The following is a 72089-nucleotide window of genomic DNA, read 5'->3' as shown; positions in this document are numbered from 1 at the left end:
ACCAGGTCAGAGACCTATAATAAGGAACCCCGCACCCATGAGTATTTGTATTTTCAAATTACTCAAATACTTTGAATTATATATTAAGTAAATTGTTCTCATTTTTTTCAATATAAATATATATTTCAAATTATTTTTGTATACTATACATCTAGGCTATAAGTTTCTTTTAGTATGAACATATATTCAAAAAATACTTATTTTTAGTTTTTTATTTGAAATTTTATATTTTTAAATTAAAATTTAAATTCAATCAACACATGTCGTACACGACATAAATACTCATAAGGATGATAGTAGGTATTCTGATACCCACGCTTTAATTAATTTGAAAATTGTTAAATAAATAATATTGAATAAAAATTCTTTATTAATTAAATTTAAATCTATTCAAAGATCTTTTATAAAACATAATTATAGTCATAAATCATCAGAAAAATTAAAAATATATTCAAAAAAGTAAATTATTCATATAATAGTATTATCAAAATTTAATGATATTTACCATAATTAAATTTTGTGACATAATTAACTTCTTATTTGAAAATATATATGATTCTAATATTATGATATTTACCATTAGCACATCAACATTTTAAGAAAGTGATATTATATATATAATCTAATTATTTATTATTATACCATTATAATAACCTTTAAATTCTATTTATATGATAAAATAAAAAAGAATTTAATATTTTAATATATTTATCCTCTCACTTTTTTTCTTTCAAATCAAAAGGATGAATTTTTGTTACAAATATTTTAAGAAATTATAAAATATACTAAAATTTATTATATCATCCAACTAAAATATACACCAGATAGAATTGATATAAAAAATTAAAATAGAAATTAAATTCATATAAAAGTATATATAGATAAATATGATTGTTTAATGAAGACGGGAGGTACTTAGTGTTTTTTTTTTTTTTTTTATCGCTATTACAAATATAAATAAAATATTAGATACATCATGAATTGGTTAATGAAAATGTAGTTTTTCTTATAACAATCATATATACCTTCTCAAGTCTTGGCTTTAAAGAAGAGCACAATAATTACAATATTGTTGACTTGCCACCTGCAAATAATGAGTTTAACTCATCCACTAAAGCTCCAAATAGAGTGGCCTTGAAACGACAGTTGTGGGGGTAAAGAAAATACAACCAATTAGATTAATTTTGTCTTTTGCGTATAAACAATTGATAATAATTGATTTATGTATATTTTAATAGGAATCAAAGAGAAGACCCGCATAATTACAATTTTGATCTTATCAATTCTTTAACCAATAAAAAAAATCTCTATCCAACTACATAAATATTGTCTTTTAAAATACCAATAAAAAGACATCACGAAGATTTATAGATTACTTCAATTGATTTTCGTAAATCAATTAATAAAAATAGAATTATAAAATAACTTTATAACAATTAATAAAAAGTAGCTTTATAAAAAATTTGGTACAAAAATACAACAAATTATTTATAATTAATTTACTTATAATTGGGTAAATTTATTATAATAATGATTAATTTTCTTAGTTTGAAAATTTAAAATCATTGGCAAACTAAGCATTAATCAATTCGTTTACTGAAGATAATTATAAATGACTTAATTTTAATTTCAAAATTAATTTTTAAAAAAATGGATGCATATTTGTTTCAAATATATTATTTAATGGACAAATTAATTGAAATTTATTAATTTGGTAACGAAAATATACCAATTGATCTATAATTGAATTATATTTACAATTTGGTAAATCTATTATATTAAGGATTCAGTTTTTTAGTTCAAAATTATACAACAAATTGCAAACTAAGCATTAAAAAATGGTTTACCGAAGATAATTAAGCATGAATCGACTTCGGATTTATATTTGTTGCAAATATATTTGTTAATGGGACATAGATGTATTTTTTAAAATTTAAATTTTGTTTGTAATTGAGCAAATTTATTACAAATTATCAAATGTTCACACATTCAATCATTGAGAAACTACTTATCTCTTTACCCGCCAATTTTGAATTCTTAAATTTATTATTATAGATAAATAGATTTGATTAAATAATTTGAAAGTTAGTTTTATGAAATCTTTTAGGAATATTATTCCTAGTAATATTATTCTAGGAATACATGGGAATAACATTCACGCAGAATCGTGTTGTTCCTAAAAAACACCAATGTTGTTTGGCACGAAACAACAATGTTGTTTCTAAAAACGATTGATTTATGCACCATAATATCGGTTTCAAAAAAATTGATGTCTTTTGTAAATTTTTAAATATTTTGTTTGTTTTTTTTTAATATTATCCAAAATTGAAAATTAAAAAAAAAAACAAACCAATTATAAGAATAATTAACTTTTTATATTATTAATGAATAATTACTATCAATTATAAGAAATAGTTAAAGAAAATAATAATGTCAATACATAAATAATGTGAAACCCTCTAACCCAACATACATATTTATACAATATCATGCATGAAAATGCGGAATTAATTAAAATTATTTTATTCAATAAATATAAAGGAGCTTACGTGGGTAAAGGATCGCATTCGCTTCACTATTACCAAATAAAACTTATTAAAAACATATCCGGCTCAGAACAAGGCGGTCAAAGTTTACAAAAGAAATCTTGTTAAACAATTAAATAAAATAAATTAAAATAACATCATGCAATTGAAATAAAAACGGTACCAATGTCACATCCTATTAGAGCATTGTGTTCCAGCGTCCTCTAGCATGCGGTTTTTTAAAGTCATCTGTTCCCACGAACACAAGGTTCGAGATCATCACAGGATAATAAAATACAGATAAACAAGACATAATTAATATAAATTATAGAAGTATTATAACATAACTCAACTTAATAAAATCCACATTACTTCACCACTTTATCATTTAAAATTCATTTTTCAATCACCAATCACGTTACACATGAATCACACACTCGAGTCAAGACGTAACAACACTCATCAATTTCATAATAAACAATTTACAGACGTTATGCAACAATTGTACTAAGACTTAAGTCTATATGCAATGTGATATCATGTCAGTGAAAAACAACACCAGGACACTTAGGAGTATGCAACTAGACATGCCACACAATGGGTATGCCAAGTTACTCTCACTAATTAAAATCATAAGGTGACCAGTTAGGATCACCCTGTTTTGCGAGAATGCTTCAACCATATGAGATCAACATAGGCTTAAAGGAGCACTCAAACTAAGTGTATTTACCCCAAGGCCTAGACTCCGAAGAATCTATTAGGGCCTCACCTTCGTGATTCATATCCAACCCCTAAAATAACTTTTGCACCCAAACACTACTCATGAATTATACAATATTCACGACTTCACACTTATTTTCAAACACATTTAACATAATGCGCTACAATTTAACACCCCAGGTTCCTAACTTAGAACCCTACATTTTCCTTTTAACATCTTGTGTATTGTGCTACAATTTAACACCTCAAGTTCCTAATTTGGAATCATACACTTTCCTTTTAACACCTCATGCATAAACATTTTTTCTCAAGGTAAACACCAGTCAAATTATTGTATAATTCACAACTCACAACACAAGTAATATTACCTCAAGTATTAACCACACACTTATTCACAACACATTTTTAACAAATCCAAATGGTGGGGATGTGCAAAAATGTGTTCTTAACCCGATGTTCAAGTTTGACGATGATCCAATGGTTAACAAGTCTAGGATCGTAGTTTTACAGGAATAAGTTTGGGTGTATGTGGGAAAAACAAAGAGCTACGTGTGAGGGACATTCCACTCACCACAAACATTATTTTCAAAATCCCAACGGTGAGTATGTGTGAAAATAAGTTTTGAGCCTAGTGTTCCAATTTCACAATGATCTAACGGTTAACAAGTTGGGGTTGTAGTTTTACTCAGACAAGTTTGGGTGTATGCGGTAAAAAGAGAGAGTTTTGGGAGAGGAAGAAGGGAAAGCAAGATTGAGAAGAGAAAGCATAAAGATGTATCGTCAATATGAAAACTGACCTAATATGTCTCTATTTATAACTAGGATACTCAGGGCCTATTATTTACTCTATTTTTTTATTTTATCATTTTATAAAAAGAAACTCTATTTTACTCCATATAAAATGAATAAATAAAACATTTTTTCTAAGGACATATATGTATTTTATTTACCTTAAAACTATTATTTTAATTCATAAAATTATTTCTCCTTAGTTATTTAATTATAAAAACCTCATTATTTTTCTAAAACTCTATTTATTTTTAAATAAAATCCTTTTTAATTTATTTTACGAAAAATGGGGTGTTACAAATAATAACAAGTATAACAAATTAAATTAGTTTTGATATAAACAATTACCATTTTCTAATTATCCATGAAACCTCCTAGGTCTGTTGAACTCTATTCATGGAATCGTCAATCACATAGAGACAAACAATACTTTTGTAAGTAGCGGATCCACAATATCTTATCAAATTTTCTACATACTGAGCCACTCACAATGAACTAGCCTCAGTGTAATAGAAACCATCAATGTGATTTTCTCGTTCAATAGATATGATAATACTGGGAACCTCCTTTGAACCAAATAGAGTTTCTAACCAATAATATAGAAATCTCAATATGATGACATATTTTATCATACTTCAACCCTATGAAGCCATTAATCCAAACATTCATTAATATATAGGCAATAATTTAAAGAACTTTGTGCATACATGCATAGCACAACCTTGTGCCTGTGCCATTGAGAATATTATAACTACCATGATACATTGATATGTATAACATGAGTTTCTTATTTAGCAATTCCAATAGGTTGCATATGAATAATTCAATATGCACATTGCAACATAAAACAACCATGCTATTAACATGGATAAATAATTTAAAGAAAGCATAGCTAGGAGCACAAGCTTATACTCATTGAGAAGTACATAAGAACTATAATAATATGTCGAAGAGCATAATAAAATTTATACATCAATAAAGTCATCACCTTCAATTCTATACTCAGTCTAACTTTATGAACATAATATAATTTATGAATTGGTGAACACATCAAATTGTAAGTTCACATGATTGAAATATTATAATTCAAGTTTAAGAAATAAAGAGTATCATTTAACATATTATTAAATTAAAAAAGGCAAATCGGTTGAAAAACATAAAAAATTAAATGTTATTCATGTCACCAAGTTTAACAATAAGAAGTGTCCTGATCAAACCAAACGAGAAGCCCTCATTTCACAACCTTGATATCATGCATTAAACTAAAGGCCAATCAATGAACGATCCTTGTCTCCATTTCCTGATCATTAATCAGTCAAAAAAACAGTCAAATATTTTAAGATATTCAAATACACTTCAATTCATGAACACAAAGACTAAGATGAATTCATCTTTCCCAAACTGTAAATTCAAACATAGTAAGACGGATATATATTGAATTTAGTTCATCATATATAATAATTGCATAACATAACATGAGAATAATTAAAAGCATTGAAAAAGTAGCATCGATCATAGGATATAACCAAAATTATCTATAAGAAGTAGAGGCAGTCAACATATCACATGCATAATCATGCTTAAAATATTTTTGCTTTAATATTTTAATCAAGAGCAATTAAAAGAAATTCATGAAACACTGAAACACCATATTAATAATAGAAACATAGTGAAAAAAAAAACTTTGCTACTACAAGAATACTAGTAGTGATAGACTACCAATGTAACATCACATTAGTAGAACATTAATCCATATCAATATCAATTATAATTCATGTATGTAGACACAAATAGAGGAGTCATAAGTTTCAAGTAAACTCCCAATGCATTTATATTTCCAATTGCAAATTCTTTGCCAATCCTAATTAATAAACAATAATTGTACATCATAGAGGAACTTATATATATATATATATATATATATATATATATATATATATATATATATATCACAATAATATAGAATCCATGTGGCTTAGTAACACATTAAAAAGATTTAATTTTTCCACTTTTAAATAAACTAATATCACAACTATTTATTTACAAAAAAAAAAAAAAAAACTCAAGAGACTCTAATGATGTCATTGTGTACAAGTAAACAATTTTACTATATATAACTCATGCTCAATAAACATCAATGTTCAAATATAACTTGACATATATAGATATTCAAAATATCCTCCTATATTTAAATAAATATAGCATGTGAATTATATATATATTATTTTTAAAGAAAATGTTTTACTCACAAGTATATCCATGGTAGACGTATTATTGGTAGAAAGGAATAAGACAAAATTTTCTCTTTAAGATTGTTAGAAAAAAAATAATTTGGAAACCAAAACAAAAAACATAATAGTGGAATTATTTCATATATAATCAATACACATAATTTTTATAACAATACTTAATACAAAAAATAAATATAATAACAAAGGAGAGTTTAGAAAAAGCCTAGGTTGTAGTGTGCTATGTGTTGAGGAGAAAACGTTCCAATGCATTGGTAGTAAATTATAATGCACTCCTCTCCCAAGATACATATTAGACCGATCGTGTGTAGCGAAGGATTCCGAAACCAAAGAACACCATTACTCCAAAATATATTTTAAATAATAATAGAATTTTGTAGAGAAGAGATAAGCAAAATATCTACTGTTTGAGCCATGTACATTTTATTGCTTGATGTGTTGTATTTTCCCATGTTTATTTTTTGAGCAAAGAACTACATATATAGAGACAACCAGGTAGTAACATATAGCAACAAAATAATTGTAGTAATAACGTTAAAAAACATAAAATAAAAACCGAACAACAAACTCTCTACATTAAAAACTTGTAAAGTTCATAAAGAAAATTGATCGAGTAAAAGATAATTTTCTAAAATATAAGAATAAAAAAATAAAAGTAATGGAATTTTTAGTTTTTCATGAAAACTTATTCTTATCTTTAAAAAACATAATTAATAAAGAATACACATTTTAACTTTGAATTAGAAGAAAATATTTTCCACCACGTGATACCTATCGCACTAATTTCTTCGATGGTAGGGTCCTCGTAAACAATTCAACTACAGTTGATTTCTTGGCATCATTATAAATAAGAGAATCTTTGGGAACTCATGCCACACCCAAATCCTTCTTCACCTTCACAATTAGAAAAAAAAAAAAACAAAAAATGGGCGTTTCTCGTTCTCAAAAGCCTCATGTTGTTTGTGTGCCATTCCCAGCACAAGGCCACGTGAACCCTTTTATGCAACTAAGCAAACTCCTTCTTTGCACCGGTTTCCACATAACCTTTGTGAACACCGAGTTCAACCACAAGCGTTTGGTGAAGTCTCTTGGACAAGAATTTGTCAAGGGACAACCTCATTTTCGATTTGAGACCATACCAGATGGGTTGCCTCCATCTGACAAAGATGCAACACAAAGCATTGCAGCATTGTGTGATGCAACTAGAAAACATTGTTATGAGCCACTCAAAGAGCTTGTGAAGAAGCTCAATGCTTCACATGAAGTGCCTTTGGTTACCTCTATCATCTATGATGGGCTAATGGGCTTTGCAGGGAAAGTGGCAAGGGATTTGGACATTTCTGAACAACAATTTTGGACAGCCTCAGCTTGTGGTTTAATGGGATACTTGCAATTTGATGAGCTTGTCGAAAGAGGCATTATTCCCTTCCAAGGTGATTATTGTTTAATTATTAATTTTCTCTCACTTTTTTTTTAATACTGACCTAATTAATACTCATCAAATCAAATCTTTCCATTAACATTTTACACAGGGAGACTCAAAATTTGCACACTAGATGTAACAGTATATCTCTTACTACATACAACACAATAATAACAATAATAATAAAACTAACATGAATGGACAAAGTAAAAACAATCAAAGGATTAATCCACTGGTATAAAGCTCTTTTGCATTTATATGAGGGGAATAATCTATTTAATATGAGTATTCGTGTTTGATTCTCATCATATGTGTATAATCTTCTTGAGTCAACAACAACCATACTCTGTGAAAGAAATTAGTCTCAAGATTTGACTAGGATACAGAGTGACACATCATTCTTACTGCATCAAATCTAGTAGGTCCTTTAAAGATATCCTTTAAAGGTATACATGTTATTATATTATACTTTAAAAAAAAATTAATCATGAAGTCAGTTTATTAAAGATCTTTGGGGGGGGGGGGGGGGAGGGGGGTGTTGTCATATTAGTTCCTTAGATATTTTCTTACAAATTAAAATTATCACTTTTGGATTTAATTGTAAAAGAATGTTGTCATATTATTTTCTTAGATTTTTGTCTCTATTTTTTTTGGTGAATCCAAGACGTATGTTTCTCAATCCACCTGATCAAAGACTAATATCACTTATGGTATCTGACTATCACTAGCCCAAGAGAATTATGTGTATAGAGAGAAACAATTCTCTGGCTAAATAGATGGTTTCCCCACATATAAATACAATGATTAATCTTGAAGTGATTTTTTTATCTGTAGGAATCAAAGTCTAACATAAAATGAATATGATAACATTTTAAAATTTTTAGGGAATAATTTAGTGACAAGTTTTTTAGATGAATAATATGATAAATTTTAAATCTTTGAAAGACTAATAATTAAAAAAAATGTAAATTATAAAAATATGCTAGTTAAGATGACATTACAATTTTACAGAATTAAATGTTATTTCGTTTATTTGAGTGAGAATAAAAATTTAAAGTCTCAAAATCTTTGTTTTTGCTGGAATTTGTATTTCATATTAATCACGTGGTTTGTATCTAGTATGTATTGTCCTATGGGAGATATTATGAAAATATTTTGTTGTTTTGATCATAAATTAAATAGCTTACAACTTGAATAAATATTTTTATGATCTCTTCCATTACTTACAGAAACAAATTATACTTAAATACTTATATACTTATTTGATAAGTATATTAAATAAATACTTAATTAATTAAGAAATTTATCCAAAAACACTCTAAACTAAATTGATTAGAGGATGTTTAATTAATTGTACCTAAGTCATGTAATTTTGATGTTAGGTTCAAAAACTAAATTTAATTATTTTTACCTGGATTTTATATATATATATATATATATATATATATATATAATTTATATTTAGGTTCAAAATAACATCTCATAAAATTGGTAGCATAATAATACGTCACACTCTTTCAACGGGACCACAAAGAGAGTGATTTCAACTCAACGTATCAGGGTTATCAGACTTGGACAAGTGATTGATTCGGTCAGGATGTTGAATCATTAGATCAGGGATCAATCTAGTGAGTCATTAATTAACCTATATAAGCTAGTCTATATTATAAAAATATAAATAATTTAATAACATGTAAACTTATACACTTGAGATTTAAAATTTAATAAAATTCAACATATTTAAAAACATAATTATGAACTTGTTTAAAATTTTGAACATGCAACATATTTTTTTGAATTTAGTATATATAAAAAAATTTAAGTTAGAATTTAAAATATGTATTATTATTGTATAATGACAAACATAATCTAATACATGCAAATTAGTCAAGGAAAAAATGAAGAGGATAACAGCTTTATCATCTTACATTTCAAGATATGGTTATACTTGGTAAAAAATATAAGTAAATTTATAAACAATAAAAGTGTAAGGTATAAATTTATTTTTCTAATATAAATGATGTTAAAATTGTAAAAAAGAAAATGCATGATAAAAAAAATGCTACACTGAATTGTACCAGGTCATTTGGAGAACACATCCAATAAGTGGTTCAGACTCATTGAGAGTCCAATTATTCTCGGGTCATCTAGTCGACCAGTCAGTTCGAATCGAATTTAATAACTACACAACTTACACGATAAAATATAATTATAAAAGATAGCACAAAAAGCTCTTGATATTTATATACATGTATTGAAGTAAAAAAAATGAATGTAGGTATATATTTATTAATCTCAATGTAATAAAAATGATATTTTATACATAGTTTACACCAAATTAGTCAATTAATGAATACATTTTTATTTTTAAATTTGCATCATAATCTAATAAAAGATTTCATTTTTATATCTCTGATATTATATATAAGAAACGTAAGATAAATTATCAAAATCATAAATTTAAATTTTATTCTAAAAATACCTTTAAATTTTATTCTTATAAATGAAAGTCACATTTAATATTAGTATTCATAATACAATAAGTGAATGTTAGTAAATAGAGTTAAAAATAAATTAAAGATATAAAAAGAAATTTAATATGGATAAGCTTGAAAATTGGTGATTATTTCTTAATTAGAATGAACGAAAAACATTTTATTTCTCACCTCATTCAGCACCAAAAATGATAATATGGCATTCGTATCAAAGTAAAAGAAATCCAAAAAATAATTTTTGAAAAATGACTAAAATATTCAACTCGTTTAATGTAATAATATTTTTGTTCAAAATTTCAGATGAAAGTTTCACTACTGATGGGTCATTGGATACAAATCTAGACTGGATATCTGGAATGAAAAATATGCGAATCAGAGATTGTCCAAGTTTCGTGAGAACTACCACTCTAGATGAAACCAGTTTTATTTGCTTTGGTATAGAAGCAAAAACCTGCATGAAATCATCTTCAATCATAATTAACACCATCCAAGAATTGGAAAGTGAAGTTCTCAATGCCCTTATGGCTCAGAACCCAAATATATATAACATTGGTCCACTTCAATTGTTAGGAAGGCATTTTCCTGATAAAGACAAGGGCTTCAAGGTGAGTGGGTCAAATCTTTGGAAAAATGACTCAAAATGTATCCAATGGCTAGACCAATGGGAACCTTCCTCAGTCATATATGTGAATTATGGAAGTATTACTGTGATGTCCGAGGATCATTTGAAAGAATTTGCTTGGGGACTAGCAAATAGCAATTTACCATTTTTGTGGATAAAAAGGCCAGATTTGGTAATGGGTGAGTCCACACAATTGCCACAAGACTTCTTAGATGAGGTTAAAGATAGAGGATACATAACAAGTTGGTGCCCCCAAGAGCAAGTGCTGTCTCATCCATCAGTTGGGGTTTTCCTAACTCATTGTGGCTGGAATTCTACACTAGAAGGTATAAGTGGGGGTGTCCCTATGATAGGTTGGCCTTTCTTTGCTGAACAACAAACAAATTGCAGGTACATATGCACAACTTGGGGGATAGGAATGGATATTAAAGATGATGTAAAAAGGGAGGAGGTGACAACACTTGTGAAAGAAATGATAACCGGAGAAAGGGGGAAGGAAATGAGACAAAAGTGTCTGGAGTGGAAAAAGAAAGCAATAGAAGCCACTGATATGGGAGGATCATCATATAATGATTTCCATCGATTAGTGAAGGAGGTTCTTCACAATGATGTTGTTTGAGTCTTTCAATATATTGGGGGTCCGAAGGTAGGGTATTAGGTGTTTCAATATTGGAGATCCTAGTGTTGGGCTGGGCTATCAAACAAAATATTATGAAGAAACTAGCATGACTTGATGGCTGAAAATCAAGTCTATTAAATAAAGATTTGTGTGGATGTAATTCATCATATATTGTATTGATTTGAAGTGTATGTCGGTTTACAATATACATGTAAACTTTCAATTCGATGTAATTGAGGTTAAATTATAATTTTGATCCTCTAATTTAAAAAATTCATGAACATCATTCCTCTAATTTTTAATTGTAAAATTTGGTCTCTTAATATCTTAAATGGATGATTTTAATTTTTTCATCAATTGACTTTAGTTGACCATTAAACTCTCAACATTGACCAAATGATTTTTGATGTGACACACTTATCTTTATTCAATGTTAAACTTTCAATGACATCTTTTGGTCACCTTCACTCTCCCCTCAATGTCGCCATTTCATAAAACCCATCTTCATCATTTTCAAGAAGCCCTAGCCCCCACTGCAACAACAAGTCTACCAGCCACTAATATATGATGCATTCTATGTGCAGGATGATGATGTTGCTTGGTGGTTTGTGATGCAATCCTACCCCGCAAAGGCATTGGATAGAAAAACTCCAAGTAGATTGGGCCAGAGATGCAAGAGAAGGCCCTAGGGTTCTTATGAGCCTTAGGGTAGATTTCGGGCCCATGGGCTAAGTACGAGCCCGCTTATCTTTGTAAATATTAGATTAAGGTTTCATTATTTTTGGGCCTTGTATTTAGGGCTCCATAATGTAGGTAGGGTACCCTAGAAATATAGGATTTTTCAGCCCTTGTATTTTAGGGCACCTAGACTAGTTTTTGTATTAGGGGTAGTTTTGTAATTTCACATGCACTAAGTGGATATTTGATGTGTGTGGTTGGAAATAAATTTAATTGAATTGGTAGAAGCCCAATCCAATTAAATTTTAGAGGGGGAGGTGAGCATTTGCTTACTACACCCCATTGCCACATCATATAGTCACACTTTGTGCATGTCCTTCATGCTTTTCATGCCTTATGACACCTAAGCACACTTAGTGGAGAATCTTGGAATTGATCTTGGATTAGTGGGCTGAACCATAACTAAAATTCACTAATCATAATTAGTGAAATTTTGGCTCCAAAGTTTGGCTCCACAAATTCAATTTCAAATTCAAGTGAAATTTGAATTTCCCTCCAATTTTGTGTGACACTTAGGCTATAAATAGAGGTCATGTGTGTGCATTTTTTTCAACTTTGATGATTTGAATATTAAACTTCAGATTTCAAAGCTCATTTAGAGCACAAAATTTCGTGCTCTTCTCTCCCTCTCCCTTCATTCATCTCCTTCTTCCTCCAAGCTCTTATCCATGGCCTCCTATGGTGGGGAGCTTCTTCTAGACTCATCTTCTCCTTGAAGTGGCGTCTCCTCTCTCTTTCCCTTTCTCCATTCCGCTGCCATTCATCTTCCAAGAAGCAAAGGAATCCATTGATGAAGAAGATCCTAGGCTTACAAGCTCTAATGGAGCTGCATCATGTGGTATCAGAGCATCTTCATCTAGGTGATGTTCTTTTGCTTCCTCTATCTTTTTGTTCGGTGAATTCTCTTTAATTCCTTGTTCTTCATCTTATTCTCCATGTATATCCTCCATTGTCTTGTGGTTTGGTGCTGTTTAGAGTAGATTAAAAAAAAAAATAAACCGATTAAATCTTAGATCTACACTTGTTCTTGCATTTCTATGGTTCAAATTTTGTAGATCTACTCTTGAATCTTGTTTTTGTGTTGATTTTAGGTTCTATCAATTTTCATTCATAATATTCTTGTTCTGAACCTTTAGATCTAAATTTTGTTCCAAAATATTGATTAGAAAAAAAAACACAAAAATCTAAGTGTAAATCACTTAATCCATGTTGTCTTAGAGTCATGTTTAGTCATAGTAATTGTCACATTATGTTCTAAGTTTGTGTTGAATTTTATTTTGTTGATTGAATTCTAGATACATTTGTTCATGTATTCTTGTCATTCTTAGCCTATCTTTTGAATTTTGAGTCTAATTCATGCATGTTATTTAGTTCATAACATGTTCTAAATCAATTCCTAGAAGTAGTCTTGTTCTTGAACTTTTTTTTTTTTTTGCTTTCTAAGTTTCCTACATGATGCCTATGATGAAGTTGAGTTGTGGTGCTGAGTTGTGGCTGGATTTGTGAATCAAAATAAGTCTTAAGCTCTCTTTAATTGTGTTATTCAAGATAATTGAGCATAAGCAAACACAAATTGTAACTATCCAAGCCTTAAGCAACATAAACACTACTCTTGATTTCTAGGCTGAAATCGCTGGTGCTGGCAGCTTGAACATACGAACTTGTATAAATTACTGGGAATTGGTAACTACGTTTTTTGAGCTGAAACTTTTACTGAATTTTCTAGACATCTGGACCAAAATTATAAAAAAAGAATCAAGCGATTTGGATTAAAGAAAAAAATAATAAAAATCTCACAAGTTGGCAGAAAAATCAGTGTCCAGGAAAAAAAAAGAAAAGTGAAAGGAAAGTGTGCTTGTTGTTTTGGCTCAAAATTTGTTCTATAATTGGTGCATATTTTATACCAATCCTAGTTCTGAAATTTCAATTGAACATTATTGTGAAAACAAGTGCCAAAACTAGAGGTTTCTTGAGTCTTTTTTTTTTTTTAGAGTTTTTCTACTCAACTCTAGAGCCATTCTAGGTTTCTCTTTGAGTCCTAGCTTGCTTTTTGTGCTTTTCATTGCTTTAATTGTTGAATAATCCTTGGAAATTTGTCTTGTTAAAACTCTATTGGTTTAGCTTTCATTTCATTTTTTTTTGTCTTTGGTTATTGCTTGTCTCTTTGTTTCCTTGCTTGTGAGTTGCCATATAGGGAATTGGAAAGGAGGATTGGTGCCATATCTTGAAGAATTTGAGTCAAGAAGCAAGGGGCCAACCACCTTAAGAGCTATTGGACTAAGAAGCACTCCAAATTGAGTGAAACACTAAAGAGAGAATAGCCACCACAATTGAGGACTTTTTTCTTTGTAATTTTGTAATTGGCAATTTGCTTTGCTTTCAAATTTTGTAACAAAAAGACCTTTCATTGGAAGTAAGTTGGGAGCCTCCGCTAGGTCACCCTACTTCCATTTGTGTGTAATAATTTTAGGCAATTTCCCCTTAGGATAGTGAGTGTTTTGTTGGGAACCTTAAATGAGGTCATCCAAACACTCTTAGGATCCGCCTAGTTTGCATTTCTTGCACTTTAATTTCTTGCTTATTTTCATAGCTTATTTCCTTTACCCTCCATTGTCAAACTGCCTAGATAGCTTGCCTTTTACTAATTAGTTTTTACCTTATCTTTCACACCTCTTTTAGTGTTTATTTTGGCTAGTTTCAACCATAGTTTATTTTACCTTTTGTTTTCAAACCCCCAACAAGAAAGAACCATAACTTAGGAACCAACATGAGTCTTCATTCTTCATCTAGTGTTAATGGTGAGGGTTCTACTCCTAAGGACCCCTTGTATAAGATATTAGATGAGTTGAGATCCCTTAAGTTGTGGAAAGAAAAACAAGAGAGAAAAGAAAAAGGTAAAAAAAGAGTGGAAGAAATAAGTCAAGATGAAAGAAAGAAAATAAGAGAGGAAGAAAGAAGAAAAATAATGAAAGAAATGAAAAGAGAAAAACATGTCTCCTATAGTAGTCATAACTCTTGCAAGAGCCTAAGTGAAGAACTTCGTGACTATTATGAAGGAAGGCATAGGTCACATCTTAGACCTCACTCCCATAGGAGAGAAAATGAAAGAAAGCCTCAAGAGGTTAACATTAAACTCCCATACTTCCATGGGAAGGACAATGTAGAGGCCAATTTAGATTGGGAAATAAGGGTAGAGCAACAACTTAAAAGGAAGTCTACTTCAAAATCTTATGGCTCTCACTCTTATCCAAAGAAAGACCAAGGTCAAGGAATCTTAGGGGTGAGACCTTCTAAGCCCAAAGATGATAAGGGGAAGACAATAGAAAAGCAACCCCTTAAGGCTAGTATGCAAGAGAAGACTAGCTCCATGAAGTGCTTTAAATGTCTTGGAAGAGGACACATTACTTCTCAATGCCCCACCAAGAAAACCATGATTATGAGGGGCCAAGACATTTATAGTAGCCAAGATGAGGCTACTACTTCACCTTCCTCTAGTAAAAGTGAAGAAGCAAAAGGGGAAGAATCTAGTGAAGAGATCTACCCCCAAGAAGAAGGACAACCTTTAATGGTTAAGGAGGAGTATAAGGAGGTAAGTGTCTCCTCCAAGAGGTTAGCTAAGAAGGAAAGACATTTTGAAATAAAGACAAATATTAAAGAAATTTCCCTTCTTAGACAACCTCCACATTTTCTCCTTTGTAAAAAGACACTTGTTAGCATTGCCACATCTCTTAGGCTTGAGTTTATTCCTCAAGTAAAGGAGTTGTTGGATGAGGGTTTGGTTCGCAAGAGATTAAATCCTTGTGCTTTGTTGGTGCCCAAAATAGGTATTATTAGGCACCAAATCCCTAAAATAGGTGGTGTGATGAATGCTTTGGGTGGTGCAACACTCTTTTGTAAAATTACGCATGATGCAGCTCCATTAGAGCTTGTAAGCCTAGGATCTTCTTCATCAATGGATTCCTTTGCTTCTTGGAAGATGAATGGCCGCGGAAGGGAGAAAGGAAGAGAGAGAGGAGACGCCACTTCAAGGAGAAGATGAGTCTAGAAGAAGCTCACCACCATAGGAGGCCATGGATAAGAGCTTGGAGGAAGAAGGAGATGAATGAAGGGAGAGGGAGAGAAGAGCACGAAATTTTGTGCTCTAAATGAGCTTTGAAATCTGAAGTTTAATATTCAAATCATCAAAGTTGAAAAAAATGCACACACATGACCTCTATTTATAGCCTAAGTGTCACACAAAATTGGAGGGAAATTCAAATTTCACTTGAATTTGAAATTGAATTTGTGGGCCAAACTTTGGAGCCAAAATTTCACTAATTATGATTAGTGAATTTTAGTTATGGTTCAGCCCACTAATCCAAGATCAATTCCAAGATTCTCCACTAAGTGTGCTTAGGTGTCATGAGGCATGAAAAGCATGAAGGACATGCACAAAGTGTGACTATATGATGTGGCAATGGGGTGTAGTAAGCAAATGCTCACCTCCCCCTCTAAAATTTAATTGGATTGGGCTTCTACCAATTCAATTAAATTTATTTCCAACCACACACATCAAATATCCACTTAGTGCATGTGAAATTACAAAACTACCCCTAATACAAAAACTAGTCTAGGTGCCCTAAAATACAAGGGCTGAAAAATCCTATATTTCTAGGGTACCCTACCTACATTATGGAGCCCTAAATACAAGGCCCAAAAATAATGAAACCTTAATCTAATATTTACAAAGATAAGCGGGCTCGTACTTAGCCCATGGGCCCGAAATCTACCCTAAGGCTCATAAGAACCCTAGGGCCTTCTCTTGCATCTCTGGCCCAATCTACTTGGAGTTTTTCTATCCAATGCCCTTGCGGAGTAGGATTGCATCAGTTAGCCTCATCGAGCATTCTTTTAAGATGGATTAATTACAAAATCAACAACAATAATTAATGTTATAACTCTTTTATAAGGTGACCACATATTTCTAGTATGTGTTGAATAGAGAAAAATAAAAGATATAGGTGTAAAGATTATATTGATAACATAATTGAGAATGAAAAACATAAATTTTTGTAGCTTCTCATGCCTCCAAAATGATAAGTAATACTTTCTCATACACATAGACTAGATAAAGAAAGAATGAAGAGGAATCACTTGCTACAAGAGTAAGTCTTTGGAGTTACTCCTAATTTTTAGTGTTTTTCTGCTAAGATCAAACTATGAAGAATAAGATGTGCATCTTATGCCATGTGACTTCTCTTTCTCACTATCACAATCATCATTGTTGTTGACACCATTATCATTGTTGTTATCACTATCATCATTGTCGTCACCATCACTATCATAGCCATCACTATTATACCTTTATCTCTAACACTACCATTGCCATCGTCGTCACAACAACTATTGCCTTTGCCTCCACCGTTGTCATCACCACCACAATTGTCATCGGTATCATTGATGGTAATGACAGTAATAGTGATGCAATGACAACAATGGTGGTAGTAGTGGTGACAACATTTGTAGAGGCAACAACAACGATAGTAGTGGTGGTCGTGGTAACAATGAGTAGTGTAGGAAAGAAAAATCACATGACACAAGATGCATATGCAAATCCCTCATATCATATGTCTGTGTGTGAGAGAGAGAGAGAGAGAGAGCAAATGATATGCATTGGTAGTGTAAAGGATTTTTACACAGTAATCTAATCATAAATTATCATGTCTAATTAATATGTTAATTGGTTAACTTTTACAAAAGTCATTTATAATTTTGATTGACTAATACCGTAAAACTTATTAGACACACACACACACACACATAAACACAAAACATTCAACACATATATACACGTATAGAGAGAGAGAGAGAGAAGAGGAGAGATCGACTTACTCTAAGAGTAATTCATTCCCACAATTAATTTTCTTGAAATCTAAGGATTGTAATGAATAACTAATCTTATCCATTAGATTTCAAGAAAATAAATAGTGAGAATGAGGAGTAATTCTAGAAGAGTTATTTTTAGAGTAAGTTGATCCCCCATCATATATATAATATAAAGTAAGATATAATCAATTTAAATCTCTAATTAATTTCTATTAAAATTATCATTTTTAGAGTTATAAAAAGTTTGCAACTCAAAAATATAATTTCTTCCAAATTAAAATATTTTATTATTTTTCTAATAATTATGCTTCATACTTCATTGTGAATAAATTTCATTTCTTTAAGTTTGTATCACTAAAAACTTTAAAAGTTAGTTTTGTAATTTAATCTCCTAAAATTCTAAAGAGTAAAGAAAAACATTCTCAAAATATAAAATGAAAAATACAATTTCGGACGTTACACTGTATATGTCTAGACTTTCCTCAAAAAAAGAAAGAAAAAAACAAAATAATTGTATGTGTCTAGGAGCATGCAGAATTATATATGATTATGAATGGTCCAGTAGAATGCATATATATGGGCTCTAATATGATGAACTCTCCAATGAGGAATTACTTGCACATGCAGTTGTTTGGCAATTGAATTTCACTCCTCCCTTACTACATTTTGCACCTCCCATTTTTTTAAAACCCCAACCTACCTTTTCTATCTTCTTCCTCTGTTTCCCTTCTTCGTCTTCTTTAGCCTACAGCCGACACAAGTCTAGACCCTTCCCTTTCTCGTTCTTCTCACAACCATCGAAGGTCCAAAGCAAGTCCAAATCGATGTTGCAGAAATCCTTCTCTTTCTCTAACTCTCTACTCTGTAGCTACATTTTATTGCATTTTTATATGAGTTCGAGACCTGTTTCCAGAATAGACGTTCTGTAAGAGTATAAATACTCTTACCGAATCACCCTTTTAGAAGGAAACGTCTTATGGAATACCTTTTTTGTAACAAAAAATAGTGCTTTCTAGAACACCATTCTAAAAGATACAACATGTACTTCTGGAAAGACTATTTCGGATTTCAAATATTGCTTCTGGAATGGTCATTCCATAAGCCAAAATAGAGCTTTTGAAACCTCCTTTTCAAATGATACAAAATACACTTCTGGAAAGGCTACTCTGGATTGTAGTTGTTGCTTCTAGAAACCTCCTTTCTAGAATATACAAAATACACTTTCAAAATGGCTTTTCCGTAAGCAAAAAATGCTTTTGGAATGACTTTTCTATAAGCATTATATAATTCTCACGAAAGGCATTTTGGAATGACTTCTAGAATATACAAAGCACCTTTTGCTTACGGAAGGCCATTCTAGAAGCTCAACAATAGTTTTCGTTGCACTTTAGAACTCCACTGTCGACAAGAAGGTGCATTCTTGCTTCCTCTTCATAATTCTTATTCCATTAATATTTTTGCAAAAAATGCTTTTGGAATGACTTCTAGAATATACAAAAGCACTTTTTGCTTACGGAAGGCCATTCTAGAAGCTCAACAATAGTTTTCGTTGCACTTCAGAACTCCACTATCGACAAGAAGGTACATTCTTGCTTCCTCTTCATAATTCTTATTCCATTCTCTTCATATTTTTTCCTCTGTTTTCATTGTATTAGGATTCGATCACAAGTTCTCTTTTTTGGATATACTATTGTTCTTCATCAATAGGATAGAAATAGGGATTTGGATTTGTATATTTCTATCTCAAACATGGCATTAGTTAGTTGTGGAAGGAGGAGCCGTTGCAACACGGAGGGGAGTCGTTGGGGGAGGAGGTGCCTTTGAAGGAGGGGTGCTGTCAAGGAAGGGATTTCGTTGCGAGGGTGTGTCGTCAAGGGAGATGTTGTCGCGAGGGGTGTTAGGGTTGAGAGAAAGGAGAAGGGAGATGCTGCAGTTGAGAAATGGTTGGTGAAAATTTAATTAATGGTATTATTGTATTTTTCTTGAATAATGAGAAGTGTAGGATTCAAATCCCGTGATGTTTTGATGGTGATGATCCATTTCAAGAAGATATATAGAGTTGTTGATGGAATATTTGATACAGAGAGAACATACCATTTTAATAAGTATTATTTGAAAGTTACACTTTAACAATTTGTTTTGCAAATTAATCGCACGTAACTTCACTACTTTTTCCTATATATATATATATATATAACATCATTTTCTTTCTTGGTCTCAAATATAAATTTTTTAATTAATTTTACTTTATTTAATATAACTATGTCTAAAATACCCTTCATTTAATTAAGGTTTTAGTTCCAATGACTTCTTTTTATTCTTGGAATCAAGTTCCAATGAAGGGTAAGTTAGGGGAAAACCTAGTTTTTCATTGCGATTGATGCAATTAAATTTAATTAACTAACTTTCTTAATTAGTGCACTACAAGAATACAACTGATTTGCATAAGCTTTTCTGTGTGGGCAAAAAGCCAACGCAAATAGCTAAAACAAGCAAAAAGACTTTTCAAAGCTTAATGATGAAGGTGAAAGCTAAAGAAGGTTTAGCTAAATCAAAGCTTGATCCAAGATTTGTCTTGATCATATCTACAATTTCAAGATTATTTTAGCAAGCTTCAAGACATTATTTTGGAGAAAAATTAGTCTAACTGAATACTCAAGATTCGTAAGTGGACTGAAGTTTATTTGGGTGGATTACTTAGCTTTTGGTTGAATACTTAATCAATCCTATTTTTCCATTTTCCATGTAATTTTCGTGCTTATTTTTTGGAATAAGTTCTTATGTCTTTTTCATATTTTCTAGGTCATATTTTAGTGTTTGTAGACTTCCTTCCTAAGCCATTATGATGACTAGTGGAACCTAACGAGCCATTGTGATTGTTAGTGAGAAGTAAATGTTAGTGGGCCATGAATGTTTAGTGGGATTGTTAGTGGAAATTTACTTCTTTTGTTTTAAGGGCGGCTTAGCATAGCCTATAAATAGGAACCTCTTGTAATTCCAAGATAAAACTTGCAAATCAATCAAATTGACTATTTATCTATTGTGAGAGCTTTCTTCTTGTTCTTGGGTTAAGAAGTGTTGGGAAGATTCCAGAAAATTCTATTCAAATAGAGAAGTTTAAATGATAGAAGGAGAAGAGAGAGATTGCACAAAATTGTTAAGTTTATTGTGAATAACAAAATTTACACTGAAGGGGTTCAAAGCACACTCTTGGCTCTTTGAACCCAGAATACAAAGCTCCTTATATAGGAGACAACAACTAACTATCTAACCAAACACGGTTACAATGAAAAAAGAGAAAATAGTTATAATTATAACACAACTTATGCTAATGAACCACCAGACTGGACGCTCCCTTCTACATGACTGGATGCTCCACTAAACCAAAGAAGATTAGACGACAAATATAGAAGACAAGAGTGTTGGGTTAGATGACTAGTGTTGTTCTCCACCTTATTTATATCATCCATCGTCCAACAATCTCCACCTTGCTTTGATAACATTTATGAATTACAAGTTACACAACGCTTTAGTCCATAAGAAGACCTCTTCAATCTATAAAAAAAAATTTCCTTTCCTTCCACCTCAAAACCTTTAGGTTGTTGCATGTTGGATTTCCCCTGCAATTACTTTTTGGTCCACTTTTTCTTTATACAAATATGTTCAAGGAAAATCCAGTTTGCTGGAAAGCACAATGGATCGTCAAGTATTTAAAAATTAAAACGGATGAATCCGATTATCGAACTCAGGGAACTAGTCTTAGACAGGGTTAAATTCAGAAATAAGACATTGTTGAAAGAAACATTGATAATTGATGATTTAGAACATAATTAAACTAAGTCTAGGCTAAAAACAATAAAATGCAAGTAAGTAAGGTTGACAACAGTAGGTAAAAGTGTTGGGTCTTTCTAACAAACCAGCTGATGTATATAAAGATGTTTCTCTAGTCAATCATGCTTTTGTGTTCTATGCTATATCCTAAATTACTAAACCTCGATCCCTAGTTAGACTGAATTAATCCAAGCTTCGTCCTCAGATCCCTCTTGTTGGACTAGGCTTAATTTAGACAGCCCTCCTAGGTTTAGACTAACTTAAACTAAGCTTCATCCTCAGATCCCTCTTGTTGGACTAGACTTAGCATAAATAGCTTACGAAAGTTTAGACTAATTTAGCCTAAGCTTTGTCCTCAGATCCCTCTTGTTGGACTAGACTTAGACCAAACAACATTATTGTAACAACACATTTAAAACCAAAACTTAATCCACAGATCCCTCTTGTAAGACTAAGTTTCAATTATGCTTCATTCAAGTTCTAAGGAAACAATACATTTCCCAATGCTAAAATCACCTAACCAGACACACAAATGGTTGATCAAACCAAGAGCATACGAAATTTAAGCACTAAAAGAAGCATTGAACACAAGAAACACAATCAATTAGATATTAAAATAATTACATCAGTTTTTCTTTAGAAATCCCCAACAAGGGTGTTTAGCAAGCCATTACAGAAAACCCCCTAATAATAATGAGACTACAAAACCTAGGTATCTTTGCAAAAGCTGCCCTCTTGCTGCCTCCAAAGCTTTTTTCCCTAAATAGGCACTGTGGTGTGCTCTGGAATTCTGTGCCAATCTTCTGTGTAAAATCTGTTGTAAGGTGTTGTGTCTATATTACCCTAATTCTGCACAAGATAAGCTTTAAATAGGCTCTGAATTTGCGACGTTGCACTTAGTGCCACCCTTGCGCTTAGCTCGAGTAAGTGGATTTGAGCTTAGTGCCAGTCCTGCGTTGAGCCTGGATGAAGACAATTGCTGCGCTTAGCGCACTGATCTCGCACTTAGCGCATGGCCTTGATATTGATGCTCTACCAGATTCTTCTGTCGCGCTAAGCGCGCTGAAGCTGCGCTTATCGGTGGATGCGCACTTAGCCCACTAATGAGCTAAGCTCAAATGTCACTTTTAGCACTTCATGACTTAGCCTCTTTTTCACCTAAAATTGCACATATTTCATCATTAAATTCAATGGAAATATTCTAGAGACAACTTTAACCATAAAACAAGATTTATTTACAAAATTACTACAAAATAACCATAAATTGGGGGAACTATACAAGTTTTTGAAAATGTTTTCTATACAATAGTTAGTCGTATAAGACGAATAATATTGCATCAGAATGTCTTCCTCCAATCTTCTATGGAGAAAGACAATTTTGACATTGAGTTGCTCTAATTCCATGTCCATAGGTGTTACCAGGGCCAACAAAACATGTATGGATATCTGTCGAGCAACGAGAGAGAATATCTCGATGCAGTCCATTCCTTCTTTCTGACTATAGCCTTTAGCTACCGTACTTGCTTTATAAAGAATGACTTCCTTAGTGGACAACCCATATTTCTTCTTGAAGATCCATTTACACCCCATTACTCATCTGCCTTTAGGTAGCTCAACTAAATCCCAAGTCTGGTTCTTCTGAAGGGGTTCCATCACTTTATTCATAGCCATTGTCCACTCCTTAGCTTTAGAAAAAGAAATTACTTCCTAAGAAGTGGATAGTTTGAATCAATCGATGTCTTCTACTACCTATAGAGCATAAGATACTATATGAAAGCCATATATTTCAAAAGCTTTGATTTTCCTTTTTGACTTTTTGGGTGTTGTGATTTTGGGTTACTTCGAGTGATTTTGACTGGGCTAGTCAATCCCCTCAACTAGTGTTGAATTTTGATGTTGAGGGTTCATTTGAAGGTCCTGATTAGTCTCATCAGATTCTTCAAACTACTTCTCATCACTAATTTTTGATTGTGGAGTTCTCGAACTTCACCTATTTAGAGCCTTGCCTAAATCTTCATCAAATCTAGAATACAACATAGATAGTTTGTCAAAGACAACATCTCTACTAGAATGAATTTTCTTTCAAATGGAGACTAGACTTGAAATCCTTTGATTCCATGTCCATAGCCTATAAAGAATCCCTTATTGGTTTTGGGTTCCAGCTTACCTTTACTTATGTGATAGTTGTTGGACATCCAAACACTTTCAACATTGCGTATTCAACTAGTTTGTTAGACCATACCTTAATAGTGGTCTTAAAGTCTATGGTAGTGGATAATGAGCAATTCACAAGATAGCATGTTGTACTGACTGTCTCAGCCCAAAAACTCCTATTCATGCTTGAATGGATAATATTCATTTGACCATTTCCAACAAGGTCTTGTTCATTCTTTCAACTACTCCATTTTGCTTTGGAGTATAACGTACAATATGTTGTCTTGTTATGTCTTTATCTTTATAGAATTCATTGAATTTAGTAGAACAAAATTCCAAGCCGTTGCCACTCCTAAGACACTTTACTATATTTCCTATGCGATTCTTCATAAGAATCATCCAATGCTTGAAAATTTTGAAAGCTTTAGATTTTTGCTTCATTATGAATAACCATGTCATCCCAAAGTAACCATCGATGATGGAGAGGAAATACATTTCCCCTCCCAATGATGAAAATCTCGAAGACCCCCAACAATCAAAATGGATGTAGTCCAACATGGCCTTTGTTGTATGCACAACCTTTGGGAAGTTCATCCAATGTTGCTTCCTATAGACGCAATGCTCATAAAATTGAAGAGGTTTCACCTTGTGATTTCCAAGTAAGCCTCGCTTGCTCATAATATCTAGACCTTTTTCACTCATGTGACCTAGATGCAAATGCTACAAAGAATTATCAAACAAGCCATTGGATGTATGGCTTCCAGGTTGTGAAACAACAGAGACAGAGCCTATAACAGTGGACCTCTAAAGGATGTACAAGTTTTCGTGCTTTGTTTAATGCATTACCAAAACCTTCTTTTTTCCTATGATTTTCGTAACTCCACCTTCAACCAAACAAGAAAAACCTTTTGAATCCATGGCATCCACAAATACAAGATTTTTCTTAAGCTCAAGAATTTGACGAACTTCAGTTAAGGTTCTAAAAATACCATCATACATTCTTATTTGTATCGAACCTATACCAATTGACTTACAAGGGACATCATTACCCATGAGGATGTTACCACCAGACTTCTTCTCATATGTCACAAACCAATGTCTGTGTAGACACGTATGATCAGAACAACTTAAGTCCAATACCCATTGTTCAAAATGTTGTTGTAGTTATTCACCAATAGCCAAAACCAAATCACTTTATGATGAAGAGTCATTCTAAATAAGAGCAACAACAAAATATTTCTTTGCTTTCTTTGGACAGTCCCGATTCTAATGACCCAGTTTTTTTTGCAGTAATTGCAGATGCCCTTAGGATTCGTTTTGCTATTCTTGCCACCTTTGCCTTTCTTCTTCTTCTTCTTCTTCCGCCATTTAGCAGAATCAGTCACCGTTAATCTAGATATAGAGGCTTCATCACCATTCCCAGACGCCTTTAGTCAAAGATCTTTGGAATAGAGACCAAACTCGACTTCTTCAAGTGCAACAAAGTCCTTGCCTACACTAAGAGAACTCACACAATTCTCAAATGAGAGATGGAGAAAGGCTAATTGAATCATTTCCAGATCTTCGTCTTTCATCTTCATATCAATGTCATGTAGCTTCATCAGAACATAGTTTAGTTCATTAAGATATTCCTTTAGTGGCATACCTTCCTTCATTCGAAGGCCAAACAAACACTATTAAAAAAATGAGTTTTAACATTGTCCTATTAACATCGGTTATTTGAAAATCGATGTCGTTAAACACTTACAACATCGATTTTCAAATAACCGATGTTAGAACTGAATTTAGTGTGATTTTAACATTGGTTATTTGAAAACTGATGTCGTTAAGCACTTACAACATCGGTTTTCAAATAACCTGTAACACCCTGATATATATATATATATATATATATATATATATATATATATATATATATATATATATATATATATATATATATATATATATATATATATATTATTAGTAATTATGTTTGATGTTTGATTATTTGTTGAGTTATTTTCATCCATAATTATTTTTAAGGAAGTTAATTTAGTTAATAGAGGGGTGTGTATAGATAAGGATCTAGCTTCTCAAAGAAGCCTCTTGAGAAAGCTTCTCAAAGAAGCCACGAGGAAGCTTATGGAGGAAGCCTCTTAATGAAGCTTCTAGAGAAAGCTACATGTAGCTGCCTCGGTAAAAATGCTTCCCAGCCTTCGTTAACCGTTGGATCTTCTCGAAATTTGGTCTACAACTTCACAAGACACTTGTCCATGATCTGACCGTTGGGATCTTTGAGAAGATGTCTGGAGTGTGCTAGAAGCCTCTTAATGAAGCTTCTGGAGGAAGCCTCCTAATGAAGCTTCTAGAGAAAGCTACATGAAGCTACCTCTGTAAAAACGCTTCCCAGACTTCGTTAACCGTTGGATCTTCTCGAAATTTGGTTTGCAACTTCACAAGAAACTTGTCCATGATCTGACCGTAGGGATCTTTGAGACAATGTCTGGAGTGTGCTAGAAGCTTCCATTACCGAGAGCATCTCTTATTTAAGCATTTCAGCCTTTGCTTTCGTGTAGCTTAGGAAAAACGTCATTTCTTCTTCTTTCTTTATTCCAAAGCCATTTCTAAAGTTCTAAGAACTTTCTCCATCACCCACAGCCACCATTAGCCACCACAAACCATCATTGTTCTCCATTGAAAACCCACACCGAGAGGAACCCTTCAACCGAAGCAGAATCTTCCAACTTGGCTTGCGGTTTCGGTAGAGAACGAAAACCCTAATCTGATCTTTCGTTTTCTTTCGAGGTAACCATGGTTCTATGCTTGTTTCTTGTTAGTTCCATCTTTTCTTTGCATCTTTTCTAACTTTGCAACCGCCATTGCATGTCTTATGCTTCCTTTGAAAAACCTTAGAGAAAGAGACTTTGTAAACGTTATCCTTTCATGAAATGCATGTTATTTTCGTAACCTACATTGAACCCCGATCACATTGGCGTGGTCGGAATTTCCAAATGACGTTCCTTTGTAAAACCCGAAATGCTCTCAGCTCTTTCATGTAGTGATGTGGGTGTTTGACCCAGAGCACTGTTACTAGCTTTGTTTTCTGAAATCCATACTAAGTCTCCTTCGTTTTGGCATGGTAGAGGCTTGTGTGGAATCGACAAGCAAGGACAAAAAGGAATCTTCAAGTGACGCGACGAGGAATCCGTGGGGTAGCTCACGATAGGTGAGGGGAGTTTATTATAAAATTTACCGTTTTAACATCATAGTTAGGGTCAGGGAACCTAGCTATGAGGATATCTGCCTGTCCCTGTTGCATGCTGATTTTTCCTCAAAGAAAATTACGTTTTAACTAATGGGATGCGATATATATATATGTGTGTATTGTGATGAATGATATTGTTTTGGTTGTTTGAAATGTGTTGTTTGAAGACCGTGCGTGTGGAAATGATATTGTTGTGTTTGTTTGAATTGTTGTTGATGTTGCTATTGAGGATTTTAATTGATATGTGATGATAATGATAACTATGATAATATTGATTTGAGATGACGTTGTTAATAAAGACCATGTCAACATGAATTGTTATTATTGATGAATATGTGAATATGAAATGAGGTTGTTGTTGTTGTTGTTGATAACGTCATTGAGATGAGATGATATTTATGTTGTGAATGACATGGAAATGGAATGTTGATTGATGTTGGAAATGCATTGGCATGTGCATGTTGTGTATGTTCGTGGAGGGCACTGTGCACTGACCTTCCAGGGTCTTTGGCACTAGCTTTTGGTCACGTTCATACGTTGGATGTTGTGTATGATCGTGGGGGGCACTGTGCACTGACCTTCCAGGGTCTTTGGCACTAGCTTTTGGCCACGATCATACATCATATGGAGTGTATGTCATGGGGGGTAGAGTGCACTGACCTTGTCGGATGGCCTAGACGTGGGTAACTAGCGTGGTTAGAGAATCTAAGCATTTATGAGGGGATGGTTAAGCGCTTTAATTGGTCCATGGTCTTTGGCACTTACTTTGGGCCGTGATCATAGCTCATACGACACAGGAAATAGAGTAACTGTGGCCAAGTGTACTTTATACTAGGGGGCTTGTCACCTGGTAGGGAACACCTTTGGGCTCCCAAGCTGATCACCTATGGGAGGGGGGATGCTACGTGCACAACCGGGTGGTCTCGACAAACTCATCACAGTTCCCTAAGTGAGAGTGTCGTGTGGACACGCTTAGGCTATTTCCTGAGATTTGGTTGTTGTTGGTACGTACCACATTGCATCTGAGTGTTGAGTTAAGTGCATGCATCATTCTGTGCAGTCTTGATTGGGTCCATGGATGGATGATGAGTAATTGTTGGATGTGAATGATGAATATTTGTTGGATATGAGTGTTGAATAATGATTGTTGTGTATGCTTATCATGTTTGCCTATGTTCCTTGCTAATTGTGGTTATTTGGAATTGGTATTGGTTCTTTTATAATAAACTCACCCTTGCAATTTTGTATCGTGTGGTTGATACCTGTGATGATCACGAACCTTGTTCGTGGGAGCAGAATGACAGTGGCAGGGTGTAGGGAGTAAGATTCTGGTGAGGAGCCGCCGAGCCGACGTGATGACGTTGGCGTTATTTTGAGAGAGAGTTGTGTTTTGTAATCAACTCCTCCGTAGTTGGTTTTTAAGTTTTATTTTGTTGAGTTAAAGATGTAAAACTGAAATTTTAATTATATATATATGAACATATTTAATTTTCGTTATGTGTATGACATGTACCAAATTATTGTTTCTATGTAATTATGCATATTCACTTAAGTAATGGCGTGTTGTTGGATGAATTTATGTTGTGACAAAATCACTTCTATTTTCATAATAAAAAATTAAGGGAGTTCTTTTTATAAAAATTGAAATTATCGAATATTAGAGTGTGGATACCGTAGCGACGAGGCGGGTCGTTACATAACCGATGCTAAAATCACACTACAGTAATTCAGTTTTAACATCAATTATTTGAAAACCGATGTTGTAAGTGCTTGACGACATTGATTTTCAAATAACTGATGTTAATATAAACTCTTTTTTTTAATTATTTATATATATTTTTAAAAAAACATATATTGAGTTATTAATTATATTTTAATTAAAAAATTTATGATAATTAATAAAAAATAAGAAATTCAAAAGATAAGCATTTAAAAATTAAAATAAATTTTTAAAATAAATTTTGTAATTTTAATTTTATTATTTCATGATTATCATTTAAATATAACACACATTTATATAAATTATTTGATATTAGTTCATTTGAAAATAAAAAAAAAACTGTTTTTAATAATAGAGTTTAACTTTTATAGAATTTTTATAGAATGTTGATAAAAAAATTATATCGTAAAAAAATTAAAATTTATTATTAATACATTTTATTTAATTATTATAAAAATAAAAAAATTAGTTTTTTTCTTCTTAAAAAGGTAAATGGAGAATATTTTTTAAAAATCTATGAAATCTTACTATATTTATATTATCATACTATCTTTAAATTTAAATTAAATTAAAATATTTGTATATATTAATTTGATTTATTAAAAATATATGTTAGAGTGGTTTAATTTAAATAATTATAGTTATCTCGTATATTTTAGGACTTTTAAAAAATGACATTTTCATTATTTTTAAACAAAATTTTCAGAACAAAAATAAAAATATTTTCATGAGACACGAAAATTATGTTTTAAGTCTTTAAATTTAGAGTTAATTATAATTCACATGTAATTTGTTTTTATTACATTTGTCATTTTTTATTATTTTTAACCTCATTTGTTAATTATGTTAAATTTTTGTTAATAAATCTAATAAAAAAAATTTATTTAGGAAAGAAGAAACAAAGAAAAAAAATATATTTAAATAGTGATAATTTTTTTTGTCAAAAGTTATTTTAATACTCAATTAAATATATTTTTTTGGATTTACTTAATAAAAATTTAAATTTTAATTCAGTTCATTGAAATTTAATATAAATAATTTTATAGACATGTACTCTAAAACAACCATTTTAATGTAGAATAATAATACATTAAAAGAAACCAATAACAAATTTTTAGGGAAAAAAGAAAATTCATGTGTTCATTTATCTGAAACGAAAAATCAAGCAAATTCCTTGATGTCATTTTAATTGAGGACACGTGTAATTGAGCACAATTAGATAATCACTTTTAGAATAACTTATCATTTCTTTATTATAATCGATCTATTATTCATATTTTAAGTTCAAAGATTTTTTTGTTTAAAGAAAAGTATATTTGGTATAATAACATCCATATGCACGCACAAGTTATTTTAATACTGGTTAACTAGTTAATGGTTGAGTTTGTTTAAACATTGTTTTAAAAAAGAAATACTTATTTTATATAAAAAAACGCTTATGAAAATAAGCAGATGCGAAAGCATAATTGGTGAAAACATGGAACTTGATTTAATGAAAACATGGCTGAGTTTTTAAGGACGAGTTTACACGCAGTAGTCTCATTGGGAGAAAAGTAATAATATTGGGGGTTTGCTTCTGCTGCATTCTTCTGCGCTTCCCAAAAACAATGCAGTCCTGCCCCTTCCCTGATACTAACCCCCTCTCTCTCTCTCTCTCTCTTAGAACATTTTCTTTTTTGTTTTTAATTTTGATTTCATTGCTTAGATCTCCTTCAATTTCAATTATATTTGTTAATTGTTTGTTCTGTTACTCTTTTGTTTGATGATAAGTTTATAACCCTAACCTAATTTCGCGCTTTGTAACCTAATCACAGGTACTCTTTTGTTTGTTCCTGGTCTTCTGCAATTCTTTCATACGTTTCTGTCACTGTTCTTCATATGAGAAGAGTAATGTTTTGGAGGGAAAAGTGAAAATTTTGTTACTTTATTATGAATGTGTGGAAGAGAAAAGCATCACATATCAATCCTAGTTTAATGATCAACCATTGTTAATTTTAGAATGTATAATAATCTTCTGCTTGATTTCTATTCCAATTAATCAGTATGTTATTTCAAAATTTAGGTTTCTATTCCTTGCATTGGGTGGCTTGTTATTTGGTTATGATATTGGTGCCACCTCTGGCGCTACAATCTCACTGCAGGTAAATTTTTTATTCAATGTCTTTTAGTTGCATTTTGTTCTGTTTCTTTTGTTAGTGCAGTAACAAAATATTAATTTTTAATTTTGTTGATTTGAATTGACAGTCACCTGAGCTTAGCGGTATATCATGGTTCAATCTTTCTGCCATTCAGCTTGGACTAGTGGTATGACTTCAGAATCATAGTTGAAAACTTAATGTAATTTCATGGAAAATTTATTGTCATCAGCACATTAGAATGTAACTGCTGACATGAAACATAGGTAAGTGGTTCCCTATACGGGGCTCTTCTTGGCTCGCTTGTTGCATTTGCCAGAGCTGATTTCCTTGGTAAGTGTTTTGATTACTTATATTATGTAGAAACTAAAGTTTCTTTAGATTGTTTTTTTTTTTTATTAAATCTATTAAGTTATTTAAAACACTAGGGAGGAAGAAACAACTCATTACTGCAACACTGTTGTATAAGTTTATAGATACTTCCAATTAAAAAACAATAGTTTTAAATAAAGTTGCACCAAAAAAATAGTATAGATGAAAACGAGATAATTGCATGAATGTTTTCTTTTTTATAAAGTTTTATGCTAGTGATTTTAATTGTACTGATTTTTTTTTTTAAAATAGTTTAAAACAAGAACAAAGTTCAATGATCATAAGTTCACTGCTTCGCATGCTTTGAGAAATTCACATAATCATTTTCATTATTTAATTCTAGATAAGTAAACTTGCATACAAGTTAGGGGGAAATTGAATATATATATGGGTATTAGTATTTTAAGTTCAGAGCAATAAAAGGAGCTCATTATTTTTATTTTCTTTTTATAAATAAAGGGAGCTCATTTAAGTGCATCAAATACATTTTAGTGGAAAAAAAAATGATATATAAGGACAATAAGGCATATAATATTTGTTGTCTCGAATAGGATTGAGAAAAAAAAATACTACAAGATATGATGCAATCCTACCCCCCAAGGGTATTGGATAGAAGACTCCAAAAGGCTTGGGCTAGAACTACTAAAGAAGACCCTAGGATTCTCATGAACCTTAGGGTAGATTTTTGAGCCCATGGATCAAGGTTGGATCCACTCTTCTTTGTAAGTATTAGAATAGATTTTTTCTTCTTTTGGGTCTTGTATTTTGGTCATTCTAGTAGTATAGGGTTTTAACCTTGTATTTTAGGGCATTTTGAGTAGTCTTTGTAGTAGGGACTTTTTTTTTTTGTATTTTCATGTATTTTTGGAATGGGGGTAAGCTTAGCTATTATAGGGGGTGTGTAGCTAAGCTCTAACTTCTCATCTCAAGGAGGTGAGCTTAGCTATTAGAGAGGTGTGTGTAGTTAAGCTCTAGCTTCTTTAGGAATATTCTCAAGGAGGTGTGTGTAGTTAAGCTCTAGCTTCTTTAGGAATATTCTCAAGGAGGTGAGCTTAGTTATTAGAGGGGTGTATGTAGCTAAGCTCTAGCTTCTCAAGAAAGTTTTCTCAAAGAAGCTTCTCAAGGAAGTTTTCTTAAGAAAGCTTCTCAAGGAAGTTACCTAGTCTATAAATAGAAGCATGTGTAATACTTGTGGTAACTTTGATGAATGAGAGTCTTGTGAGACACAACTCAAAGTTCAACTTCTCTCCCTTTTTTTTCCTTCAATTTCGTGCTCCCCCCTCTCTCTTTCTCTCCTTTTTTTTTTCCTCCATTGAAACATCCTCTCTAAGCTTCTTATCCAAGGCTCATTTTGATGGTGAAACTCCTTCTTCCATGACTTATTTCCTAGTGGATGGCGCCTCCTCTCACCTCTTCTCCTTTGTCTTCCGCTGCATCTCCATGGTGTAAAATCACCATTGAAGGACCTCATTGAAGCTCAAAGATCCAGCCTCCCTAGAAGCTCCACAAGCAAGCTTCCATCAAGTGGTAATCAGAGCACAAAAGCTTCAAGTAGGTGTTCCTTAAACCTCCATTGGTTTTTTGCTTTACCATCTCTTCCATTGTTGTTTCTTCATTTTTCTCCATGTATCTTCTCACATGTCTTGTGCTAAATGTTGTTAACATGATTCTTTAGAGTTTCCACCGATTAAACTTGCTATGAAAGATAGATTTGATTTTCTATGGTTCAAATTTCTTGTTCTTGTTCTTGAACCATGAATTGTGTTGAGTTTAGGTTCCTTTGAGTTTTGTCTTGTTATTTTTTGTGGCTGAAACCTAAACCATAAAATTCTTACAAAAATATTAAAGTAGAAGAAAACCTCAAAAATCTAGAGTGACTTGTTCACCTATTGTAGTTTTAAGATTTCTTATGTTGTGCTGAATTTTATTTTTCTTGTTTCTTTGTCTAACTCATTTGTTCATGAGTGTATGAAATTTTCTTAGCCTATTATTCGATTTGAGTCAAATCTTTCATGTTAACTAGTCCTTAACATGTACATGCAAAATTACAAAGAAAAAAAGTCCTCAATTGTGGTGGCTATTCTCTCTTTACCAGATGACGTGATCCTGACTAGGAGTGGATCGCTTGATACAGGCTACGGAGATTTGAATGACGCCACTTCCAGTGAAGGAAGATAAGTCAGGGTAGACACCACAAAAATTACCTTGATAAGTTTGAGATTGGTTCAACATGGAACCCAGAGAGAAACTCTCACCAAATTTTATGAAAATGCCAAAAGTCCCTTTTTTGAAAACAAAAACCAATACTTATAGTGTATCTGAACAAAAGATAAAAATAGACATGGGCCTTCTAAACAGTTTGGGCCAAAATTAAAATAAATAAAAATTATAACTAAAAAACATATTTAACTTGGGCCTTCAAATTAGTTTGGGCCTTCAGCAACAACTAATAGTCTTGATAGTGTCTCTGTCTCTGGGCCTTCATCCTTCTCCACTTGGGCCTTCATCCTTCTCCACTCGGGGGCTTTGTCCTTCTCCATTTGGGCCTTCGTCCTTCTCCACTTGGGCCTTTAAGCTGTATTTGGCCAGTTTCAGGATTCTCATCATTCCCTCCTTCTTGGAAAACATTTGCCCTCAAATGTCCAGGATCATCACCGGGTTCAAGTACCACTTCCTTCCTTTTCTTGTAGGCTTGCTTGGCATAGCTTTCATTCTTCTTTGCAATTTGCACCTTCACTTGGTCATACAATCTTTTCACATACTCAACTTTGGCCTGTGCATCCTTATGCTGAGTCTCTTGGGGCTTGTTGTTGTAAGTTGGCCTGTTAGGCAATGAAGCTTCTAGAAGGACATGAGAAATCTCCTTAGGAAAGACATCTTTAAATTCCTGCAATAAGGGTTGAACACTAGGAGAAATAGAAATAGTTAACTCATTAGAATTATCAGTAGAAATTTTTTTGTCTTTGCAATACAGTAGATAGAGTGGTTCATGAGCAGGTAACACTTTCCTCACTTCACTCGCCCCTGGAAAACAATTAAATTTTCTCTCATGTGTATCACTCTTTCTCTTATGTGTATCACTCTTTCCCTCAGGTGTATTACTCTTCTTTTTCCTATTCCTCTGTGGTGCCTCACTATTTTCTTTCTCTTGTTTTCTCTTTTCTCTCATTCTGATTTGGTCATCACACACTTCTCTAGGGGATAGAGGTTTAAGAATAATTTTTTTTTGGTCATGGTGCTGGAAAAAAATCTTGTTGGTGAAGCCATCATGCACTGCTTTGGTGTCCTCTTCAATGTTGGCCCTCACTAGTGCCATCTCCATCTCCTTGTCCTCAACAATCAAACTTCCCTGGGATAACCTCTGGAGTTTCTGTCACATGGTTCTACTGTAGCTAGCTGGAACATACCTCTTTCGCATAACCCTTCTCATCTCAGTCCATGTATCTAGCTCACGCCCTTCTTCTCTCTTCATCTCTCTTTGATTTTTCTTCCACCAAACAAGGACATAGTCTGAGAATGTAGCTACTGCTAACTTCACCTTCTGCTCTTCCGGATAATCATTGTAGGAGAATGCATGCTGAATCTTCATCTCCCAGGTAAGGTAGGCGTCTGGGTCACTCCTGCATGTAGAAGCAAAGCTTCATGGTGAATCAAAGGTGATTCAAAGGTGTTTTGATGATAATAATGACGATAACAAAAGATGATGACAAACGTGATGACAAAAAGCTCAAAGATCAATCAAAGAACAACTCAAGTGAATCAAAGATCAATCAAAGAACAACTCAAGTAAACCAAAGATAAATCAAGAACAATTCAAGAGTTCAAGATAAGAATCAAGAAGAATTCAAGACTCAAGAAGAAAGTCTAGAGTCAAGAATCAAGATTCAAGGTTCAAGATCTCAAGAATCAAGATCAAGATTCAAGACTCAAGATTCAAGAATGAAGAGAAGACTCAATCAAGATAAGTATTAAAAAGTTTTTCAAAACTTTGAATAGCACATGAGTTTTTGACAAAACCCTTTACCAAAGAGTTTTTACTCTCTGGTAATCGATTACCAAATTGTTGTAATCGATTACCAGTAACAAAATTGTTTTGAAAAAGTTTTCAAATTGAATTTACAACGTTCCAATTAATTTTAAAAAGCTGAATCGATTACAATGTTTTGGTAATCGATTACCAGTGCCTTTGAACGTTGAAATTCAAATTCAAATGTGAAGAGTCACATCCTTTCACATAAAAGCTTTGTGTAATCGATTACACTTATTTGGTAATCGATTACCAGTGACTGTTTCTGAATAAATCAAAAGATGTAACTCTTCAAAAAGATTTTGACTTTTTCAAATTGATTTGAAGTTTTTCTAAAAGTTATAACATTTCTAAATGGTCCTCTTGGCCAGACATGAAGAGTCTATAAAAGCAAGGCTTTGATTTGCTTTTCAATACACTTTTTACATTCATTTGATCAATCCTTTACAAGCCTTGAATCTCTTTGAATTTCTTCTTCTTCTTTGTACCAAAAGCTTTCTGAAGTTTTCTGGTTTTCCAAACCTTGAAAACTTGTGCTATTCATCTTTTCATTCTCTTCTCCCTTTGCCAAAAAGAATTCGCCAAGGACTAACCGCCTGAATTCTTTTTGTGTCTCTCTTCTCCCTTTTCCAAAAGAACAAAGGACTAACCGCTTGAATTCTTTTGTGTCTCCCTTCTCCCTTGTCAAAGAATTCAAAACGACACAGTCTGAGAATTCTTTTGATTCTTCCCATTCCCTAATACAAAAGTGTTCAAAGGACTAATCACCTGAAAATTCTTTTGTATCCCCATTCACAAAGTATCAAAGGTTTAACAGCCTGAGATCTTTGTCTTAACACATTGGAGGGTACATCCTTTGTGGTACAAGTAGAGGGTACATCTACTTGGGTTTGACTGAGAACAAGAGAGAGTACATCTCTTGTGGATCAGTTCTAGTGGAGGGTACAACCACTAGGGTTTCAAAGAGAATAAGGGATGGTACATCCCTTATGGATCTTTGCTTGTAAAAGGATTTTTACAAGGTTAAAAGAAATCTCAAGGACCGCATGTCGCTTGAGGACTGGATGTAGGCACGGGTTGTTGCCGAATCAGTATAAAAACTCTTGTGTGTTTGTTTCCTTCTTCCCTACTCTTTTACTTTCCACTGTGCATTTAATTTTTGCTTTTACTTTCTGTTAAGTTTCTCTTATACTCCTCATTCTCTTAACAATTTAGTAAAAGCCTTAGAAGAGTAATTTTTTAATTAGTAAAGGTTTAGGAATAATTAATTCAACCCCCTTCTTAATTATTCTGAGGCCATTCGATCCTACACTGCCTTTAAAAGAGGATACATTGAGTTTTACTCCCTCAATTCTGTCTTGCCCCTTTATTCGGTTCGATCCATCATTGACCCTTCTATTGCCACCATAAGGTCTCCCAGCATTTGGATTCATTTGGTGCTCTAGTCCTTCTATTCACCTGTAGAGCTCTTCATTGTTACGTTTCAACAAACGTTGCATTTGTGTAGTCATCGCGTCCAGTAATAAGCGCTGAAATCCGTCCAGTTGATGATATACACCACCATTGTCACCAGCTCCTGTCATGATTAAGGAACAAAGAATTTTGCAGTAATTAAAAAAAAAAGATTCAGGACCTCACCACACTTTACTCACGTGTTTCTCTCTTTGATGGTAGTTCACTCGTGTTTGATGCTCTCAATATAGGCTTTTGTGTAATGTATTTCCTCTTACCACTCGTGTTCCCTCTTAAGTTCCTGGATGGACCAAATTAGACACACAAGGTAATATAAAATAAAAGGAAAGACAATATAATTATCACAGACTGAGTAACAGATTTGATTTGGGAGAACAACTTGGACTTGATTTGGATAGCAAATTGGATTTGATTTGGATAAAAGATTATATTTGATTTGGATAATATATTAGATTTGATTTGGATAACAAATTAGATTGGATTTGGATAACAAATTAGATTTAATTTGGATAACAGATATGATAACAAATAAGATAACAGATAGGATAACAAATAAGATAACAAATATGATCAGTAAACTTCAAATGCTCATAACTTTTGCTACGGTTGTCCGTTTGAGGCCCACTATATATCAAAACGCTCAGAATTCAAAGGAGAATCCAGATAAGGGGATTTGGTACACGATTTTTGTAGAAGCAAATCTTCATGGTGAATGTGATTCAAAGGTGTTTTGATGATAACAATGATGACAACAAAAGATGATGACAAAGGTGATGAACAAAAAGCTCAAAGATAAAAAAACATCTCAAGTGAATCAAGAAAAAGTCAAGAGTTCAAGAATCAAGAAGAATTCAAGACTCAAGAAGAAAGCCTAGAATCAAGAATCAAGATTCAAGATCTCAAGAATCAAGATCAAGATTCAAGACTCAAGATTCAAGAATGAAGAAAAGACTCAATCAAGATAATTATTAATTTTTTTTTTCAAAACTTTGAATAGCACATGAGTTTTTGACAAAACCTTACCAAAAAGTTTTTACTCTCTGGTAATCGATTACCATATTGGTGTAATCGATTACCAGTAGCAAAATGAGTTTGAAAAAGTTTTCAAACTGAATTTACAACGTTCCAATTATTTTCAAAAGGCTGTAATCGATTACAATGATTTGGTAATCGATTACACTCAAAAGATTTGTGTAATCGATTACACTTATTTGGTAATCGATTACCAGTGACTATTTCTGAAAAAATCAAAAGGTGTAACTCTTCAAAAGGTTTTTGACTTTTTCAAATAGGTTTTAAGTTTTTTCTAAAAGTTATAACTCTTCTGAATGGTCTTCTTAACCAGACATGGAGAGTCTATAAAAGCAAAGGCTTTGTTTTGCATTTCAACAATCTTGAACACTTATTTCATACAATCCTTTATAAGCCTTGAATCTCTTTGAAACTTCTTCTTCTTCTTTGTACCAAAAGCTTTCTGAAGTTTTCTGGTTTTCCAAACCTTGAAAACTTGTGCTATTCATCTTTTCATTCTCTTCTCCCTTTGCCAAAAAGAATTCGCCAAGGACTAATCGCCTGAATTCTTTTTGTGTCTCTATTCTCCCTTTTCCAAAAGAACAAAGGACTAACCGCCTGAATTCTTTTGTATCTTCCTTCTCCCTTGTCAAAGAATTCAAAATGACACAGTCTGAGAATTCTTTTGATTCTTCCCATTCCCTAATACAAAAGTGTTCAAAGGACTAACCGCCTGAGAATTCTTTTGTATCCCCATTCACAAAGTATCAAAGGTTTAACAGCCTGAGATCTTTGTCTTAACACATTGGAGGGTACATCCTTTGTGGTACAAGTAGAGGGTACATCTACTTGGGTTTGACTGAGAACAGGAGAGGGTACATCTCTTGTGGATCAGTTCTAGTGGAGGGTACATCCACTAGGTTCAAAGAGAACAAGGAAGGGTACATCCCTTGTGGATCTTTGCTTGTAAATGAATTTTTACAAGGTTGAAAGAAATCTCAAGGACCGCAGGTCGCTTGGGGACTGGATGTAGGCACGGGTTGTTGCCGAACCAGTATAAAAACTCTTGTGTGTTTGTTTTCTTCTTCCCTACTCTTTTACTTTCCGCTATGCATTTAATTTTCGCTTTTACTTTTTGTTAAGTTTCTCTTATACTCCTCATTCTCTTAACAATTTAGTAAAAGCCTTAAAAGAGTAAATTTTTAATTAGTAAAGGTTTAGGAATAATTAATTCAACCCCCCCTTCTTAATTATTCTGAGGCCACTCAATCCAACAATTTTCTACCAAAAAAAAGCCTCTAACTGCCTCAATTTCGGGTTCAAAGATCAAACTCCCACTTTCTTTCTTTCTTTCTTTTCTTCTCTTTTTTGTTTTCTTTTTCAAAATTTTTGCAACTTTTTTTTTTATAATTGAAACAGAATTCAAACAGATTTTTTTTTGACACAAAGTCTGAAAGACACAAGAAACAAGAACAAGAACAAAAACGTGACAAGAACAAGAACAAGAATGAAACAAAGACACAAACAAGAAAACAAATAACAGAACAAGGACAAAACATGAACCTGGACAAATTAGAAAGAAAAATAATAGGATAATATAGAATCTGTATCAAGAGCCGAAGCTTTGATACCAGATGATGTGATCCTGACTAGGAGCGGATCGCTTAATACAGGCTACGGAGATTTGGATGACGCCACTTTCAGTGAAGGAAGATAAGTCAGGGTAGACGCCATAAGGATTACCTTGATAAGTCTGAGATTGGTTCAACAAGGAACCCAGAGAGAAACTCTCACCAAATTTTATGAAAATGCCAAAAGTCCCTTTATTGAAAACAAAAACCAATACTTATAGTGTATCTGAACAAAAGATAAAAATAGACATGGACCTTCTAAACAGTTTGGGTCAAAATTACAATAAATAAAAATTATAACTAAAAAACATATTTAACTTGGGCCTTCAAATTAGTTTGGGCCTTCAGCAACAATTAATAGTCTTGATAGTGTCTCTGTCTCTGGGCCTTCATCCTTCTCCACTCGGGGGATTTGACTTTCTCCACTTGGGCCTTTAGGCTGTATTTGGCCAGTTTCGGGATTCTCATCATTGATGATGCAATTCTACCCCCCAAGGGTATTGGATAGAAGACTCCAAGAGGCTTGGACTAGAGCTACTAAAGAAGGCCCTAGGGTTCTCATGAACCTTAGGGTAGATTTTTGTGCCCATGGGTCAAGGTTGGATCCACACTTCTTTGTAAATATTAGAATAGGTTTTTTCTTCTTTTGGGCCTTGTATTTTGGCCATTCTAGTATTATAGGGTTTTAGCCTTGTATTCTAGGGCATTTTGAGTAGTCTTTGAAGTAGGGACTTTTTTTTGTATTTTTGGAATGGGAGTGAGCGTAGCTATTATAGGGGGTGTGTAGCTAAGCTCTAGCTTCTCATCTCAAGGAGGTGAGCTTGGCTATTATAGGGGGTGTGTAGCTAAGCTCTAGCTTCTCATCTCAAGGAGGTGAGCTTAGCTATTAGAGAGGTGTGAGTAGCTAAGCTCTAGCTTCTTTGGGAATCTTCTCAAGGAGGTGAGCTTAGTTATTAGAAGGGTGTGTGTAGATATACTCTAGCTTCTCAAGGAAGTTTTTTCAAAGAAGCTTCTCAAGGAAGTTTTCTCAAGAAAGCTTCTCAAGGAAGTTTTCTCAAGAAAGCTTCTCAAGGAAGTTACCTATTCTATAAATAGAAGCATGTGTAACACTTGTGATAGTTTTGATGAATGAGAGTCTTGTGAGACACAACTCAAAGTTCAATTTCTCTCCCTTTTTCTTCCTTCAATTTCATGCTCCCCCCTCTCTCTTTCTCTTCCTCTTTTTTTTTTCCTCCATTGATGCATCCTCTCCAAGCTTCTTATCCTAGGCTCATCTTGGTGGTGAATCTCTTTCTTCCATGGCTTATTCCCTAGTGAATGGCGCCTCCTCTCACCTCTTCTCCTTTGTCTCCCGCTGCATCTCCATGGTGTAAAATCACCACTGAAGGACCTCATTGAAGCTCAAAGATCCAACCTCCATAGAAGCTCCACAAGCAAGCTTCCATCAAGTGGTAATCAGAGCACAAGAGCTTCAAGTAGGTGCTCCTTAAACCTCCATTGGGTTTTTGCTTTACCTTCTCTTCCATTGTTGTTTCTTCATTTTTCTCCATGTATCTCCTCACATGTCTTGTGCTAAATGTTGTTAACATGATTCTTTAGAGTTTCCACCAATTAAACTTGCTATGGAAGCTATATTTGATTTTCTATGGTTCAAATTTATTGTTCTTGTTCTTGAACCATGAATTGTGTTGAGTTTAGGTTCCTTTGAGTTTTGTCTTGTTATTTTTTGTGGCTGAATCCTAAACCATAAAATTCTTACAAAAATATTAAAGTAGAAGAAAACCTCAAAAATCTAGAGTGACTTGTTCACCTATTGTAGTTTTGTCATAGAAGTCATGTCTAGTCATGAAACTTGTCACATAAGATTTCTTATGTTGTGTTGAATTTTATTTTTCTTGTTTTTTTGTCTAACTCATTTGTTCATGAGTGTATGAAATTCTCTTAGCCTATTATTTGATTTGAGTCAAATCTTTCATGTTAATTAGTCCTTAACATGTTCATGAAAAAAAGAGGAAGAGAAAGAGAGAGGGGGGAGCACAAAATTGAAGGAAGAAAAAGGGAGAGAAGTTGAACTTTGAGTTGTGTCTCACAAGACTCTCATTCATCAAAGTTACCTCAAGTGTTACACATGCTTCTATTTATAGACTAGGTAGCTTTCTTGAGAAGCTTTCTTGAGAAAACTTCCTTGAGAAGATTCTTTGAGAAAACTTCCTTGAGAAGTTAGAGCTTAGTTACATACACCCCTCTAATAACTAAGCTCACCTCCTTGAGAAGATTCCTAAAGAAGCTAGAGCTTATCTACACACACCTCTCTAATAGCTAAGCTCACCTCCTTGCGATGAGAAGCTAGAGCTTAGCTACACACCCCCTATAATAGCTAAGCTCACCCCCATTCCAAAAATACATGAAAATACAAAAAAAATTCTCTACTACAAAGACTACTCTATGCCCTAAAATACAAGGCTAAAATCCTATACTACTAGAATGGCCAAAATACATGGCACATAAGAAGGAAAAACCTATTCTAATATTTAAAAAGAAGAGTGGATCCAACCTTGACCCTTGGGCTCAAAAATCTACCCTAAGGTTCATGAGAACCCTAGGGCCTTCTTTAGTAGCTCTAGCCCAAGCCTCTTGGAGTCTTCTATCCAATACCCTTGGGGGGTAGGATTGCATCAGGATATGTTGTCTTCAGGAAGGTAGTATGCATACTTTGTTTCAAAATTTAATTAATTAATTTTCATACTTTTACATGATTTTTAGCATGAAACAATATTTAGAGTTGTCAAATTAAGCTATAAGCTCATTGGCCAATCCATCTTTGGGGCAAAGCCCTTTCCATTCAATAAAAAAGTCCATCTCACTATCATAATAATGGCCTTTTTTTTTCTGACTCAGTAATCACTAGTCAGTATACACTTAATATTGGAGCTGGGGATATGACTGAAGCGGCTGAGCCCACAACGCATTAATATTAGTAAAATTCTATTAAAAATATTGTCCAAATAATTAAAAGTATTATGAAAATGATGAAGAATAAATTAATGAATAGTATCCACGGTATTTGATTTTAAATGATCTTTATTTTTATTCATAAAATCCAAGCAAAGCACGACTATAACATGAGTTATTTAAATGAGACCATTGTAGACTAGTGCAGTTTTTGTAGTGTGTATTGTTTTTGGGACTTGAGCATCTATAAGCTGTTATCTTCTTTTTTTAAAAAATAATAATTAAAAATTAAGATATAAGTGTTTTTTTATACTAAAAACAATTGTTCGTGTGGTTAATACAAAACTAATTTTGTACTAATCATCATTTCATTTCCCTACTTGTATCTATTTAAGTGAAGAATAGAATCACAAATGTGTGGGCATATGGACAATAGAATAAAATTGAAAGGGAAAAACAATGTATAATATAAATATTATCCTCACTAATATAAATATTATCTCGTTTTCATCTATGCTTACATTCATGCAATTATCATGAAAAAATAATGTATAATATAAATATTATCTTCACTAATTTATACCAAGAAATATTACTCTCATAATTTAAAATTTCTGGACGCGTCACGACTTCTAATCTCTTACTATTTATTTGTAATCTTTGAGTGAGGGTTCTATCTATAGTAGACATCTTACTGCTACACATAAATACGCACCAGCTTATTACTAGTTGTGTATTTCAAGTACTTTTTCCTATATAAAAAAAATAAAGTCTTTGTGTTCAGTGGCTTAAGCAATTTTGCAGTTAGGTTTTTGCATCGTGATCACGACATTCGCTGCTGCACACTATTCTGGTCATCACCACAGGTACCAAAATTTTTCATAAATTTTTTATGCTTATTGATTTATGGCATTAATGTATTTTGCTTTAATTAGATACAAGTTTTGTTCATCAAGAGTGAACCTTAGATTCTCATTTGAGATTGAATACAATGATTCCTGCGAACAGTTTGCATTAATCATTGTATTGAATCTTGAATTGTCCATTTGGACAGTTTGGGGAGACTCATATTTTTATGGTAGATCCATGCTTTAAGGTTAACATTATTTTGTTTAATTTTATGAAATTTTGGTACAATGCATTTCTAGTTGTTCTCTGAGTGCATACTTGATTATCGGGGAAGTTATGTCATCGATTTCATGTCGTGTACTTGGAGACCAATGCGAAATGCTGCGGAAATTTCATCAAATTTAACAAAATAAGACAAACCTTGACGCATGAATCTACCATAAAAAAGTGTCTTCCTGAATGGGATAGGGCCACACCTTAAATGAAAAAGTGAGATTTCATACATTGAATGAGTTTCGAAGTATGACAGAGTTATTATTTAGATGAATCGAAGTTGGATGAATGAAAGTCGCTTGAGCCCTGCATATGAGGAAGGCGTGGAATAGTTCTTACAATTTGCTTCAGAAAGAAGTCGACCTGATGAAAACGAGAAGTTTTTTGTCCATGCATAAATTGTTTGAACAGGAGACGACAAAAAGTCGACAACATACGAGAGCATCTGTTGTGTGATGGAATTAAGAGGAATTATACGATGTGGATATGGCATGGTTAATTGACAGACATGCGGAGTGGGTCTCAATCTGAACCGTTTGATGTAGAAATGGGAGATCGCTTGGAGGATATGATTTGTGACCTTAGACTAGAGTCTTTTCAGCTAGCACATGCTCCTATGTATGATACATTGCATACTGATTCAAAGAAACCTTTGTATTCGGGGTGCAAGAATTCATTGATGCTGTTGTCGGTGGTTTTAAGTCTGGTTAATGTCAAAGCTAGATATGGGTGGAGTGACAAAAGTTTTCGTTCACTGCTTCAAGTATTGCACGACATGCTTCTAGAGTGAAACACATTGCCTAAAAGTTACTATCAATCGAAGAAAATATTGTGTCCCATGGGTATGGAGTATCGGAAGATTCATGCTTGCCCAAATGACTGCATATTGTACAGACATCAATTTCAAGAAATTTCAAAATGCCCTAGGTGTGGGGTATCACGGTACAAACTCAAGGATGGTGAGGAGTGTAGTAGTGATGAAAACTCAAACAAGGGCCCTCCAGCGAAGGTGTTGTGGTATCTTCCGATCATTCCAAGGTTTAAGCATCTGTTTGCTAATGGAGACGGCGCAAAAGACCTCACATGGCATGCAAATGGGAGAAACTATGATGAAATGCTTCGTCATTTGGCTGATTCCTCGCAGTGGAAGAAGATAGATCGTTTGTATCAGGATTTCGGCAAAAATCTTAGGCTTGGACTAGCCACTGATGGAATGAATCTATATGGCAGTTTAAGCACGCAACACAGTTCGTGACAAGTTTTGCTAGAGATTTACAATTTGCCTCCTTGGTTGTTCATGAAACGAAAATACATGATGTTGTTTATGATGATAACGGGCCCAAGACAGTCAGGAAATGACATCGATGTGATGCAATCATCCCTAGGAAGGGACCAGTCACTAGAGCCTTGAGCAAGAGGATTGGGCTAGATCTGTTGAAGAAGGCCCTAGGGTTCTCATGAACCTCAGGGTAGATTTCTGAGCCCATGGGCCAAGGTTGGGTCCAATTATCTTTGTACATACTAGACTAGGATGTCATTATATTTGATCCTTGTATTTAGGGCTCCATAATGTAGGCAGGGTACCCTAAAAATATAGGATTTTTCAGCCCTTGTATTTTAGGGCACCTAGACTAGTTTTTGTATTAGGGGTAGTTTTGTAATTTCACATGCACTAAGTGAATATTTGATGTGTGTGTTGGGAAATAAAATTTAATTGAATTGGTAGAAGCCCAATCCAATTAAATTTTAGAGGGGGAGGTGAGCATTTGCTTACTACATCCCATTGTCACATCATATAGTCACACTTTGTGCATGTCCTTCATGCTTTACAGGCCTCATGACACCTAAGCACACTTAGTGGAGAATCTTGGAATTGATCTTGGATTAGTGGGCTGAACCATAACTAAAATTCACTAATCATAATTAGTGAAATTTTGGCTCCACAAATTCAATTTCAAATTCAAGTGAAATTTGAATTGAAATTCAAATTTCCCTCCAATTTTGTGTGTCACTTCGGCTATAAATAGAGGTCATGTGTGTGCATTTTTTTCAACTTTGATCATTTGAATATTAAACTTTAGATTTTAAAGCTCTTTTAGAGCATCAAATTTTGTGCTCTTCTTTTCCTCTCCCTTCATTCATCTCCTTCTTCCTCCAAGCTCTTATCCATGGCCTCCGATGGTGGTGAGCTTCTTCTAGACTCATCTTCTCCTTGAAGTGGTGTCTCCTCTCTCTCTTCCTTCTCCATTCCGCTGCCATTCATCTTCCAAGAAGCAAAGGAATCTATTGATGAAGAAGATCCTAGGCCTACAAGCTCCAATGGAGCTTACATCATGTGGTATCAAGAGCATCTTCATCTAGGTGATGTTCTTTTGCTTCCTCTATCTTTTTGTTCGGTGAATTCTCTTTAATTCCTTGTTCTTCATCTTATTCTCCATATATATCCTCCATTGTCTTGTGCTTTGGTGTTGTTTAGAGTAGATTCAAAAAAATAAACCGATTAAATCTTAGATCTACACTTGTTCTTGCATTTCTATGGTTCAAATTTTGTAGATCTACTCTTGAATCATGTTTTTGTGTTGATTTTAGGTTCTATCATTTTTCATTCATAATATTCTGGTGCTGAAACTTATATCTAAATTTTCTTCCAAAATATTGATTAGAAAAAAAAACACAAAAATCTAAGTGTAAATCACTTAATCCATGTTGTCTTAGAGTCATGTTTAGTCATAGTAATTGTCACATTATGTTCTAAGTTTGTGTTGAATTTTTATTTTGTTGATTGAGTTCTAGATATATTTGTTCATGTATTCTTGTCATTCTTAGTGTATCTTTTGAATTTTGAGTCTAATTCATGCATGTTATTTAGTTCATAACATGTTCTAAATCAATTCCTAGAAGTAGTCTTGTTGTTGAACTTTTTTTTTTTTTTCAAAGTTTCCTACATGATGCCTATGATGAAGTTGAGTTGTGGTGCAGAGTTGTGGCTGGATTTGTGAATCAAATAATTCTTAAGCTCTCTTGAATTGTGTTATTCAAGATAATTGAGCATAAGCAAACACAAATTGTAGCACAATCCGTGGAGTTTCGCGACATGTTGAAAATTAAAAGGAAGTGTTAGTGCGCAATCCGCAAAGTTCCGTAACATTCTGGAAGGCAAAGAATGGATGGTTACGTAATCCGTAAGGTTTTGTAACATTACGGAAGAAAACAAGCATCGTTACGAAATTCGTAAAGTTTCGTAACGTTACGGAAAAAAATACCAAAAAAGAGCAATGGGGTGTATTTAGTAAAAATGGGGGTGCAAATAGCAACCAGGCCCACTTGGGCCTCTAGAAAATTCTCCTCCAGGAGGCGGCTGCTTCTGGAGGAAGCAACCTAGCTCGCCTGGGCGAGCTGGGTGGCAAGCTTCTCCCCCATTTTCCTATAAATAGAGGGAGAAGTGAAGGGAAAAAATTTTCAGCCCTCCTGGTAATTCGAGAATCACTTGAAATTAGTGAAAAAAATTGTTTCCCTGAAGAAAATCCAAGTCGAGGCGCTTCCGTAACGTTTCCGTGGGTGATTTCACGAAGATTTTCAACCGTTCTTCGACGTTCTTTGTTCATTCTTCATCGTTCTTCGGTCTTCAACCGGTAAGTTCCCGAAATCGAACTTTTCAATTCATTCTATGTACCCTTAGTGGTCCTCATTTGTGCTTTTATTTTCATTTCATTTACTTTCCGTACCCCCTTTTGACGTGCTTTAGTCATTTACTTAAGTCATTTTCTCGCCTAATCAAAAAATAAAATAAATTTCCACCGATCATTTGAGTTGTAATATCCGTTGATTTTGTTTAAAAGGAAATCCGACCATTTGGTCATGCCGTAACCACGTTGGAAACCAAAAAAGGGTAAAATAATAATATAATAATCCAAAATATCTTTTAGTAAAATAAACCAAAAAAAATCAATCGGACGTTTTTCTTTGGGATTTCTCTTTCTTAAATCGAATCGACTAATAACCAAAGTGAAACTAAGGCTAAAATCAATTCATAAACCAAACTTTTGTCATCGCCTAAAAAAGCCATTTTCAAAGGTCCAATGCCTTGAAATGGTCTTTTTCGCTTTTATTAGTTAAGTGTAGATTTCTAAAGGCCTAAAATCAACATGTAGCTTTATTACCTCTTTCAAAAATAAAGAGATCATTAATGGTCCAATGCCTTAATGTCTTCTCTCTTTTCAAAAGAATCGAAAGATTGTTTAATGGTCCAACACCTTAAAAATACCTTTCATTCAATAAAAACATATTTTGCAAAAAGGATAAAAACAACTTAACCAAACACTTTGTTCACAAAGAACTACGTAGGTCTGATTTCCTTATCGCAATTAAGGAATACGTAGGAGCAAGGGAAACACCCTCGTCGACCGCAAAAAGATAAAAATATAAAAAGGCATAAAAAGACATAAGAACGTAAAAAGGGAAAATAACATAAAAATTGAAGTCATATTTGCACATTTGATTAAGGGTTGCCGTCTCTTGTGACGGACGTGTGGGGTGCTAATACCTTCCCCGTGCGTAAATACAACTCCCGAACCTTTCATTTAAAGTTCGTAGATCACGTCTTTTCCGGTTTTTTCGACGTTTCCCTCAAATAAACGTTGGTGGCAACTCCGCATGTATTCCTTTCTTGGAACACGCACCCGCGAGTCACGCGTCGCCCTCCCGTCGAAGGGTAGGTTTCGACAGTTGGCGACTCCACTGGGGATTGTTTTTAGAGAGTTAGGCCATTTAATCTTGTGCAATGTTTTATCATGACTTTCTCCTTTGTTGGTTTCCCTTTATTTTCTTATGTTCTTGTATATAAATCTTTGATGCTTTTAGTGTGTTTTAAAATGTATGCATGAGGTAAATATTTATTCATTTGATGCACACAAACACCAACACTATTTGCACACACGGTGAGTTGAAAAATGGCCCTATACCCAGGTTCATGGGAACATAAGGAGTGGAGGCGAATCTGTGAGCATGCTAGGTCTCCGACTTGCTTGATTACAGTGAACCCTCATCTAGAGTTTTTCTCTTTGAAAACATATTGTTGCTAGTAGTCCCTACTGCTGCAGTATGTTCTTCGAAGAGGATGATACCTCTAGAGACCATCAAGAGAGATATGACCACCTTGGGGATTATCACTAAAAGCCTTTTTAGCTCTCTCCCATATAGGTCCCTTAAATAGGGGCACGGAGCAAACACGTTGCGTGCCATTTTTTCACTGCCACGCATAAGTGTCATATACCCTTTTGCTTATATTTGTTTGTGAATATTGTCGTACTATGTACATCCCCGTATTGTACATTTCACATATGCATCATGCGTGGGTTCCATCTTAATCCCCTCTCTTGGGCAAACCAACGGAGGGTCCGTGCCACCTTCTTAAATACATACGTTGGGCACTTTGCTACCCCAAGATGTTGTATCTAAGAAGGAGACAATTTCCCGGACTCCCGTATTCATAAATTGCATCTGCGTCATGTGCATTCCTTCATGCATTCATCCATTCCACCCATGATAGATGTCGGAGTTTTGATTCGCACCGGGTTTTTGTTTCGCTTTAGTAAACATGGGGATAAATCAAACTGGCAAAAGGTTTTATCAAGTCAAGATTAATAGCCTAGATATCACCAGCATTAAGGAGTTGGGGCGGTTGATGGGACCTCTCCAAATGCAAGCCTTCCGCAAGGCGTACGAAAAGATCTTAGATTTGACCATAGCAGAGATATCCACAGAAGCCATTGCATCACTCACCCAATACTATGACCAGCCCTTGAGATGCTTCACGTTTGGAGACTTCCAATTAGTACCAACCGTTGAAGAATTTGAGGAGATTCTAGGATGTCCTCTTGGGGGAAGGAAACCGTATCTTTTCTCCGGGTTTGTTCCCTCCTTGAGCAAAATTGCAATTGTGGTCAGGGATTCGGCGAGAGGATTGGACCGCGTAAAGAAAACTCGAAACGGCATAGTAGGCCTACCACGGAAGTACATAGAAGGCAAGGCGAGGGATATGGCGAATCAAGAGGAGTGGGTCCCGTTTATGGATGTATTAGCATTGCTAATCTTTGGGGTTGTCCTCTTTCCAAACGTGGATGGTTTGGTGGACCTAGCCGCGATTGATGCTTTCCTTGCATGTCACCATAGCAAAGAGAGCCCGGTGGTAGCTGTCTTGGCGGACTTATTTGACACATTTGACCGAAGGTGCGAAAGGAGTAGTACACGAATCATCTGTTGTTTACCCGCTCTTTGTGTATGGTTGGTTTCACACTTATTCCAACAAGACATAAGGCATCCATGTCCGCTCCGAAGCCATTGCTCGTGTATCGAAAAAAGAAGAGTAGATTGGGACCAACACTTGGTTGGGATAGGAGGCAGAATAGTCAACTGGTTTCCACGATGGAAAGAAGGAAAGGAGGGAGTTTTCTTCTCATGTGGGGGGTACCCAAACATCCCGTTGATAGGAAAGAGGGATTGCATTAACTACAATCCCGCACTTGCTATAAGACAGTTAGGGTACCCCATGAGGGGAGCACCGACGGAAGAAAGCCTGTCTCCTTTCCTTGTGAGAGATTTTGGCGCGCAAAATTTCAAGGTTATACAAAGAGTCCATAAGGCGTGGGAAAGCCCGTTAAGGAAAGATAAAGAACTTAGGGGCATTCGTAATGGCATCATTGGTGGTTATCATGAATGGCTGAAAGTTCGTACACGAGGCTTAGATTGGCTCACCAAGTTAAAGATTATCAACGAAGAGGACTTCGAAGCTCCGGAAGAGGATGAAGAAGTCCGAGCTCTGAAAAACGAACTAGGAAAAGCAAGACTTGCCAAAGAAAAATTCAAGTTGGTCGCTACAGACGTCCGGAAAGAGTGTGCCAGGTTACGAGAAGAAAATGCAGCTACCGCGAAAGCCCTTGAACAAGAAACCAAGAGGGCTTGCAAGGAAGAGCATGGCCGTGACTAATTCCGTGGAGCGTTGTGGGGCAGCAATAGTGAGCTCAAGCTTCGAAGGGAAGAGAGAGACCGATCACGAGCTCATAGCATGGTTTTAAAAGAAGAGTTAGCCGTTTGCTCAAGGTCCAAAAGAAACTTGTCTCAGCGTTTATGCGAGACAGAGACCAACATGTTAGCTATCATCACCAAGTACCAAGAAGAACTAAGTCTAGCCACGGCCCACGAGCATAGGGTGGCGGACGAGTATGCCCAAATGTACGCGAAAAAGGAGGCTAGAGGAAGGGTGATCGACTCGTTACACCAAGAGGCAACCATGTGGATGGACCGATTTGCTCTTACCTTAAATGGGAGTCAAGAACTTCCCCGATTGCTAGCCAAGGCCAAAGCAATGGCAGACACCTACTCCGCCCCCGAAGAGATCCACGGACTTCTCGACTATTGTCAGCATATGATAAATTTAATGGCCCATATAATTAGGAACCGCTAGGGAACTTGTATTGTCACCCAGATCTTGACTAGTTATAAACTTTTTGAATAAAATAAGTTTATCCCATATTTTTACGCCAAAAGTCAGTGCGAATCAAATCACTCCTGCATTCTATCCCTAGCATGCATTCATAATTTTTACCTACTCCTCACGTTTGGTTTTTCTAGGAAAAACACCATAACTAAACGCGCCACAAGGCATCCCTATCGCACCAGATCCAAATCTAGAACGATGGGTGACCAAGAGGAGACACAGGAACAGATGAAAGCCGACATGTCGGCTTTGAAAGAGAAAATGGCTTCTATGATGGAGGCCATGCTAGGAATGAGGCAACTCATGGAGAAAAACGTGGCCACCGCTGCCGCTGTTAGTTCGGCTGTCGAAGCAGACCCAACTCTCCTAGCTACCGCGCACCATCCTCCCCCAAATACGGTAGGACGAGGAAGGAGCACACTGGGGCACAGTAGTAAGCCCCATTTGGGATACAACCGGGTGGCTTACCCTTATGGATTGCCACCTAATTACACGCCGCCAGTCATGCAAGATGACGCGGGTCATGTCTCTTCCCCCATCCTTGAAGGGGAGCCTCCTCGACAACCCGACGAGGTCCACGAAGATCATCAAGAGTATGCCCAAAGGGATGTCGAGTTCTACCCCCCGATCCTCGTCGAGGGGCCAGCTCCCAACACTTTGCCTCAGCTCAACCTCACAGCACAGCCAATAATCTTGTCCACAAAAGGATCACCCCCGGCAATCGAAGAAAGAAGGAAACTCGATCTCCTCGAGGAGAGATTAAGGGCTGTTGAAGGCTTTGGTGACTATCCATTCGCGGACATGACAGATCTTTGCTTGGTACCAGATGTTGTTATCCCCCCAAAATTCAGAGTGCCAGACTTCGACAAGTATAAAGGGACGACTTGTCCCAAGAACCATCTCAAGATGTATTGTCGCAAGATGGGCGCACACTCTAGGGATGAGAAGCTATTAATACACTTTTTCCAAGATAGCTTGGCCGGGGCCGCGGTTGTTTGGTACACTAATCTGGAAGCTTCCCGCATCCGTACTTGGAAGGACCTGATTACTGCTTTCCTAAGCCAATATCAGTATAATTCCGATATGGCTCCCGATCGCACTCAGCTACAGAATATGTTCAAAAAGGAAGGTGAGACCTTTAAAGAATACACACAGCGGTGGAGAGACCTAGCAGCACAAGTGGCCCCTCCCATGGTCGAAAGGGAGATGATCACCATGATGGTAGACACCTTACCAGTGTTTTACTATGAGAAGTTGGTAGGCTACATGCTGTCCAGCTTCGCGGACCTAGTATTCGTCGGGGAGAGAATCGAATTAGGGTTGAAAAGAGGGAAGTTCGATTATGTTTCCTCCACAAGTGCCAATGCTAAAAGAATCGGAGCAACTTGGGCAAAAAGGAAGGAGGGAGATGCCCACGCCGTCACTTCGGCGCCCGCATGGGTCAAACCCCCGCAGACATCTCATGGTACACACTAGTACGCGCAACATCATCCGAGCTTCTCAGCTCATGCCGGAAACTCCTCTAATTCAGCACCCGTGCAGCCTAAGGCACCCGTCCAGAGGGAGGCCCCTCAAGTTCCAACTCCAACCACGACTCACTCGGCCGGAAATTCCAACGCAATGAGGAACTTTCCCCCGAGGCCAATTCAAGAATTCACCCCACTCCCAATGACGTATGAAGACCTCTTGCCGTCCCTCATCGCCAACCAACTGGCCGTAATAACTCCCGGGAAGATCTTCCAACCCCCTTTCCCAAAGTGGTATGATCCTAACGCAACTTGCACGTACCATGTGAATACCCCGGGGCATTCCATCTAAAAATGCTTGGCCCTTAAATACAAGGTCCAACATTTGATAGATGCTGGATGGCTGACATTTCAAGAGGATCGGCCCAACGTGAAAACCAACCCGCTAGCCAATCATGGAGGGGGAGCGGTTAATGCCATTGAGTCAGATAGGCCGCGCAGGTCTAAACCTTTGAAGGACGTGGCAACCCCTAGGAGGTTTATCTTTGAGGCCCTACAAAAGGGAGGTGTGATTCCCCACGGTGGGCATAAAGAGGATTCTTGTTTGTTGCATCCCGGCGAGCTACATAGCATGGAAACATGTTTGGCAGTAGAGGAATTGTTGCAGCGAATGATAGATCAAGGCCGACTAGAAGTCGGTGATGAGGGGAGGGAAGAGCAGCATATATGTATGCAGTCCGTGGATGAGAGAAGTTTTGGAAGGCCTAAACCTTTGGTGATTGTCATACCCTAATTTTGTCCGGGGATTATTATTTGATGATATACAACTTTTGATTGGCCGCTTCGAGATACTGGGCACCCTTTGTTGCACAATATGTGAAGTCCTGAGACGTTCCGAAAAATCAAAAGGAAGCAGGCTTACGCGATCCGTTGAAATTCCATAATGTGACGGAAATCGAAAGGAGGTGTTTTTCGCAATCCGTGAGTTTTTGTAACTTCTTCGAAAGCTAAAAAAGAGTAAATACATAATCTGTGAAGATTCGTAACCTTGCGAAAGGAAAATAAGTATCGTTACGAAATTCGTAAAGTTTCGTAACGTTACGGAAAAAGAATTACCAAAAAAGGTAAAGGGGAGGTGCATTTAGTAAAAAAGGGGGTACAAATAGCAATCAGGCCCACTTGGACCTTCCAGATTCTTCCTCCAGAAGGTTGTTGCTTCTGGAGGAAGCAACCTTGCTCGCCTGGGCGAGCTGGGTGGCAAGCTCCTCCCCTATTTTGCTATAAATAGGGGGAAGAGTGAAGGGAGAAGGGGTTCAGCCTTCTTGGCACTTCTTATTCTCTCGAAATTGCTGAGGAAAATTATTTCCATGAAGAAAATCCAAGCCAAGGCGCTTCCGTAACGTTTCCTTAACGTTTCCGTGAGTAATTACGCGAAGATTCTCGACCGTTCTTCAACATTCATCGTTCGTTCTTCGTTTTCTTCAGTCATCAACGGGTAAGTACCCCAAACCGAGCTTTTCAATTCATTCTATGTACCCGTGGTGGTCCCCATTTGTTTTGTGTATTTTTATTCTCGTTTTCATTCGCTTTCTATACCCCCTTTTGACGTTCTTCAGTCATTTATTTAAGTTGTTTCTCGCCTAATCTAAAAATAAAATAAATTTTCACCGATCATTTGAATTGTATCATTCGTTAATTTCTGTTAAAATGAATTCCGACCGTTCGATCGTGCCGTAACCACGTCGGAAATCAAAAAAGAGGTAAAATAATAATATAATAATCGGAAAAAAATACCTTTTAGTAGAATAAAGCGAAAAATCAATCGGACGTTTTCTCTTTGGGATTTATCATTCTTAATTGAATTGACTAATAACTAAAGTGAAACTAAGGCTAAAATCAACTCGCCTAGTCAAGCTCGTCCACAAAAATAGGGTTTTGAAAGTTTATCATTTCAGTTTCTTACCAAGTAAAATGGACCATTTTTAAGGTCCAACGCCTTAAAATGATCACTTTTCAAGTAAAAAGAATCACTTGATTCACGCATAAGAAAGAACTACGTAGGTCTGATTTCCTCTTCGATGGAGGGTATGTAGGAGCAAAAGCCCAGCTTTTGTCGACATCAAAAAGTAAAAAAAAGAAATAAAAGTTAAGGTAACACAATTCCACAATTCTTAAAAATAGGCTGTTGTCCTTTGAGACAAACGTGAGAGGTGCTAATACCTTCCTCAAGCGTAAATACAACTCCCGAACTTAGAATTTTCATTTTGACCGGTTTCCTTCGGTTTTCCCGACGTTTTCCACAAATAAACATTGGTGGCGACTCCGCACATCTTTCCTCCTTTGGAAAGCGCACCCGTGAGCCTCGCCTTCGCTCGCCCGCAAAAGGGCACGTTGCGACAGTTGGCGACTCCGCTGGGGACCTTTTTGTGAGTTAGGCCTATTTTAAGGAATTGTGGATTTGTGAAACTTCGTGTGTGCATTTGTTGAACTGTGTAAAATGTAAATAACTGTTGTCTATTTCGCATTCTTTACACTGCATTCTAAGCACCCACGGGTTTGAGTAAAAAAGGGGCCCTATACCTGGGTTCATGGGAAATTAAGGAGTGGAGGTGAATCTATCATCATGCTAAGTCTCCGACTTGCTTGATAATAGTGAAACCTCGTCTAGAGCTTTCTCTCTTTATAATGTGTTGTCCCTGGTATTCCATACCGCCACAATATTATTATCTTGAGTGATGATACCTCTAGAAAACAGCCGTGTGAGTTATGAATTGTTGGGGAAGTAGTTATTAGAAACCCCTAGATATTGTCCTATAGGTTCCCAAATAGGGGCAAAGAGCAAACACGCTCCGTGCCATTCGTTCTCATGCATTTTTGGGTAAATAACACTAGTTTATAGTTTTTGCTAGTGGTGTTTGGTTTCTTTAGAGTAATACGTAACCTTTTTAATGCTACGTTGAGGCGCCATCATGCCCAAAACGTAGCATTAAAATTGGATCTCTGCGGTCTCGTATGTGTGAATTACCCCTTTGTGTTGTTTTCTTTCCGTTTCATGCATACGCATTGCATCATTCATGCCGGAGTCTTGATCCACCCCTTTTTTAGGTAAATGATGGGGACAAATCAAAACGGCAAAAGGTTTTATCAAGTCTAGATGTCACTAGCCTCAAGGAATTGGGACGATTGATGGGACCTCTCCAAAGGCAAGCCTTCCGCAAAGTGTACGGGAAGATTCTAGATTTGACTGCAACGGAGGTATTTATGGAAGTTGTCGTATCCCTCGCCCAATACTATGACCAGTCGTTGAGGTGTTTCACGTTTGGGGACTTCCAAATGGTACCGACTATTGAAGAGTTTGAGGAGATACTAGGATGCCCTCTTGGGGGGAGAAGATCGTATCTTTTCTCCGGGTTTCTTCCCTCCTTGAGCAAGATTGCAGCTGTGGTCGGGGATTCGGCAAGAGAGTTGGATCGCATGAAGCAAACTCGCAACGGCGTAGTGGGCCTGCCACGGAAATACTTGGTAGGCAAGGCAAGGGATATGGCGAGCCAAGAGAAGTGGGGCTCGTTTGCGGATATACTAGCTTTGTTGGTTTTTGGGGTTGTCCTCTTTCTGAACGTGGACGGTTTGGTGGACTTAGCCGCCATTGACGCTTTCCTCGAATATCACCATAGCAAGGAGAGTCCAGTGGTGGCTATCTTGGCAGATTTGTTTGATACCTTTGACCGGAGATGTGAGAAAAACAGTGCACGGATTGTCTGTTGTTTACCCGCTCTTTGTGTGTGGTTAGTTTCACACCTATTCCAACAAGACACAAGACACCCGTGTCCGCTTCAAAGCTATCGCTCATGCACCGAAAAAGGAAGAGTCGATTGGGACCAACATTTGGCTGGAATAAGAGACAACGCAATCAATTGGTTTCCTCGTTGGAAGGAAGGCAAGGAAGGAGTTCTCTTCTCGTGTGGGGACTACCCTAATGTTCCATTGATAGGGACTAGGGGTTGTATTAACTATAATCCCACACTCGCCATAAGACAGCTAGGATACCCCATGAGGGGAGCGCCAACCGAAGAAAGTCTCTCGCCTTTCCTTGTGAGGGATCTAGGCGCGCAAAGACTCAAGGTGATACAAAGAGTCCACAAGGCGTGGAGAAGTCCGTTGAAGAAAGACAAGGAGCTTAGAGGCATCCGAAATGGCGTCATCGGTGGTTATCATGGATGGCTAAGAGTTCACACGCGAGGGTTAGATTGACTCTCCAAATTGAAAGTTATCAATGAGGAGAACTTCGAAGCTCCGGAGGAAGATGAAGAAGTCCAAGCTCTAAAATTAGAGCTAGGGAAGGCGAGACTCGCCAAGGAGAAGTTCAAATCAACCGCTACACACATCCGGAAAGAGTGCACCGAGTTACAAGAGGAAAATGCGGCCACTGCAAGAGCCCTTGAACAAGAAACTAAAAGGGCCCGAAAGGAGGAATATGGCCGAGAAAAATTCCGAGGAGAACTGTGGGGTAGCAACAATGAGCTCAAGCTCCGAAGAGAGGAAAGAGACCGGTCACGGGTGCATGGCATGATCTTAAAAGAAGAGTTAGCTGCGTGCGCAAGATCCAAGAGGAGTTTGGCTCAACACTTGGAAGCCACGGAGCAAAGCATGATAGCTATCATAGGGCAATACAAGGAAGAGTTGAACCAGTCTGTGGCCCATGAACAAAAGCTAGTGGAGGATTTTGCACAAGTGTACGCCGAAAAAGAAGCAAGAGGGAGAGTGATTGATGCATTGCATCAAGAAGCGACTATGTGGATGGATAGGTTCTCCTTGACCTTGAATGGAAGTCAAGACCTCCCGCGTCTATTAGCCAAAGAAAAAGCCATGGCCGAAGTGTGTATGGCCCCCGAGGAGATTCATGGGCTAATCAATTACTGTCAACACATGATAGATTTGATGGCCCACATAATTAGAAACTGTTAGGTTCTCTTGTAACACCTTTGTATAATCTTGGCTAGATGAAAGCTTTGTTCTTTTTATAAAATGAGAAGTTCTGAACTCATCATGTTATCTAAAAAACCTTGGGGTGGATCCAAGTGCTCTGATCATTCATTTGCATATTCATGTTTTGGTGGCATACTCACCGTTGTTTATTTCTTTAGGAATTTCATCATAACTAAGAAAACACCAAGGCACCCCTATAACACTCGATCCAGAAAAATGGATAATGAAGAGGGCGTGCAGGAACAGATGAAGGCCGATCTATCGGCTTTAAAAGATCAAATGGCTTCCATCTCGGAGGTCATGTTAAAACTCCAGAAAACTATAGAGGATAAAGCCACGGCAACCGCCTCCAGTACAGTTAGGGAAGCGGAGCCGGTGCTGCAACCCGCCTTAAATCCGGGCCGAGACAGAAACACGACAGTGTTTGGTCGAAGGTATAGCCCGCAAGCTTATCCTTATGGCTTGCCTCCGGACTTCACTCCCCGTGCCACCCCGGAAGATTTAAGCCAAGACCCTACTTTCGAGGGGCAGCTCCCACCTTATGACGACTATCCCGGGCAAGACGATGAGGAAGGAGATACCCATCTCGGTCCCCTGCTCCACCCCAAAGATCCGTCCCCCCATGAACTACCCCAACCAAACATAGTCCGCCATATCCCGATTTCACCCACACCCATAAAAGAATATGTTCCCTTTGTGGAAGATAAGGGAAAGATTGAGGCGCTTGAAGAGAGGTTGAGAGTAGTCGAGGGCCTCGACAATTACCCATTCTTGGATCTAGCGGACTTATGTCTCGTATCCAATATCGTCATTCCTCCCAAGTTCAAAGTACCGGACTTTGATAAATACAAAGGGACGATATGTCCGAAAGGGCATCTTCAGATGTATTGCCGAAAAATGGGGGCGTATTCTGCGGACGAAAAGTTGTTGGTCCATTTCTTTCAAGACAGCTTGGCCGGAGCAACTGTAGCATGGTATACCAATCTGGAAGCTTCCCAGATCCGATCATGGAAGGACTTGGCAACTTCCTTCATTAGGCAGTACGAGTACAATACGGATATGGCTCCCGATCGGAACCAGCTTTAGAGTATGACTAAGCGAGAGCATGAGTCCATTAAGGAATATGCCCAAAGATGGAGAGATCTCGCAGCCCAAGTCGTACCGCCCATGACGGAAAGGGAGATGATCACAATTATGGTAGATACGTTACCCACGTTCTACTATGAAAAGCTGATAGGCTACATGCCAGCTAACTTTGCGGATCTCGTCTTCGCCGGAGAAAGGATTGAATCCGGACTACGAAAAGGCAAGTTCGAATATGCTTCCAATGTGGCCCCCAACAACAACAGAAGAGCCCCAGTAGTGGGCGCGAGGAAAAAGGAAGGAGACGCCCACGCAGTCACCACCGCCCCGACGTGGATGAAAGCACCCCAAAATATCCAAAGCTCATACCAGCCCAATCCCCCAAATTTTTTAATCCGAGCCGGGAATTCCCTCCCGACTCAAGTAAAAGGACCACCCGCAGCAGAAAGAGCGCCGACCCAACGCACAGTTCCAGCCGCTCCCCGGCCAGTTAATAATACAGCCCCCGGCGCGAGCTATAAATATGCACAGCACCCGCCCCCGAAAGATAACTTCTCTCCTATTCCCATGGCATACTCCGAGTTATGGACTTCATTATTGGAGAATCATTTGGTGGTGGCCATACCCGGGAAGGTCCTCCAGCCACCCTACCCCAAGTGGTATGACCCGGGTGCCAAGTGTGCGTACCATAGTGGAGTTCCCAGACACAACATTGACTTATGCCACCTGTTCAAATATAAGGTACAACACCTAATCAGTGCCGGTTGGCTATCGTTTCAAGAGGAAGGCCCAAATGTTAAAACTAATCCGCTAGCTAGTCATGGAGAGGCTAGCGTGAACGCCACCGAAGAGGATGGGCCATCGCGGGCAAAGAGTTTAGGAGAGGTAGCTACTTCCAGACGCTTCATCTATGAATCGCTGCAAGCGGCGTGTATGGTCTCTCGTGGCGAGTGTTTGTTTCACCTCGGGGAGTCGCACGACATGGAAACCTATCCCGCGGTAGAAGAATTGCTTCAACGGTTCATGGATTGCGGGCAGCTTGAAGTGTCCATAGGAGGGAGGGAAGAACCACAAATTTGCATGCAGTCGGAAGAGAAGAAGGTTCCTCTAACCCCCAAGGCCCTAGTGATATGTTTTACTAGGAAAGGGACCGGCTCCACACCCATGTATCCCCGGACAGCGCCCAAGCCAACGCCATTTGCATATTAAAGTAATAAGGCCGTTCCGTGGAAATATACCCCTCCCGCGTTCAGTGAAAGAGTTGCGACCGAAGTTGACCCCCTGTCAGCTAAGGTGACCAACATCACCGGCCTCAGTGGCATAACCCGCAGTGGTCGGGTGTTCGCTTCCCCTCACCCGGCGGAGTTTCCCTCCAAGGGAAAAGCGCCCATGATCCAAGAGCCCACAGACGTAGCCACCCCCTCGAAAGAAGTGGATCCTCCAGTAGTAAGAGGGGCTGAAAAGAAAGAGGGTCTTCAAGGAAAAACAGTGACTTTGGAAGAGGCCCATGAGTTCCTTCGCCTCATCCAACAAAGCGAGTTTAAGGTAGTCGAGCAACTGAATAAAACTCCAGCAAGGATCTCTTTGCTTGAACTGCTCATAAATTCTGAGCCTCATCGCGCGCTGTTGATAAAGGTCCTTAACGATGCCCATGTAGCACATGATATCTCAGTGGAGGGTTTCGAAGGCATCGTTAATCATATAACCACCAACAATTATATCGCGTTTGCGGAAGAAGAGATTCCCGTTGAGGGGAGAGGATACAACAAGGCTCTACATGTGTCAGTGAGATGTATGGACCATGTTGTCGCAAAGGTACTTATTGACAATGGATCAAGTTTGAATGTGATGCCGAAGACCACTTTGGAAAAGCTTCCTTTTAGTGCGTCACGTTTAAAACCGAGCTCGATGGTGGTGCGAGCCTTTGATGGTACTCGGCGGGAAGTGATGGGGGAAATCGACATTCCCATTCAGATAGGCCCCCACACTTGCAATGTGGTGTTTCAAGTAATGGACATAAATCCCGCCTATAGCTGTCTCTTGGGGAGACCTTGGATTCATGCGCTAGGAGTGGTCCCTTCAACGCTTCACCAGAAATTGAAGTTCGCAGTGGGTGGACTTTTAGTGATAGTGTCAGGTGAAGAGGATATGTTAGTGAGCTGCCCCTCCTCCGCCCCATACGTAGAAGTGGCAGAAGAATCATTGGAAACGGCTTTCCAATCCTTCGAGGTGGTGAGCTGCGCCTCTGTGGAACCAAGTCCGTTGCTACCTTCTCTCTCCAACGCGACCATAATGGTGGCGCGTGTTATGCTCAGGAACGGATTTGAGCCCGGAATGGGTCTAGGCAAGGACGACCTCGGAAATGCCGACGTGGTCGATATCAAGGGAAATCCATACAAATATGGATTAAGGTATGAACCCGAGATGCCGGGGAGGAGGAATGTGCCGTCAAGACTTCGGGCGGATAGGTTATGGCCCGACCGTATTAGCCAGTGTTTCACCAGTGCCGGAACGGTGTCCGAGGAGGAGGTGGCTGCGATAGAAGAGGAGTTCCCTCAAGACCCACCAAGTTTTGTGCAACCATGCCACCCCGATTCCTAAGTGGGGAACTGGCGCGTGATAAGCCAGTCAGAAGTCTATACCGCTGATTCAATGTAATTAGAGTCTATAGATTTCCTTTCTCTTTTGTTTTGTGAAACCTACCTTATTAAATAAACAAAGAGATCTTGTTTCATCTGTTCTTGCAGTTCCACCTTTTCTCATATCATTTTGCATGTTTTTGTTTCTTTTGTCTTGTTTGGTATAGATATGAGGGTCGATTCTTTGAGGATCCTAACAACGAGGGTTTGACAATCGATTTCGATCGGGATATAAGCCAAACGATAAACGAGGAAGAGGAAGAGGACGTCCTTTCACCAGAGTTGGAGAGGTTGGTCGCTCAGGAAGAACGTGAAATGAAGCCTCACCAAGAAGAAACCGAATTGGTAAACTTGGGGACCACGGAGGAAAAGAAAGAAGTAAAGGTAGGAACCGGTATGACCGCGCCTATCCGCCAAGGCTTGATAACCCTTCTTGAAGAGTATCAAGATGTCTTTGCGTGGTCATATCAAGACATGCCCGGTCTGGATTCCGACATTGTGCAGCATAAGTTGCCTTTGAATCCTGGGTCTTCCCCGGTTAAGCAAAAGTTACGAAGAATGAGACCCGAGATGTCTTTAAAAATTAAAGAAGAAGTAAGGAAGCAGTTTGATGCAGGTTTCTTAGCTGTGGTGCGGTACCCGGAGTGGGTGGCCAACATTGTCCCGGTCCCGAAAAAGGACGGCAAGGTTCGAATATGTGTAGACTGCCGGGACTTGAACCGAGCCAGTCCTAAAGACAATTTTCCCCTGCCACACATTGATATATTGGTAGATAATACAGCCAAATTCGCCTTTTTCTCATTTATGGATGGTTTCTCGGGGTATAATCAAATAAAGATGGCACCCGAAGATGTAGAGAAGACCACTTTCGTCACCCTATGGGGGACATTCTGCTATAAAGTGATGACCTTCGGGCTGAAAAATGCTGGGGCAACCTATCAGCGTGCCATGGTGGCGTTGTTCCATGACATGATGCATAAGGAAATATAGGTCTACGTAGATGACATGATTGCCAAGTCTCGGACTGAGGACGAACACCTTGTCAATCTGTGTAAGCTGTTTGGAAGGTTGCGGAAATACCAATTAAAACTAAACCCAACCAAATGCACCTTCAGGATAAAGTCGGGGAAGTTGCTAGGATTTATCGTAAGTCAGAAAGGGATAGAGATAGATCCCGAGAAAGTGAAGGCCATCCTTGAAATGCTAGAACCACGCACGGAGAAGCAGGTTCGGGGGTTTTTAGGCAGGTTGAATTATATCGCGAGATTTATCTCGCAACTCACCCCTACCTGTGAGCCCATTTTTAAGCTGTTACGTAAGAACCAGGCGATCCTGTGGAACAGTGACTGCTAAGAGGCCTTCGAGAAGATCAACCAGAGTCTCGCAAACCCCCCGGTGCTCATGCCACCTATAACAGGAAGACCTCTTTTCCTGTACATGACCGTGTTGGACGAGTCTATGGGGTGCGTGTTGGGTCAGCATGATGATACTGGGAAAAAGGAGCAAGCCATCTACTATCTGAGCAAGAAGTTTACTGCATGTGAGATGAATTACTCAATGCTAGAAAGGACGTGTTGTGCTCTGGTATGGGCATCACATCGGCTTAGGCAGTACATGCTCAGCCATACCACGTGGCTTATTTCCAAAATGGATCCCGTGAAATACATCTTTGAGAAACCGGCCCTCACAGGACGAATCGCTAGGTGGCAGGTGCTATTATCTGAATTCGATATCGTTTACGTCACCCAAAAGGCGGTAAAGGGAAGCGCCTTGGCGGATTATTTGGCCCAGCAACCCCTCCAGGATTATCGACCGATGCACCCCGAGTTCCCAGATGATGATATCATGGCCCTGTTCGAAGAGAAACGGACACACGAGGACATAGACAAATGGATTGTTTGCTTCGATGGGGCAACTAATGCTTTGGGCCACGGAGTAGGGGCAGTCCTGGTATCCCCGGATGATCAGTGTATTCCTTTCACGGCTCGGTTAGGTTTTGATTGTACCAACAATATGGCCGAGTACGAAGCATGCGCCCTCGGGGTTCAGGCGGCCATTGATTTTGATGTAAAACTACTCAAGGTGTATGGAGACTCAGCTTTGGTGATACGCCAGTTGAAAGGAGAATGGGAAACTAGGATCCGAAGTTGATACCCTATCAAACTCACATCTTGAGGTTAGCCAAGTACTTTGACAACATTTCTTTCCACCACATACCTCGGGAAGAGAATCAAATGGCTGATGCATTAGCCACCCTGGCGTCCATGTTTCAACTTGCCCCACACGGGGATCTGCCGTACATCGAATTCAAATCTCAGGGCAGGCCGACATATTGTTATGCAATAGAGGAAGAGCGAGATGGGAAACCGTGGTATTTCGACATCAAACAATATGTCGAGAACAAAGAATACCCACCAGGGATTTCTGACAATGACAAAAGGACGTTGAGGAGATTGGCTACTGGTTTCTTTGTAAGTGGTACCATCCTGTACAAACGAAACCACGACATGACCCTCCTACAATGCGTAGATGCCAAGGAGGCGAATTTCATGATCGAGGAAATCCACGAGGGTTCATTTGGAACACACGCCAATGGGCATGCTATGGCCAGAAAAATCCTTAGGGCCGGTTATTACTGGCTCACTATGGAAAGCGATTGCTGCGCTCATGTAAGGAAATGTCATAAATGTCAGGCATACGCGGACAATGTCAATGTTCCACCACATCCTCTGAATGTTATGTCCGCCCCTTGGCCTTTTTCCATGTGGGGAATAGATGTCATTGGGGCCATCGAACCCAAAGCGTCGAACGGTCACCGCTTCATTCTTGTGGTGATAGATTACTTCACCAAATGGGTCGAAGCGGCTTCTTATACTAATGTCACGAGGAGTGTGGTAGTTAGATTCATCAAAAGGGAGCTAATTTGTCGATACGGACTCCCCAGGAAGATCATCACTGACAATGGGACCAATCTGAACAACAAGATGATGCAGGAAATGTGCGAGGATTTCAAGATCCAGCATCATAACTCCACCCCTTATCGGCCAAAGATGAATGGGGCCGTAGAGGCTACGAATAAAAATATTAAGAAGATTGTTCAGAAGATGACAGTGTCATACAAAGATTGGCATGAGATGTTGCCTTTTGCCCTGCACGGATATAGAACCTCGGTATGAACTTCTACTGGGGCAACGCCGTATTCCTTGGTTTATGGGATGGAAGCAGTACTCCCATTTGAGGTGGAGGTTCCTTCTCAGAGGATAATAGCGGAGTCAGGCCTAGAAGAATCAGAGTGGGCCCAAGCACGCTACGACCAACTCAATCTTATTGAAGGTATGCGTTTGGCAGCCATGAGCCATGGGCGTCTATATCAACGAAGGATAAAGAACGCATTCGACAAAAAGGTATGCCCGCGCAAGTTCAACGAGGGGGACCTCGTGCTGAAGAAGATGTCCCACGCTGTTAAGGATAATCGAGGCAAGTGGGCCCCGAATTATGAAGGACCTTTCGTGGTGAAAAAGAGCTTTTTCTGGGGGTGCTCTGACACTCACCCACATGGATGGCGAGGAGCTACCCTCGCCCGTGAACTTCAATGTAGTTAAACGATATTACGCTTGAAGTCTAGGGCAATTGAGAGAACCGTTGCGTGTTCTTTTACTTATGATTTTTTGTTCTTCTTGGTTTCCTCCAGGGATTCCCTTCCTCTGTATTTGTCTCGTTTATTCAAAAGAAGAGGAGATGGGTTAGGTTTCAATCCTCCCTATGGTTTTAAACCTTGTGTTAGTTTATAATCACCTGAGCCCTCTTCGCTTTGGTTCATGGGGTGCCCCAAATGTTTAATTAAAATTGAACCTAACCGGCCTTCACTAAGAAAATCATCGCATTAGGAACATTCATACATGCACATACACATGCATATCTTGTGGTAACAGGGGCAGAATCATCTTAGGCCACGGTCAGATGTCGAGACAAGTTGACAGCGGAAGTCAACCAAGGTAAGACGATGACCGGTCACGATTGGCCACACATTTTTTGTCTCCTACTTGCAGGTACTTAGGGATGGGGGCAAATGGGGGATAGGGTCACGACCGACCGTCGTCTCTTCCCGGCACTAGACAAGCAGAGGACGTCGCTGCAAGGCAGCCCAGTATCCTTTGAATTCACAGTTTCTTTTTGTTTTAAATAAATAATCGACGCCTAATTCTAATTTAAGTGGGTTCAAGTAGGCAAACGCTAACCCTTAAGGGGATGGGGAGGCATGGTTAATGTTTCCCCTTTTTTTTTAAAAAAAAAAAATGGCAGGTTAGCTCGCTTGGGCGAGCTGAGCTCGCTTGGGCGAGCTGAGCTCGCTTGGGCGAGCAACCCCTGCACTTCAAAATATAAAAACGAGGGAGGGGAACGTTTTTATACCCAAAAACTCCCCCCCCCTCATTCAAAAGAGAGGATTCACGAAGGCTTGCGGTTTTTGCTCCCCCAAGTCACTTTTGGTTGCATTTTGCTTTCATTTTTGGTGTTATTACTCACTCCAACAAGTAAGTATTCAATCCTTGAGTTTTTAGCTTCCCATTGGTGTGTTTTCTTCATCTTTTGGTACTCTAAATTGTGAGAACGTGCTTATATTTGTGGGGCAGTTTTGGTTTGTTTTTATGCTTGATTTCTTGAGTTGAGGATTTGAATGAGAAGGCCTTAGGCCTATGCTGTATTCTGAAGCAATGGGGCATGCCACATTGCTCCCATCCTCTTGGAATTTATGTCCAAACATGCGCCCACCAAGTGCTCGGTGAAATGCCCCAATGATATATGAATATGATTTTGTAAAATTGGGAGAGTGGGACTGTTTCTTATATGTAGGTACAACATAGGAGATTCAAAATAGGTGCCCAAATGCAATTCCAAGCTTAGGAACCCAAACTTGTAGCTTCAATGCAAGGAAACATGCTTATGGCTAGGAATCCAAAATTTGGTTTTAGAATTAGAAAAGCATGAAAATTGGGACTTGCTTGTGAAAGTTTTTGCTCGAATTTGGGCTGCCCCATGTTTGATACTTTGCATAGAGGTAGCGTGGAAAACACCTTGCAATAGTGTGTATACATAGATAAATATAAGGGGCATGAAATTCTTTGCAAAGGGTGAATGAATATTGAGGTCGCTTCCTAAATGAATGTATGATAGCACAGGATTCCCTTTTGAATGCAAGTATGTGCATAATGTAAATAGCTTGCCAATATGCGTAAGTGTGAGTGAAACAATGAAAGTTTGTATGGTATATATATTTCGAGTGTGTGTAGGTAGTTTGTGATAGCAAATGTTTAGGACATAGTTAAGTGTAAATTTTGACGCGATGCCTTGAGCGTGAGAATGTGTGTTCTTTTCAAATGCATATATATGTATGACAACTAGAATGTGTTGGATGGCCTCTATGTTGATATAAATAGTAGGATATTCTACACATACGCATGTGGATAAATGTGTTACTTTAAACGTGCGCATGAGTTCGTTCTAAACCGGAGGGATTAGCATGACATTTTTTTTTGCGTTAAGATAAGCATTATCTTGTAAAACTAACTTCTAAATGTTTGTTCTCGCAGGAAATGGCCTCGAGGAAGCTTGCCTCAAAGAGATCTAGGAAGGATAAAGCGGCTGAAGGAACCAGTTCCGCTCCCGAATATGACAGCCACCGTTTTAGGAGTGCTGAGCACCAGCAGCGCTACGAGGCCATCAAGGGATGATCATTCCTCCGGGAGCGACGCGTCCAGCTCAGGGACGACGAGTATACCGACTTCCAGGAGGAGATAGTTCGCCGGCGGTGGGCATCACTAGTTACCCCCATGGCCAAGTTCGACCCAGACATAGTCCTCTAATTTTATGCTAATGCTTGGCCTACAGAGGAGGGCGTGCGAGATATGCGATCCTGGGTGAGGGGTCAGTGGATCCCGTTCGATGCGGATGCTCTCAGCCAGTTCTTGGGATACCCTTTAGTGCTGGAAGAGGGCCAGGAATGCGAGTATGGCCAGAGGAGGAACCGGTCCGATGGGTTCGATGAGGAGGCCATCGCCCAGTTGCTATGTATACTGGGGCAGGATTTTGCCTGGACTGCTGCTGGAAGATGGGTGCGGATCATGCGCACCAACATGACCACCCTGACTCAGATCTGGATGATTTGCTGCTCAGCAACATCCAGCCCAGCGATCATAATTCCGACCTCCCCCTGCCAAAGTGTCAGCTGGTGTACGCCATCCTGACACGGATGAGCATTCACGTGGCTCAGTTAATCGTTGATGCCATCTATCTATTTGCAGGTATGGCGCCTACCAGGCACCCTCTGGACCCAGATAAGTCCAACAGGACCCTGGGATTTCCCGCTTTGATCACAGGACTCTGCTAGTCATTCAGAGTCCCCGTCGCACCTAACAAGGTGATTCGGCCGCCCATCACCCGAGCTTTCATTGAGAAGTATTGCACACAAAGACAGGCCCAGGGGGATGCTCCGCAAGCCGCAGACGCGCCGCCACCTCATCAGGCTAGCCCAGCTGGATCGTTTGACACGGAGCAGTATTTGCGGCATTTGGTTCGCCAACAGGCGGCCAACCACCAGGCGCATGTACAGACCCATGATTGTCTTTACCAGTTGAGCCTCAGCCTGCAGAGCCAGGGTTTTACTTCTTTTCCGTGCCCTACTCCGGACCAGTTCAGGGCAGGGATCGCATGGCTTGGAGATTGGCTGAGGCACGGGCAGGAGAGGCGCCAGCAGAGGCACCAACAGAGGCTCCCAACGAGGAAGATGAGACCCGCGAGGACGAGGAGATGACCGATTTACTTGATTTCTTAGGAGGGAGTGGGGCCACATGATTGGGAGATCCCTTGATCCATATTTCTTTTTGTTTCCATTTTTCTTGTTATATATCATCTTATTTTTGTTTGACTAAGGGACTAACGTTTGTTTCGTGTTGATTGACTTTTGTTTTGTACATACATATCGTTTGAGTTGTTACGTTGGTACTTGTTTCGTTGTTGTCAATAATGTTTGTTGAAATTCCGGAACCGTGTAGAGTTTTTCATTTAGGAACGTCGTCCTAAAAAATAAAATGAACCAAAAAATCCTAATAAAAAGAAAGAAGCATTGTGAATAAAAGTCATGTTCGTAAAGAAAAGAAAAAGGTTTTTATTTATATATATGTGTAAAAGGAAAGTGTGTATAAAAGGATTCTTGTGTGTAAATGATGCGTGGAAAGGAATTCTTGTGTGTGAGCAACGAGTGTATATGAAGAAACTTTTGTATGAACCATAAATGTGTGAGCAGACATGACGGATCTTTGCTTAGTACCCGATGTTGTTATTCCCCCGAAGTTCAAAGTGCCGGACTTCGACAAGTATAAAGGGACGACTTGTCCCAAAAACCATCTCAAAATGTACTGCCGTAAGATGGGCGCTCATTCTAAAGATGAAAAGCTGTTGATACACTTCTTTCAGGATAGCTTGGCCGGAGCTGCGGTAGTGTGGTACACTAATTTGGAAGCTTCCCGTATCCGTACTTGGAAGGATCTGATTACCGCCTTCCTAAGGCAGTATCAGTACAATTCTGATATGGCTCCTGACCGTACTCAACTGCAGAATATGTTTAAGAAAGAGGGTGAAACCTTTAAAGAATATGCGCAGCGATGGAGGGATTTGGCGGCACAAGTAGCTCCTCCCATGGTTGAGAGAGAGATGATCACCATGATGGTAGACACTCTGCCAGTGTTCTACTATGAGAAGCTAGTGGGTTACATGCCGTCCAGCTTCGCGGATCTGGTGTTTGCCGGGGAAAGAATCGAGGTTGGATTGAAGAGAGGAAAGTTTGATTACGTTTCCTCCACAAACGTGAACGCCAAAAGAATCGGGGCAACAGGGGCAAAAAGGAAGGAAGGAGATGCCCATGCCGTCTCTTCAACACCCGCGTGGGTCAAACCCCAGCAAACACCTCATGGTACCCATCAGTACGCGCAACATCACCCAAGCTTCTCGGCTCATGCTGGGAACGCCTCTAGTTCAACACCCGTGCAGCCTAAGGCACCCACCCAGAGGGAAGCTCCCCAAGTTCCAACTCCGAACACGACTCGACCGGCCGGTAATTCCAACACGACAAGGAACTTCCCTCCGAGGCCATTGCCGGAATTCACCCCGCTCCCAATGACGTACGAAGATCTTCTACCATCCCTCATCGCCAATCATTTGGCCGTGGTAACTCCCGGAAGGGTCCTCGAACCCCCTTTCCCGAAGTGGTATGACCCTAATGCAACTTGCAAGTACCATGGGGGTGTCCCAGGGCATTCCGTCGAAAAATGCTTGGCCCTTAAATACAAGGTCCAACATTTAATGGATGCCGGATGGCTGACTTTCCAAGAGGATCGGCCCAATGTGAGGACCAACCCGCTCGCCAATCATGGAGGGGGAGCAGTTAATGCAGTTGAATCCGATAGGCCGCACAGGTCTAAACCTTTAAGGGATGTGGCAACCCCTAGGAGGTTTATCTTTGAGGCCCTACAAAAGGGAGGTGTAATTCCCCATAGTGGGTGTAAGGAGGATTCCTGTTTGCTACATTCCGGCGAGATGCATGACATGGAGACGTGTTTGGAAGTAGAGGAATTGTTACAGCAAATGATAGACCAAGGTCGACTAGAAGTCGGCATTGAAGGAAAAGAAGAGCAGCATATATGCATGCAATCTACGGAGGGGAGCGGTGTTGCGAAGCCCAAACCCTTGGTGATATACTTCAATAAAAGTGCAGCCTCGCAAAAGCCCGGGCACCCCTTAATGGCCAAACCTGTTCCTTTCCCGTACCAAAATAGTCACGCGGTCCCGTGGAGATATACACCTCCGGGGAAGAAGGAAGAAGAAGTCACTGACGTCAGCTCGCTGTCAGCTAAAGTAACAAATATCACGGGGCTGAGTGGTGTGACCCGTAGTGGTCGTGTGTTCGCACCTCCGGACCTACCAGTCCAACCCGCCGACGTCAAAGGAAAAGGAAAAGTGGTGGAGGAACAAGATGGCGAAGCACCCCACGCTTCGAATAAAGATATTCCAGCAAAGGGGCCCCCAGAGAAAAAGGATGGTAGAAAGGAGGTGTCGCTAGAGGAAGCCAGCGAGTTCCTTCGCATAATTCAGCAGAGCGAATTCAAGGTTATCGAACAGCTCAACAAAACCCCGGCTAGGGTCTCGCTGCTGGAGTTACTTATGAGCTCCGAGCCTCATCGGGCTCTGCTAGTAAAAGTGCTGAACGAGGCTCATGTGGCCCAAGATATCTCGGTAGAAGGTTTCGGAGGGCTGGTCAACAATATCACTGCCAACAACTATCTTGCCTTCGCCGAAGAAGAAATCCCCGCCGAGGGGAGAGGGCATAATAAGGCTTTACACGTATCAGTCAAGTGTATGGACCATATCGTAGCCAAGGTGCTCATCGATAATGGTTCCAGTTTAAACGTGATGCCTAAGAGCACTTTGGAGAAGTTACCATTCAATGTTTCCCACTTAAAACCAAGTTCAATGGTGGTTCGGGCCTTCGACGGCACTCGCCGAGAGGTTAGGGGAGAGATCGATCTCCCAGTACAAATAGGCCCTCACACCTGTCAAGTCACTTTCCAAATAATGGATATTAATCCCCCCTACAGCTGCCTGTTGGGGCGTCCGTGGATCCACTCAGTGGGAGTCGTGCCTTCTACGCTCCACCAAAAGCTGAAATTCGTAGTAGAGGGGCACTTGGTCATCGTGTCAGGCGAGGAAGATATCTTGGTAAGCTGCCCATCCTCCATGCCTTATGTGGAAGCCGCAGAAGAATCGTTAGAAACTGCTTTCCAGTCTTTTGAGGTGGTCAGCATTTCCTCCGTGGACTCCCTCTTTGGGCAGCCTAGTCTGTCCGATGCAGCGGTAATGATGGCCCGAGTTATGTTGGGGAACGGTTATGAGCCCGGGATGGGTTTAGGAAAAAACAACGGCGGCATAACTAGACTGATAAATACCCAAGGTAATCGTGGGAAGTATGGTTTAGGCTATAAGCCCACTCAGGCAGACATGAAAAGGAGCATCGCGGGAAGGAAGAACAATGGTCAAAGTTCGCGTTGGAGACAAGAAAGTGAAGGAAGCCCGCCCTGCCACATAAGTAGAAGCTTTATAAGCGCGGGTTCGGGAGACAAAGGTCAAGCGTTCGCGATATGCGAAGATGATATTCCGAGTACTTTGGATTTGGTACGACCATGCCCTCCTGATTTCCAGCTGGGGAATTGGCGAGTGGAGGAACGCCCCGGCATTTGCGCAACAAGCATAATGTAAACCTTTACGGTTTTAAAAGCTCTATAGTTGGGCCTAGGCTTTAGAGTTTTTCCTTTTGTTAAGGCTTTGTGTCTTTTGTTTTTGAATTTATAATACAAGGATCTTGCTTCATCTGTTCCTGGTCTCTACCCATTCTCATTCATTTGCATGTTTACTTCTTTTTCTGAAACGGCAGATCCGATGACGAGTCCCCCGAAGGTACTAATACCTGGGACCCGTCTATCGACTTCGAGCAAGAGATGAATCAAACGGAAGATGAAGGAGATGAGGATGTGGGACTTCCTTCGGAACTAGAAAGAATGGTCGCCCATGAGGACCAAGAAATGGGGCCTCATCAAGAAGAAACAGAGCTAGTAGACTTAGGAATTGGCAGTGGAAAGAGGGAAGTAAAGATA

At 37.7% G+C, this 72089-nt stretch overlaps 1 protein-coding gene and 1 long non-coding RNA gene across 2 annotated transcripts; both read left to right on the top strand.

Annotated features, from left to right (window-relative positions):
* The first annotated feature begins 7149 nt into the window (after positions 1-7149).
* On the top strand, positions 7150-11675 carry LOC100816809 (linamarin synthase 1). Its single transcript, XM_003556792.4, has 2 exons — positions 7150-7716; positions 10502-11675. The coding sequence occupies exons 1-2, from the start codon at positions 7209-7211 to the stop codon at positions 11440-11442; spliced, it is 1449 nt and encodes a 482-aa protein (XP_003556840.1). The 5' UTR covers positions 7150-7208; the 3' UTR covers positions 11443-11675.
* Positions 11676-30472: 18797 nt separating this feature from the next.
* Positions 30473-67018, top strand: LOC102666288 (uncharacterized). The gene is made up of 5 exons (XR_003265979.2): positions 30473-31138; positions 31242-31301; positions 31399-31465; positions 43403-43464; positions 66978-67018. It is a non-coding gene; the product is annotated as an uncharacterized lncRNA (long non-coding RNA).
* Positions 67019-72089: the final 5071 nt, after the last annotated feature.

Source organism: Glycine max, chromosome 20, assembly GCF_000004515.6.
Source record: "Glycine max cultivar Williams 82 chromosome 20, Glycine_max_v4.0, whole genome shotgun sequence".
Lineage (NCBI taxonomy): Eukaryota > Viridiplantae > Streptophyta > Magnoliopsida > Fabales > Fabaceae > Glycine > Glycine max.
Note: the sequence above shows the minus strand (reverse complement) of the source record. Positions and strands in the feature narration are given on the sequence as shown.

Bases quoted from the DNA above. Each gene is read 5' to 3' on its own strand.
- LOC100816809 (XM_003556792.4), top strand. From the start codon at position 7,209: ATGGGCGTTTCTCGTTCTCAAAAGCCTCATGTTGTTTGTGTGCCATTC. The intron at 7,717-10,501 runs GTGATTATTGTT...TCAAAATTTCAG, and splicing joins AGGCATTATTCCCTTCCAAG to ATGAAAGTTTCACTACTGAT.